The sequence below is a fragment of the Plecotus auritus genome (genome assembly GCF_963455305.1).
Source record: "Plecotus auritus genome assembly, chromosome: 9".
Lineage (NCBI taxonomy): Eukaryota > Metazoa > Chordata > Mammalia > Chiroptera > Vespertilionidae > Plecotus > Plecotus auritus.
Window position 1 is genome coordinate 74,115,311 of NC_137783.1, and position 57,837 is coordinate 74,173,147.

At 44.1% G+C, this 57,837-nt stretch overlaps 1 protein-coding gene across 2 annotated transcripts; it reads right to left on the bottom strand.

The window, feature by feature from the left end:
• Nucleotides 1-9,528: 9,528 nt before the first annotated feature.
• Nucleotides 9,529-48,703, bottom strand: HTR3B (5-hydroxytryptamine receptor 3B; the record flags this gene model as incomplete). Of its 2 annotated transcripts, none has more annotated exons than XM_080688441.1 (9): nt 9,529-9,764; nt 10,578-10,760; nt 10,894-11,104; nt 19,684-19,841; nt 20,325-20,494; nt 21,142-21,251; nt 21,573-21,617; nt 44,128-44,292; nt 48,671-48,703. In XM_080688441.1, the coding sequence occupies 9 exons, from the start codon at nt 48,701-48,703 to the stop codon at nt 9,529-9,531; spliced, it is 1,311 nt and encodes a 436-aa protein (XP_080544567.1). The 2 variants fall into 2 exon arrangements, with proteins under 2 accessions (XP_080544567.1, XP_080544566.1); XM_080688440.1 differs by having other exon boundaries at nt 44,128-44,288; nt 48,664-48,703.
• Between the last annotated feature and the right edge of the window lie 9,134 nt (nt 48,704-57,837).

A 57,837-nucleotide genomic window follows, 5' to 3' on the forward strand; every position in this document is an offset into this window, starting at 1 on the left:
TAGGCCCTGAAGTGTCTTGCTGGCCTGGAGTAGCTTCCCGGAGAGGACCCTCTGGCTTCCTGCTTAGCTCTCAATGAAGAGGCCCCCACAGGTGTCCAGCGCTTTGCTCATTTGCTAACACAATCACATTTACACCTTTGCTGTTGACCCTGATTGTCATCCTGGTGGACACTCCTTCCCCTCTGGCTCCCCTGAAGGTGATTTCAGGAGCCCAGAGAGCAGCAGCACTTTGCAAAGCATGTTCTCTCATTTCATGGGAACCTTCTGAATTCCGCAGCTCCATCTGTCACCACCAAGCTGAGTGCTTCTCTTTAGCCTGGTCTGGGAGCAGATGGGATCCCTGAGATTCTGGTCCAGGACCCTCGAGGGCACTGGGGTGGGGCATCTTTACAGCAGGACAAACCTCAAGCTGCATTGGGGAGCAGAAGACCCCAGTCTCCTCAGGCTTGGCTGTTGAGAGTAATAATTTCTTACCTTTGTGGCTCCCACCCCCACATCTCATGTAACTGCCACAGCTCCCTGGGACAGAGAGGCACTTGTTATTATCATCACCTCTCTAAACACTAGAGGTACTGGATGCATCTGGATACTAACAAAGCTAGATATTACGTCAGATAATCCTGAGTTCAAACTCCACTCTGTCACTTACTCATTGTGTGATGTTAGGCAAGTTACTTAATCTCTCTGGGCCTTGGTTTCTGTATCTACACATTTACCCTATCATAGGCCAAATTAGACACAATATTGGAACCCACAGGCAGTGGCTTCAGTAATCAGCATCATTACCATCGTCTTATCATTATCTTGGGTTTATTGTTATCCTTTCTCGGCCTCATCTACAAAATGAGAGCTTTGAACGAGCTGGTTAGTTCCTCTCCAACTTTGAGTTACCACCTCAATCAACATGTGCACACACATGCCCATCCTGCTGCCTAAAGAGGCCAGGAGACCCCAGGCCTACAAAGCCACAGTGGCAAGCCCGGGCTCTGCCCAGGTACCCCAGCAGCAAGTCCAGGTGTCAGGAGAGTGTCCTGGTAGCTGAAAGGCAAGAGGGAGGGCTGAGTGGCCAGAAGGATGGGCAGGCTGTAGGGAGACCTGGGGGCCTGCACTGCAGCCCCAGAGCCATCTCCTCCTGCAGTCCTGGAAGCAGCGCCCATAAAACCTAATGGGCACTTGAAAGCTCACCAGCAGGGCCAGGTCTGAGATGGAGAGAGCTTTCGTCCCTCCTGGGGATGGGGGCTGAGACAAGGTGGTGCGGAGAGCAGGCACTGGGCAGCCTTGGGGACCTGATGAGGAGACAGAATGCCGTCTTTATTGAGCGGCTCAGGGTAATAGTTGGTGGCAGCAGCTGGTCTACCCTGTCACCTGGAGCTCTTTCCCTCCCCACACCCACACCAGTGCTGTGATGTGAGACGGCAGCAAGGCGCCACCCCTACTGCAGCTTGCTGGCCTCCGTTCGGGAAACGGGGGCACATGTTCCTTCATCTAAACCCTGTGCCCGTTCTCTGGGCCAGGTTGGTACTGGTGCATAGATACAGGAAGGATGACAGTCTCAGGCCTGCCTCTGCCCCATGTTCTCAGAGTGAGCTCTGGGGAGAGGAACAGGTTTGGCTGAACTAAGGGGCTACATCTGTACATCACACAAGGAGAGGGATTCCCACGGAGGTCCCTGGAGACACTGAGGCCATGACACAGCAGGCTGGATGGCTCAGGGTTTGCCCCCTGCAGCAAGTGGGTGCTGCGGGAAAACAAGGTACCTGACTGTGGTGCTGGCAACTTGGTTCTCCAGAAAAGCGGATGTCTGCTGTCAGGGGAGGGGGCAGTGGAAGGGCCTTCCTTTCTCTTTACTCTCTCTCTCTCTTCGGATGGCACACACAGAGCCAGCTCCACCACCTGCCCACAGCCCATAATTCAGCCGCCGGCTGCACCAGTGCTCCAATGCTCTGACTGTGGGGAGCGCAGTAATTGGCAAGTGCCTGGCGGGCCCAGCTGTCCTGGTAGCAGAGGCAGGAGCATAACTGAAGAACTCGCCCCACTTCCATGAAGTCTTAAGTTTTATCTTAACTCTAATTTTTTGCTTCTTCATCAAAACATATCAGTATTTGTGTTCATAGGAAAGTTAGTACTTTTTCTAATAAAACCACATTGAGTAAAACTCATGATCTATGAGCCAGGTTCATTCTGGGCCTCTGACTGCATCTGGCACACCTCTGTGCCCCTCTGACTGCACCTGGCACACCTCTGTGCCCCTCTGACTGCACCTGGCACACCTCTGTGCCCCTCTGAGTGCACCTGGCACACCTCTGTACCCCTCTGAGTGCACCTGGCACACCTCTGTGCCGCTCTGACTGCACCTGGCACACCTCTGTGCCCCTCTGACTGCACCTGGCACACTGCTGTGCCCCTCTGACTGCACCTGGCACACCTCTGTGCCCCTCTGACTGCACCCGGCACACCTCTGTGCCCCTCTGACTGCACCCGGCACACCTCTGTGCCCCTCTGAGTGCAGCTGGAACACCTTTGTGCCCCTCTGACTGCACCTGGCACACCTCTGTGCCCCTCTGAGTGCACCTGGCACACCTCTGTGCCCCTCTGACTGCACCTGGCACACCTCTGTGCCCCTCTGACTGCACCTGGCACACCTCTGTGCCGCTCTGACTGCACCTAGCACACCTCTGTGCCCCTCTGACTGCAGCTGGAACACCTTTGTGCCCCTCTGACTGCACCTGGCACACCTCTGTGCCCCTCTGACTGCACCTGGCACACCTCTGTGCCCCTCTGACTGCACCTGGCACACTGCTGTGCCCCTCTGACTGCACCTGGCACACTGCTGTGCCCCTCTGACTGCACCTGGCACACCTCTGTGCCCCTCTGAGCACACCTGCCACACTGCTGTGCCCCTCTGACTGCACCTGGCACACCTCTGTGCCGCTCTGACTGCACCTGGCACACCTCTGTGCCCCTCTGAGTGCACCTGGCATACCGCTGTGCCCCTCTGAGTGCACCTGGCACACCTCTATGCTGCTCTGACTGCACCTGGCATACCTCTGTGCCCCTCTGACTGCACCTGGCACACTGCTGTGCCCCTCTGACTGCACCTGGCACACCTCTGTGCCCCTCTGAGTGCAGCTGGAACACCTCTGTGCCCATCTGACTGCACCTGGCACACTGCTGTGCCCCTCTGACTGCACCTGGCACACTTCTGTGCCCCTCTGAGTGCACCTGGCACACCTCTATGCTGCTCTGACTGCACCTGGCATACCTCTGTGCCCCTCTGACTGCACCTGGCACACTGCTGTGCCCCTCTGACTGCACCTGGCACACCTCTGTGCCCCTCTGAGTGCAGCTGGAACACCTCTGTGCCCCTCTGACTGCACCTGGCACACTGCTGTGCCCCTCTGACTGCACATGGCACACCTCTGTGCCCCTCTGAGTGCACCTGGCACACCTCTGTGCCCCTCTGACTGCACATGGCACACCTCTGTGCTGCTCTGACTGCACCTGGCACACCTCTGTGCCCCTCTGACTGCACATGGCACACCTCTGTGCTGCTCTGACTGCACCTGGCACACCTCTGTGCCCCTCTGAGTGCACCTGGCATACCGCTGTGCCCCTCTGAGTGCACCTGGCATACCGCTGTGCCCCTCTGACTGCACCTGGCACACCTCTGTGCCCCTCTGAGTGTCAGCTGGCACACCTCTGTGCCCCTCTGAGCGCACCTGGCACACTGCTGTGCCCCTCTGACTGCACCTGGCACACCTCTGTGCTGCTCTGACTGCACCTGGCACACCTCTGTGCCCCTCTGACTGCACCTGGCATACCGCTGTGCCCCTCTGACTGCACCTGGCATACCGCTGTGCCCCTCTGACTTCACCTGGCACACTGCTGTGCCCTTCTGGGATACATGTGCCCAGCTGAGGATCTGGCATGACCGCTCCCACCAATTAGTATTGAGGATAGCTGACTGGGAATTGGCATAAGTGGGGGGATTTTGATGGTTTTGTGCATTGTGTTGGGGAAAGAAGACTTAAGCAGAGCACAGCAGTGAGAGGTCCTTCGGTCAGTGTGGTGGCATAGGTCCCTAGGAGAACGTGGGCAGGGAAAAGGAGGGAGCAGGCAGAATGTAGGCAAACTTCGGCTATTGTGAAACTTGACCAAATTCAGTCTTGGTGCTCAAGGACCACATGGTGGGAAGAGGCCGCAGGAGGGTGGGATTCGGGTGGAAGAGGAGCTTGTGTGGGAGGAGCCGAGGAGCCAAGGTTGGGCCGGGAGGTGGGAAGAAAAAGGACTATCAATAGCACCTTGATTTCCTTGCTCTTGGTCTGGAGTGTTCCTATGAGGGTTCGCTGGGTGACCGGGAGTGGAGTCTGACCAGGAGCCAGCTGTCCACATGCAGCCTGGTCCCTAGTGGCACCGAGAGGAGCTGATGAACCCCCTGGGCCCGGAAGCACTCCAGGTCTTTGGAGCCTGGCACTAGGCCGGGGGAGAGGTAGTGAGGCCAAGGGGGCTCCCCCCGCCTCCAGATCTGGAGGCTGAGGCCTGTCACAGAGCTTGCCCCTGTTCAGCAGTCCCTTCCCCCCGCTGCGGGGCCCTCCCTGCGATTCCTGCTTACGGACTCTGCCAAATGAAGCACAAACTTAACTACATCACCTCCCTGACAGGACTGGGGAGGGGCCTGGCAGCACACTGGGCTGCTTAGTCCCCCGATCTAACCGCTGGCAGGGGTCATTTCAATTACAGACACCACAGTGTGGTGGGGCATGGCTGCTTATAAGAGCTCCATGCTATTACTCTGCTAATTATGAAGCTCTTACCGCCTCCCTCGGCAGGTAAATAACAGGGCTGAGAGGCTCAGGCTGCTGAGATGGAATGTGAGCCAGGGAACAGGGCAGGGAGGGGCCTGGACTTGCAGGGAGGGAGGCACAGCCTTCCTGGAGGGAACATGGAACCGAGGCCTCTGCCCCGAGGTGACCATCCACCTGCCAGGAACTAGTGGAGAAACTCCTGACCTGCAAACCCAAGATCTGGAGTTTTTAGACACCTCAGAGCCACAGGGCAGCATCAGAGCTGTAAGCTCCAGCCCTTGCTCCTGGCCTTGCCTGTGGATGCGTTGATCCTTGAGGAGTGAGAGGACCTGGGGACCCCTGTGCTGAGGGGAGGGCTATCTGGCCGGTGGTCTCATGCCAGCAGCTCTCTCATTTGCTTCCTGGTCTGACCTGTCCAGGCTTAAAGCCAGACCCCTCAGATGGTTGGGTCCTAGACACGGGAGAGACGAGGGTGCAACTCCTTACCCACTAATGCTCCTCTCCTCTGCACGACCCAGGAAGGAGATGGGATGTCTGGGAGGAGAGTGAGACCCTCTGCCACTGAATGAATGGCCACCCAAAAGGCTGCAGAGGCTCCGAGAAACAGAGCAGCACCGGCAGTTATTCTGAGTCGTGAAGATGAACAGAGGCTGCCTGTCTAGCTGGGGGCTGTACTTAATGACCGCTATTTCAGATGCCAACGTCCCCAGAATCGGAGCTGTGGTTTCTTGGTGAGTGCTGAGACTGCCTTAGGTTCTGGGAAACAGCAGATGGTAGGAGCATTCACAGCTGGGAAAATCCCATTTTTGCTCTGTTCCTCAGTTTCCTTCCCCTATGAAATAGGCAATATGAGATTTATAAACACTCGAAGGGGCTGAGCTAAGGCTGCTGTGTAAATACGGGCTCCTGGCACCCCATCTTCCTCCCATGGTGGAGGGACACCATCCCAGGAGGAGATCTTTCATGCCACTTGTGTGTGTGTGTGTATTTCAGAGAGAAAGGGAAAGGAAGAGAGAGATAGGAACATCAATGATGAGAAAGAATCATTCATCAGATGCCTCCTGCATGCCCCACACTGGGGAATCAAGCCCACAACCCGGGCATGTGCCCTGATCGGGGCTTGAACCATGACCTCCTGGTGCATAGAACCACTGAGCCACGCCAGCCAGGTGCCACTTGTTAGTAATGGCATTGCTTCTGGATGTAGAGCTGACACTGGGACTGCTTGTCATGTTGAGATCAGCATCACTTGGCACATGAACAGAGGAGGCCACACTGGAGCCCAGCTTATCAGCTAGTCTTCACTCCTAAAGGGCTGTTTCTTATAGGCTGATGTAAAAAACTTGAGAGATGTTCTTTTTTAAAAATATTTTAATTGAGTTTAGAGAAAGAGGAGAGAGAGAGAGAGAGAGAGAGAGATCTGCTACCTCCTGCATGTCCCCTACTGGGGATGGATCCCAAAACCTGGACATGTGCCCCCAACCGGGATTCAAACCAGTGATCTCTCGGTGCATGGGATGATGCTCAACCACCTGAGCCACACAGGGCAGGGCTTGAAAGATCTTCTTTGGGAAGGGAGCAAAGGAAGGAGCTGTAATGGAAGTGGGATATAAAGTCCCTTTGGCAGCCCCCCACCCTCACCCCAAGTCCTCTACAAGGAGGCATGCAATGGCTTCAGCATTGACCTTGGGATCCTGGAATAAAGCACTTCCGGAAGTACCAGAGACAATAACTGGATTCTGATAGAGGTGGCTGGAATGGGAGCCCACACCAAAGACTCAAAACTGGAACCCATCTGCTCATAGCAAGCAGGTATTTTTATTTTGAGGTGTATTATTTACTCTTCAAAGTGCTGTTGAATACATTGCTTCATGCTGATCTTTAAAATTCTGTGGTGTGGGTACAGTACGTGTAAGCAGCCCCAATGTCAAATAGTTAAAGCTGAAGCTCCAAGAAGTTAAGCTCAAGGTCCCCCAGTAGACGGTGGTGGAGCCACAATCAAAATCAGGTGCTTTCTCCAAGACACGGCTGGAAAGGAAGGGGGCTCCATAGCGGGAGTTCACCACAGGCTTTTTCCTCCTCTAGCAACTGAGGAAGTGAAGGGAGATTTAGGGATGGACTTAGAGGCTAACTGAGCAGGCCGAGGCAGAGGAAGCCAGTGGTACAAAGTAGGAAGTGAGGAGGGAGACAGGTGGAGGCTTGCATGGACACTTCCTGCTCACAAACTTCTTATGTTCCTCATTTCATTAATAGCAGCAGTGGAATTTCATGGGCAATTGGCATTGAGCACTAACTGGGAGGTAATGAGAGAGAGAGGATGCAGGTAAAGGCTGTTTGAATTTAAATTCTTTTTCTTTGGGGGCAGGGGGAAGGAAGGAGGCAGATTTTTTTTAAAGGCAATTTGAGTGCTGGAAAAGTTTTTAGCAAACAGCTTTGGACTTTTGCGTCCTCTGTAGCAATGTTAGGACTGGTGACTGTCATCCAGCCCACCGTGCTCTCCAACCCAACTCCCGATGGCTGCCTTGGAGTGAGAGATGCTGAGGGACTGGGTGTTGGACCTTAGATAGGTGTTGGCCCTCAGACTTGGGAAGACACACTGGAAATACGTGCACCATCACTGAGCTAGAATGAGTTGCTCTGTAATAGTTATTGCAGAATCACCATAAGCAAAACTCTGTATGGACCTGGGCAGAGATGAGGGATAAACTAGAAATAGAAAACAGGATTACTGTCCTAGGTATGCGTGATCTATTTGACAGGTGATGTACACACACACACACACACACACACACACACACAGCCACAAAACATTCAAAGGGAGGAGGATATCGGGTAATATAAGACTAAAGGTAGAGAAGAGGGCAGGGTCATGAGGTGACAAAGTGACAACGGTTGGTGGAAGGAGGCTGCTGTGCGCAGGACTCTCAGTGACACTCAGGTTAGTGAACTGAAGGGAGAGGCTTAGATGGAAGTAAAGGCCTCCCCAAGAAGGTGGCCAGCTGGTCGGCTTGGCTGGACTAAAGACTGTCATAGGAAGCATGAGAAATGAAGAGTCAAATGTAAGGGGAGGGAAATGTTGTAGAAGGCTTGAATTCTAATCTTCAGATTCGGGATATGAAGCCACTGGAACTGCCACAAAATAGGTGAATCAATGCAGAATTGGCTACAAAAGAGTATGAGTCAGAAGTGGATTAATTACCCAGGTGCCAGGTGATCAGGGCTCCTTTGTTCAGGACGAGGAGCTGTGGGCACAGATAGGAAGCTAAAGAGCCGTCGGGGTTGTGATGGTTAATTTTATGTGTCAACTTAGCTAGGCCATAGTGCCATTCTAGATGTTTCTGTGAAGTTATTTATTTAGATGGGGTTAAAATTAAATCAGTAGAATTTGAATAAAACTGATTATCCTCAAGAAAGTAAGTGGGCCTCATCCAATCCTTTGAAGGCCTTAATAGGAAAAGACTGACCTACCCCGAGAGGAAACCTGCCAGCAGACTGCCTTTAGACTCAGACTACAACTCTCCCCAGGTCTTAAGCCTTCCAGCCTCCATAATCACGTCAGAGTTATGGGCTGAATTGTGTCTCCCCAAAATGTATATGTTATATCTTACAAAATGACTGTATTTGGATATAGGGCCTTTAAAAAGGTACTTAAAGTTAAATGAGGTCATTAGGACATGAGGTCAAATAGGTCATGAGGACACATATGACTGTGTCCTTATAAGAAGAGGAAATTTGGACAGACACACACAGAGAAAAGGCCACATGAGGATACATGGAGAAGACAGCCATCTACAAGCCAAGGAGAGAGGCTTCAGAAGAAACCAACTCCACCAGCACTTTGACCTTGAACTTCCAGCCTCCAGAGCTGTGAGAAAATAAATCTTTGTTTAAGCCACCCAGTCTGTGGTATTTTGTTATGGCAGCCCAAGCAGACTGAAACAGGATAGCAGATTATAAATTCCTTGAACCCAAGGGCCATGCATTGAGCCTGTCCCCCAGCTCAGTGCCTTGCACATGGTGTGTGCTGGCTGTGTTGACCTAGACTGCCCTGGAAGCCTTGGCACCTGATTTCCCTCCAACAGTGATGCACTGGCTGCTGGGGCAGCAGAGGAAGATGGACTCACAGTGGAACAAGAGCTTTGGGATACAGGCATGATGGAGAGGCTCGGGCTGCTGAGATGGAGTGTGAGCCAGGGAACAGGGCAAGGAGATGCCTGGACTTACAGGGAACTGAAGGTCGATGCAAGGTTGATGTCAGGAATCCAGTCAAGGGAAGGATGAGCTGTGACTAACTTGTTTTGTATTTTTTGGTATGCTTAATACAATGCCTAGAATTTATTTGACACCCAATAAAGGTTTTGTTGAATGACTGACTAAATAAGTGACCAAGACAGGGCTGGGAGATGGAAGGATCTTACATTTAAATAAACCTGCGGAAACATACATGTGTGCTTGATGTACTTAGTAATTTTCTGAAAGAAATTGCTAACAGGGATCACTTTTCCCTGTATGCCCCGAACTGTTTATGCATTTTCATCATGACTACATTACTCCTGGGTCATTTAATCTCTCATTAGGTGTGCATACCTGGACTGAATGAAAAGAGAGGCAACAGGGGCTGGAGAGCTTTTAACCCACCATTCCTCTCCTCTAATCTCCCCACAAAATTTTCAGCCTCCACCTGCTGCGAGAGCACATTGATGGAGACCAGCCAAACCCGTCTTCACAGGCGGCTCCACAGTGCCCAGAGGGAGCACAGTGTGATGGCGTAGAGTCCCAACATCACAAGGTAGGCTTGAAAGAGCAGTCGGTCAATGCGTTCCAGGAGGGCCAGCCACTCGACCTCCTGCTGGCCTGCCTGGTCCTGGGTTTGGAAGTAGTTGCTGATGGATTGAAGCTGGGATAAGACTTCCTTCAGGGTCCCTGAGTGGGCCTGGTGCTCTCGAGAGACAGGGGACTCTGCGTGAGAGAGGAGAACAGCCCAGTCAACCAGGGACGACGATGGCCCCTTGGACTTCCCACTGAGGCTGATGGCCTCACCCTTCAAGAAAGATTGTAGGCAAAACTGGGCAGTGGGTTGAGTTGGGGGTGAGGACTCTCTTCCCACCTGCTGAGGGGTTTAGAATGTAGAAAAAATCTTTTAAGTTTTTACATAGAACTAATATCAATTTTACTAATAATTATAATAACTAGAAGAAGCTACCATTTACTTCCCACTGCTGTTTGCTAGGCACCAGACTGTGTTTCCTATGTTTTGTCTTAGTCAATCCTCACAGCAACTCTAGGGCTGGATATTATTATCTCCATTTTATAGACAAGGAATCCCAGGTTCCTAGAGGTGAAATTGCTGAAGGGAGCCCTGGAGAGCATATCTATGTGGGATGTCTAGGCTAGACCCATCTAGGAGGCTTTCAGAGCTGGGGACAGCCCAGGTTGACCCAGGCAGAGCTTCGTGGCAGAGATGATTTTTAAACCTTTGCACATTAAGCAACTGAAATCCAAAGCTACACAGTGTGCGTGCGTGTGCGCACACGCGCAAGCCCACGGCACCTAGGAAATAAGACAAGCTAAGGGAATTGAGGACCTGACCTCCAAGCTGAAATGAGACTTTCTGGGAAGCCAGCAGGAGTTAGTGGCCTTCAGTCCCCAGAAAGGCCATGTAAAATGCAGCACAGAGGCCAACAAGCAGATGTTTCAGATTTTTCACACAGCCCAGTGCTCCATCAGTGGGAACGGGTGCTGAGGGTAGAGACCTCAAAGCTTCTCACAAACCTGTCACCCCAACAAGATGGGCCCTGTGATCCGTTATAAGCCCATCAGCATCAGTGTCCCCTCCAAGGCATAAGAGGGGCTGCTCCTGCCCGCTGTGCTGCTCATCGTGAAGGAATTTGATCAACAAGATGGACTTGGATAAGCTGAGAACCAAGAAGGCCATGCAGACGGTGAAGAAGACGCCTGAGGGAAGGAACCAGGAGGTGGAGTTAGCTGGAGTCTCGGCAGCCTCTCCCTCCCCAGATCTGAAACGCAACAGCAAATCTTTGCCAGGAGTCATGCAAAACAAATGTCTGGTGACCCCAAGGATGCTTACCAATCAGAGGGGTGTTCACTGTGCTCTGTGGCATCTCATCAGACATGTTGACCCTGAAAACGGTGTAGCCCACCAGCATGCTGGTTTTGAACACAATCCTGGCACGGCAGGTAGGGGGGATGTAGAAGCTCCCCACGTCCACAAGCATGAGGAAGATGCTGGGAATCAGCAGGCTTACCACATAGACCAGTGGGCGCCTGCGAATCACCACCTGGACAGGGACAAGAAATCTGTTGAAAAGAGGGTCTAAGCTGATGGACTAACATTTGGCCAAAACCAAAGCCAGGAAGTCCTAACAGTGTTGCATAATGTGAAAAGTCTATGTAGCTTAGAAACAGGAGACTATTTTGTAGGTTAGAACCACCTGCTGTTTGCTAGGCACTGGACTAAGTGTTTCCTGGGTTTATCTTAGTCAATCCTCACAGCAGCTCTAGGGCTAAGTATTATTATCTCCGTTTTACAGACAAGGAATCCCAGGTTCCTAGAGATGAAATTGCTTGTGTAAGCTCACATAGCTGTGAGTGAGAAACTGTTTAAAACCAGGGCTTACACTAAAATCTTCTCTCTTAAACCATGTGTGATGCAACATATTGTGTGTTTGGGATCTAGTCTGTCTTCTTACTTGGAAGGCGAGCTTCTCAGCACCTGTGAGTGCATCCGTTGGAGTCTGGGCAGGAACAAAGCATAACTGACTTGGGAAATCTGAGGAGGGCTTAATAAAGAGATGTTTTACAGGGTGTGGGCGGGCCACAGGAAAGCTACAGGAAGGAGGGCAGTGTCCCAGGGGGCTGGGGGCACTGGTGAGCTATTCCATCCCTTAGGCCTGAAGGGACCTGAGAGAAGCTGTGGGGATAGGGCTGCAACAGTTGTGCCTTCATCTTAGGGACAAAGCCAGTCTGGCTGCAACTCCACAGAGAGAGAATGGAGAGACAAGCACCCACTCACTCCAATCTTCTGCCTCTGCCCCTATTGGCCAAACATGGCCAGGGCTCCCATCCCTGCAGGCCACAGCTCAATCTCTGGAGCAGGGAGCAGGGGCAGGAGGGGACCCACCACAGGCCAACTGAAGAGGCCCAGCGAGGCCTGCAGCGTGGCTGGCATGAAGGGTGCTGAGTGGGTTTTGTAGCTGGAAATCTGAGTCTCATAAAATCACTATGATTGTTGTTGCCATTTTTTTGTTTGTTTGTTTGTTTCTCTGGGGTGGTGACAGGAATTGTCTTTAATAAACACAAACTGTTCTCCTCCCTTGAGAGAAACCAGGGAATAACAGGGCTGCTTTCCTCTCCAGACACTGGACCCTTTGAGGGTGAAAACAGAAACTTGTTATATCTCCCACAGAGCCAAAAGGAACACCTATTTTGTAGTGGGTATTCCATGAATGCTTGCTGATCAGATGGATGGTTTGGGACCTTTACTGTTGGGGTTTGGGAAAAAAATGTCTGAAATTTCCTGTTCCGCTGATTCTCAAAACAATAGAAGGTTTTCCACGTATCAGAGGGGGTGCTTGGGGGATGATGTTAGGCACATGGTGTGGTTTAGTTAATCCTCACTGCGAGCTTGCTGGCAGGTAACCTAATAGCCCTACTGTATAGATTTTAACAAGTGAAGCTTAGCCCTCAGCGAGGTGAATTAGTGGCAGAGCTGGGAAGAGCCCCGATGTCTCCCGATTCCAACCGGGGTTCTTTTTCATACAGTGTAGCTACAACTCTTGATCTGGCCAGACCTCTGAGTTGAGTTCAGGGTTCTTCCCACTCCTCTCTGTCTCCTGTTCTGGAAGAGAACCACAGAGAAATAAGCCAAGACAGAGGCCAGGGATGGCGCAGACAGTGGCAGGGCAAGAGCTTGCCTGGGGGAGGCCAGACAGCACCTTGCTGATGAGAGCAGGACCCCCTACTCACGCCCCCCCCCCCCCCCCCCGCCGCCACTGGGTCTGAGAGCATATTCCGTCTCAGTGGTGCTTGACAGGCCCGAGTGTTTGGCGGATTGCAGTCTGACTGTTGTCTTTCACATTAAACATAATTGGCTGCAGATACCTAAACCAGAGCAACACTCACTGCTTTGCAATAATTTGGTTAAAACACATTTCTACCAAAGTGCAATCAACAGCAAAACAACCACAAAATGAACTGTCATCAACCTGCACCCCCTAGCTCCCGTCATCACGCTGTGCCTGGCTGTGGTTAGATGGGGTCAGTGAGCAGGGTGCCCAGTGGGCAGAGTCCATGGGGTCCTGGAGCGTGGGCCCAGGCTAGCGCACTGGTGATCTGGACATATGGGTGGGGGGTGACCAAGCCTGCTGTCTCTGGTGGGTAGAAGCAGAAGACCCCTAGAGACTTCATGGTGGCTGTTACATGAAGGGTGAAAAGAAAAGTATAGGTGGGCACATTGGTTAAGCAGAGTCCAGTCGTAGTCCAGGGAACATGGCTCCAGAGCCCTCAGCCCTAGGTCCTACACATGCTGGTTTCAGTGGTCCCGGGTGAGGTATTTAACCTCTCCATGCCTGATTTTCCCTTTTTAAAATATTGATTTCAGAGAAGGGAGAGGGAGAGAGATATAGCGACATCATTGATGAGAGAGAATCATTGATTGGCTGCCTCCTGCACGCCCCACCCACATTGGGGATAGAGGCCTGCAAACCGGCATGTGCCCTGACTGGGAAATGAACCATGACCTCCTGGTTCATAGGTCAGTGCTCAACCACTGAGCCACACCGGCCGGGCTGCTTTCCCTTTCTAAAAGAGCAGTTTACTGTAGCCTTGCCGAACACCTTGGGTGCAGTTGAGATTACCGTAGAACTCTTCAAGTGGAGTTCCTATGTAAAAGCAGGAGCTGAGATGACTGTTCTCCAGCCAGAGGTGGCTGCAGGGAATGAGGGTAAAGCAGGGCCAGAACCAAGGATGGCAGCGTGGCTCCTCCGGCCCCCGGTTCCAGGAAGGTGCAGTTGCCAGGGGAGAGCTGTGGCAAGAGCTAAGAGGTCGGGAGGCAGGCCAGCTCTTGGGGCATGGAGCCTGTGCACTTTGTTAATGCTCTTCTGGTGCCATTTTGAAATTCGTAGTAATTTTTTAACAAGGGGCCCTGCCTTTCACTTTGCACTAAGGCCACACAAATTCTGTAGCCAGTCCTGTCGGGAGGGTATTTGTCACTAGGCCAAAAGTAGCTGAAAGTAGAAGGAAAACGGTGGGAACAGAAAGAGGCAGCTTATGATGTAACATAGAGCAGAAACCTCTCCTGTCTGTGTTTGGCTTATAAAATTGTGAATCTAGACAGGCCCTCCAAAACGACCTCATCCATCTTCCTACATTTGGCAAGGATGCTCCTGTTCCGAAGACAGACAAAATAGTGCCTATAGTTTTGGTTTGTTTCAAAAGCGAAGGGTCTGCCTTTTCCTTTAGGTTGATTTAGGAGCAATCAACCTATGTACTAACTAGGCTAATTTTCTCTACAAGCCAAGTATAGCCTAAAGAAATATTAATTTTATCACCCAGTTTTCAGAAATGTTTTGTTTTTATTCTCCCTTTCAATCCTCAGAGCCCTTTATTCCCTTGTTCAAGAGACATGAATTGAGCATGAACAGAGTGTCAGATTCTATCCTAAATATTGGAGTCAGTGCTGTTAATAGGAAACTTCTGCGTCTTATGGGGTCAGGAACCAGACTGTGGCATTAGATGTTTCCCAAGTCTACAGAGGAAGAAGAATGGACTATGCCCAGAGTCTGTGCCTGCTTTAGATGCTGAGATTTGGGTTCTTTTGAGTTTACATTAAGATGATATTTTGGTCTTAGAGTTGGAGCAGGAGTGGGTTAAGATGTTTGGGGGTGCTGGGACAGGGTGAATGTATTTTGGGACAGACACGAATTTCCAGGAGTCAGAGGGTGACGGACTGCAGTGGGTTGAATAATGAGTCCAAGAATCCATGCCCTTCTGGAAGTTCATCATGTCACCGAACTTGGAAATGGTAATCAGTTCAGAGGGGGTCGCACTGGGGAAGACGTGCCCTTCATCCAATATGACTAGTGTCCTTTTAAGAAGAAGATTCACAAAAAGGAGAAGGCCATGTCAAGATGAAGGCAGAGATTGGAGTGCTACCTCTGCGAGCCAAGGAATGCTGAAGATTGCCAGCAACAGCAGTAACCAGGAGGGGGCACGGGACCGATTCTCCACTGGAGCCCAGAAGGAACCAACCCTGCTGACACCTTGATTTCAGGTTCTGGCTTCCAGAACTATGAGACGAATCATCTCTGTTGTTTTTAAGTCACGCAGTTTGTGGTACTTTATTATGACAGCTCTAGGAAACTAATGCAGGTGACTTGCCCAGTAACACACAGTGCACAGATGCCAAAGAATGGACTGGAATATGCTGCATTATGTTTAATTGTATCATCATCACATGGGATTAGGCATAGTTTCTCGTGTCAGATTGCCTGGGTTCAAGCCCAGGCTCCACTAGTCACTCCATTACCTTGGTAAATGACTTAACTTCTCTGAAGCCCAACTCATCCATTTGTAAAAACACAGACACTTAGAGCACCTATCTCATCCAGGTGTGAGGGTTACATGTACAAACTCGTAGAACGGTGCCTGACACAGAGTAAATGCTCACGTCTGTGGTGATTTTCAGTATGTCTCCCTGGGCGACTGTGAGGTCTATGACAGGTCCCAGGAGCCTTGTTTTATTCACGTTTGTGTTCTCCATGCTTACCACTGAGCCTGGCACAGACAAGAGCTCAAAAGCTGTTTGTTGAGTTGCATTGTAGTCTATTAATAATTCTATTTTTATTCAATGGGGTGGGATCCTGGGAGTAGCTCAAATGGGGGCTCTGCAGCTGAGGTCAGCCCTCTGAGGGCTAACTCTCCACGAGTACGCCAGAGGTAACAGCCCTGCTTATTCTGGGGGAAGGTACGTCACCACCAGCTCAGTGAGACGCTGCTTTCTGCGGAGCTGCCCCTACCTAGAGCCCATCATTTCTAATGGACTAAGGGAGCTGGTGCCTTTAAATTTCACAGAAAGGGAAGGAAAAGCACTTTAGTTTCAGTCTGTGTTCTCCATTAGACACCCTTCAGGTGTTAGCAATATTATGCCACAATTTCATTATCCATTAAAGCCAGGTAATAATAAGTACACAAAGGTATTTGGAGCCTATTGTTGTTAATGAAAGAGATCAATCTAATTCAGAATGTGTGTGTGGAGAGCTCCTTGGAGATGGAATAGGCCCCAAGGTTAGCCTCTAATTGCCTCTGTGATGGTAGACCCCACCAGTACTCAATTTTGCATGACCATCTTTATGACATAGTTGGAATTTTGACGCCCAGACTCAGGCTTCATACTGAAGCCCATTTTCCTCTTCTCCCAAGCCTCTCTCCACATTCCTAATTCAGAAAGAATAGAGAAGTGGCTGCCATCTAAGTAAGATCCTTTCACCGAGTGAGAGTTTCTCAAATCTGGACCATGGCTCAGCGGGATTAGCTGAGCCTGTGATTCTGGGATTACTTGAGTGACCCTGGAAAGATTTCTAGGGCTCTAAATTCATATCTTCTCTCTCTCTCTCTCTCTCTCTCTCTCTCTCTCTCTCTCTCTCTCTCCCCGCCCCCCACCCCCGGCCCCTTCTCCCATCCCCATCTCTCCCACTCTTGGCCTGGTAGTGCTCAGAAGGATCTTCTATCAAGTTTATGAGCGGCATTCAATAGATATCTGAACAAACAACTCATTCTAAACTAGAAAAGAAAATCATGTCAGGAAAAGAAGACGAAGCACCTTTCTTTCTCAAATGGCCCTCTGCATTTTCCTGGAAGCCCCCTGTGGACCCCCATTCCTGCCTGAATGAGCATTTACTCAGTGTGCGGCTCTGTGGTTGGACTCACTTTAGTTCCCACAGTGTCCACCCTCTTCTATCCAACGTGCGTTCTTAAATTTTATTCCTACCTCTTCCCCTTCTAACCTCATTCTTTTATTTTTTTATTGATTTTTTTTTTTACAGGGAGGAAGGGAGAGGGATAGAGTTAGAAACATCGATGAGAGAAAACATCGATCAGCTGCCTCCTGCACACCTCCCACTGAGGATGTGCCCGCAACCAAGGTACATGCCCTTGACCAGAACTGAACCCGGGACCTTTCAGTCCGCAGGCTGATGCTCTATCCACTGAGTCAAACCGGCCAGGGCTACCCTCATTCTTTAAAAAACAAAAAACAAAATGCCAGCATACAGATACCGAATGCTGGCCCTCCTGTTTCTGGGAACTAGCACCTCCGAGGGGGTGTTAGAAGAAACCTCTCCTCTGGGGGCTGCTGGCTCGGCGGTGCTGGCTGCTCACAGACACCATCGTAGGCAGAGGGGCTGTGCTCTGGGCCCCCCGGGGCTGCAGCCCCAAGCCAGGCTTCGGCAGTACGTGCCCCAGGGCTGGCAGATAGAATTGCACATTACCTGGAACTAGCAGGGCGGCCAGAACATTAGATTTGGTTTCGATGGCAGCAGTGTACCTCAGGCCTAGGTGACAACTTATTTAGAACAGATCATTGTAGCTCCTGCCTGCCCACCTGTCCCCGACCCCCTGCTGTCCCAGCCTGGACTGGGACACAGCAGGTGATCAGATTCAGAGGGAGGTGACTCTGCTGTCAGGACCGCAGCAGCCCAATGTCTGAATGGAACTGGGCTCCAAATGTCTCGTCATTGGCCACGGGCTGCTGAAGGACATGTGCCTCAGCTGCTAAACTCAGAGCAGGATGTGTGGGATAAAGTCAGAGCATCTGAGCCCAGCCACGGTGCACAGAGCAGGAATGGGGAGGCAGGGAGGCTGGCAGAAGTTAACGGAGACAAAATTGGGATAGTCACCAAATGTCCTTTAAGCTCCTGAGTCTAGCTCCCTGACCAACCAAATGTGATCTGTGAGTCTACTCATGATTCTTGCACTAGTCTGTTCTGGAGGGCCACATGGCCGCCAGCCCTGCTAAATCACCCACCTTAGGCCCCGGGCAAAGGGCCTTAGGGAAGAGCTCTCAGAGCCGGAAACCTTATCTCTGCCTGCCTTCACCACACCCATCACAGGCACTATGAGTGGAGAATCAAGTGCCAGGACCATGGCTCCTGAGGTCCGGAAGCCTCTCCTTCCGTACGCAGTCTTTCACACCGCTGGTCATCGTAGTGCACAGACAGTCCTCAGCCACTGTCGAGATGATAGATTACTATTGAGGGCAAAGGGTGACATGTGTCTACCAGTAATGCTGCCTATGGAGAGAGTGTGTGTGTTTACCTACCCATTTCTTGCTTTCCCTCGTCTCTCTCCGTGCAGTGCAGGTAATGGCGTGTGCAGCGTTCTCAGGGTGCTTGGTAGGTGACTGTGTCCCACCTTGCATGTGCTGCTCCCTCACATTTCCCTTTAATGCTCTCCATTATTCGGCTGCATTAATAATGTTTGCGGGCTGATATCTTTAAAATTAATGAGGTGTTTACTCTGAGCCAAGAAACTCATTGAAATTTAAAAAGCTCTCTTTTCTCTACTTCCTTTCCCTCGCTAAAAAAAAGGTGGACAAACAAGCCACAATGCAGGCTTTGCTAAAAACCAAGCAGAATAAGCCAGAACCCAGACCCCACCACTAGGAAGATAAGAGCGGCAATCAGCTAGTGCCCAGGGTTATACATGGGCCAGGTTCACACAACAGCTGTCTCTAAGAGGTTCTAACTTAACAAGAGCTTTCCTGGAGAGCTGCATGCACCTTTTCACCAATGCAGGGGCGTCTGTGCCCTCAATAACAGCTCCTAAGATCACCCACCTTCTGTAAGCAGAAGCTATCCCTTAACACGCAATTATCCATTGTAACCATAGCACCTTAGTCTAGTCTGAATTTTCCTTCTTATCCAAAAGCCTTATTTCCAGGACAATTCATCTTGTGTATCCTGGTCTGTCTGTAGTCTCTATTTTTCAATGGAATCCCTTACCTGACATAAAGGATGCCCCCTCCTACCACTCCCCAAACTACCACCACCACTGGCTGACTTTGTGCAGGAAAGCAGAGCTGAATACTAGTGATGTGAGTCTATGGGTTGCATGAACTTGCTTTTGTTCACATTCAGGATGGTTTGCCAGGAGGGCCAGGGAAGGGAGAATGGCTCTCTGGAGTGCAGAGCAGTAGGCTTCACTGCCCTGCACCTCACCCCCCAGCCCTGCTGGACAAATTTCTCTGTGAACAAGGCAGCCAAGAGCATTCAGGGTGGCACGTCTGAGCAGTTCGGGTTTTCATCACATCCTTTTAGGGCAGTTGTTCTCTCTGATCCAGAAACCACCAGCGGTTTCTGTGGATCCTGCAGGTGATTTGTTAGCTAATCCCTCCAGATATTCAAGTTAATAATATGGTAATTTTATGCACCTGCATCTGGAATTAATTAATAATTTACTAAACTAAAAACAGGACAATAGCGCTGAAAAGACACTCTCTCCCAATTTGTTGCTGTTGTGCGTGGGTTTTCTTTGGTTCCTCTCCGTAGGGATTGTAGGTGCAGGTGTTGGTGTGAACTAAAAGGCCTGAGTTCCTGCTGTGGTGGCTCACATCTCTGGTGTCTGAAAACCATTCTCTTTATATTCACATGTGGAATAGCTACAGCAGGAATCCAGGGCTGGTGCCTGCACCTCTGGCCTCTGAAATGCTGAAAGCAAGTGGACGTCGAGAGCCGTCTGAATCGGCTGTTCCCAAATGATAGTGAGTGAGAATAAGCAATGGAGCAGAGCTTCCTCAGCCCAGCAGAGAGGGCCAAAAAGTGCAGAGAAGTGGGCAGCGGTGACAGGAAGGGGAAGGACCTACGTGAAACTGAATCTGCGCAAACTCTCCAGCGCTGCTCTGCAGGGTACTGTAGGCTGAGGACACAGCAAGAAGTTCCCACTCGCTGTCATTCGAAAACGATTGTTTGTCATGCTTAACGTCCTCTCTGCTCCGCAGGAAGGCCAGGTCTACATCTTCCACTAAAAATCACAGAAACAATGGGCACCAACATAAAATCAGTCCTTTCACTCCTGCCTGCCGTGTACAGCCTGATGGAGATGGAGTTTGATACAACCATTTTGAATTGGGGTAGAGGTGTGGAATAAAATCTTTCTAGCCATGGAAAAAACAACTATGAATGTAGGGTTTGGGTTCCACTATCCATAGAATGATGGAGCTGCCCCTGTGACTTCTATAACATTCCCAATGGCAGTAGAGGACTGATATTGTATTCCCAAACAAAAAGCGGCAATTGGGCTGTGCATCTGGGCACAATACCGCACTTGGTCTGAATTACAGCATGAGCCAAATAACTGCAGGAAGAAATTTAGGTTTGCAAAAGGTTAATTATGTGCAAGAATAAAATGGACCTGAAGAGTAGCATATTATAATCACACCTATGTGTGCCAACCACCCAGCACAGGCATGTTTCCCCCTAGAAGGCTGTACCTCTCCTGGCTTACCTGTGTGCAGAATGCTATTGAAGGTTAGACTGCAATTCTGGATATCAAATGGAAAAGCATATGTCTCTAAACTGCAGGCAGAGACCACCTGGATGGACTTGGAGTTCTTAATGGTCCCGGATGAGTTCACATACACATAGGGAAGGTCAGGTAGTCTTTCAAGGTCCACACTGTATGAAACACAAGAGAATTTGTTGTTAGAGAGAGAGCTTTAGCCATTCCAATGCGCAGAACTGATTATGAGATGGTAGTGACTGTGACACCCAGGACTAACCTAGAAGCACAAGGACAGAGTCACTTTTCCCCGAGACGATTCACTCTAGCAAAGATGGACTCAGCAATGACACCTCGTAAATTAACTCACTTGCTACTGTTACAATACAAACACAATCCATGAGCAACCTCAAGCATTAGTAACCAAATCTGTATCTTAAATGAAGTCAACTTATGGTACGTTTAACCTGAATATTCCCAACAATATGTTGGTCTTTAAGTTGAGAAACAAAAAATAGCAACAATGAGTGAATGTAAGCAGAAACTATCCTGAACCAGGGGTCCTCAAACTACGGCCCGCGGGCCACATGCGGCCCGCCGAGGACATTTATCCGGCCCGCCGGGTGCCGCTGCCTGTCCTGCTTAGCAGCCGACTCATCCCGGGCCCGCAGTGCGCATAGGAATTTGTTTATAGTTTTATTTTTTTAAACTATAGTCCGGCCCTCCCACGGTCTGAGGGACAGTGAACTGGCCCCCTGTTTAAAAAGTTTGAGGACCCCTGTAAGCCGTCTAAACCCCACAGAAATATAGCCAACGCACTTACAATTCATTAATGATGATATCAGGTGCCCAGATGGCACTTAGAGGTAGGGAGATCTGACTAATGTCATCAAACATACTGGAGTTCCATGATAAAAACTCATCATGCCAAACCTGTTAGGAGTAGCCAAAAAGGAAACTTATCAAAAAGGGGCAACATTAACCTTACCAAAGAACTGAAAAGAGATTTGGAGAAATAGCCCAACTGATCAGCCTGTTGGTACTGTTAGGGTAGAGGACTTCCCATCCAGCTCCAAAAGATGGTAGCCTCAACCAGGAAACATGGCCTACACTTACATGGATCCTAACAAATTAGGTTTGCTGCAGATCTAAGGAACTATAAACACAAAGATAATGTCCATTCTTCAGAGTAGTAATATGTTTCAACAGATCAAGATCGGGAGGGCTGCATGCACAGAAGGAAACAGTCCCTACCTCACTGTACCAGACATTTGTCTTTAATTTTTGGTTCTGTGCATCCTGCAAAGCACAAAGAAAATACACACCAAATATTAGCATGTCAGCAAGTCAAAGCTCAATTCAACAATATGACAATTCCGAGGAAGGAAATCAAATGTAAATAAATAGTGCTGATTTTAAAAACATTATCTTGACTCTTCAAGATCAGAGTATTTTCCGTTCCTATTTATTACATACACCTGTCACTGTGAGCTTTACTATATTATCTGTGACAAAATGGCACTTTGACTGCACTTGACATCTTGAATGATTTGCTAATCTCTCTCCCACTCTAATTAGTTGCTCTGCCATTAATCAGACTAAAAAATGATATGTAGTTGTAGCAAAATCTGGGCTAAAAGGATGAGACCGAGCTTTTATTTGTAATCAAGATATTATTCATGTCTTTCAACGCCTGTTATCTCAGCCACTATTGACAGCCATTCCTCAGTTACCTTATGTTTGGATTTCCATTCTTATAAATAGGCTAAATGAGCATATGTAAATGAGGTATATTTTGATGATATAAATAGGTGTGATGTCCCATGTCTGCAATGAGTCAGTGATTTTTTTAATAGACTCCCAAAAAGAAAAACCAAAATAAAACCTCCTTACTAATTTATATATCTAATCTAGTAAAGAACATTCTAAAACTACTATGTCCTTAGAGATTTAAAATTTTTATACCGTATAAAAATTAACTTGAAATGAATCATAAATCTTAATTTAAGAGCGAAAATTATTAAACCTTTAGAGAAAACACAGGAGTCTTTCATGACTCTGAATTAGGCAATGGCCTCTTAGATATGACACCATAAGAACAAGCAATAAAAGAAAAAAATAAATGAGACTTTATCAAAATTAAAAGCTTTTGCATTTTAAAGGACATCATCAAGAAGTAAAAAGACAGCTCATAGAATGGAAGAAAGTATCTGCAAATTATTTATCTGGTAAGGGCCTTGTATTTAGAATATATAAATAACTTATAACAAAACAGACAACCCAAATTAAAAATGGACAAAGTGCCTAAGCAATCTTGAGAAAGAAAAATAAAGCTGGAGGCATCATGCTCCCTGATTTCAAACTATACTACAAAGCTATGGTAATTAAAACAGTATGGTATTGGCATAAAAATAGACACATCTATCAATGGAACAGAATAGGGAGCTGAGAAATAAACCCACACATATATGATTAATGAATTTATAATGAAGGAGCCAAGAATATACCATGGGGAAAGGATAGGCTCTTCAATAAATGGCATTGGGAAAATTGGACAGCCACGTGCAAAAGAATGAAACTGGGCCACTATCTTACACCAGTCACAAAAATTAACTCAAAATGGATTAAAGAATATAAGACCCACCCTGACCAGTTTGGCTCAGTGGATAGAGAGTTGGCCTACAGACTGAATGGTCCCAGGTTCGATTCCAGTCAAGGGCATGTACCTTGGTTGCAGGCACATCCCCAGTGGGGGGTGTGCAGGAGGCAGTTGATCGATGTTTCTCTCTCATTGATGTTTCTAACTTTCTATCCCTCTCCCTTCCTCTCTGTAAAAAAACCAATAAAATATATTTTTTTAAAAAAGAATGTAAGACCCCCAAACCATAAAACTCCTAGAAGAAAATATAGATGGTAAGGTTCTTGAAATAGTTCTTGGCAATGATTTTTTAAATCTGACCCCAAAAGCAAAAGCAACAAAAGCAAAAATAAATAAGTGGGACAGGACTACATCAAAATTAAAAGCTTTTATACAGCAAAGGAAACCATCAACAAACTGAAAAGGCAACCCACTGAATGAGAGAACGTAATTACTAAATATATATCTGATAAGGGTCAAATATCCAAAATATATAGAGAATGTATATAACTCAATAACGAAAATCATCTAATTAAAAATGGGCAGAAGATCTGCATAGACATTTTTTCAAAGAAGAAACACATAGGCACATGAAAAAATGCTCAACAGCATTAATCATCAGGTAAATGCAAATCAAAACCACAATGAAATATCACCTCACACCTGTTAGAACTGCTATTATCAAAGGACAAGAAATAACAAGTGTTGACAAGGGTGTGGAGAAAAGGGAACCAACCCTTGTACACTGTTGGTGGGACTGCAGATTGGTGCAACCACTATGCAAAACTGAATGGACTTTCCTCAAAAATTAAAAATCAAACTACCATATGGTCCAGCAATTCCACTTCTGTGTATTTATTCAAAGAAAGTGAAAACATTAATTCAAAAATATATGTGCACCTCATGTTTATTGCAGCATTTATTTACAATAGCCAATTTGTGAAAATAGCCTAAATGCTAACCAATAGATGAATGTATAAAAAATTGTGTTACATATATAATGGAATATTATCCCACCATAAAAGAATAAAATCATGCCATTTGCAACAACATGGATAAACCTTGTGTGTATTATGCTGTTATAAATTAGAGAAAGATAAATACCATATGATATCTCTCATATGTGGAAACTAAAAATAAAAAACAGCAACAACAAAATCCAAGTTTATAGATAAAGAGAACAGATTGGTGGTTGCAAAAGGTAGAAAGTGGGAGGTTTTTTTATTTTTAGTTTTATTAAATTAAAATGTAAAGTATTTTAAAAAGAAAACAAGAACAACTTGATTTTCAATCATAATAAAGGTTTAAGGGCTTTGGCAAGCACTATAAGTCTTAGTGATTTTAAGCAGCTACTTACAATACAACATTAGCTTTCCAAATGATATTCAAATGATAATTAAATTTGACCATAAACAATATAACAATTTGAAGAGAAAGCTTTGTAGTAAAAATAATCTGAAATTTTGTATTTCATTAGAAATTTTCAATATTCAAAATAAAGCACACAAAAGAACATCTACAAAGGCTTTGAAGGCTATGTGCTTTATGTAATGTTTATTGGCTTCATAGTTAAATACACAATTCTAATTGATTTCTTTTTAACTGTAAGGACAAAATTTAATTTCTCTATGAGAAAATACCTTACAGAAAAAAATGGACAAAGGACTGAATAGACATTTCTCCAAAGAATATACTGTATGTAGTCATACATTGATAATAACTGGGTAATTTCTGAGAAATGTGTCATTAGGTGATTTTATCATAGTGCAAACATCATAGAGTGCACTTACACAAATGTAGATGGTATAGCCTACTACACACCTATGCTTATGATATAGACTATTGGTCCTAGACTACAGCCTGTCCAGCATATTACTATACAAAATAACAGGAGAATAAATCAAGCACAAGAGGAAATGATACAATCAAATGCAGTAAACATGAGATGTATGAGGCTGCTGCCAGCATAACACAGCGTACTGTTTTACTGCAAACTTTTTTTATAAGTAGAAAGAGTATACTTTAAAATAGCAATAAAAGGTATATATAGTAAATACACAAACCAGCAACATAGTTGTTTATTATCATTATCAAGTATTATGTACTGTACATATTGTATGTGCTATACTTTTATATGACTCAGTGCAGTAGGTTTATTTACACCAGCATCATCAGAGACATGTGAGTAATGGGTTGTGCTATGATATTACTAGGCGATAGAAAATTTTCAGCTCCCAGTATAATCTTATGGGACCATCACCATCCATGCAGTCCATCATTGACTAAAACATTGTTATGCAACACATGACTATATAAATGGCTAATGAAAAGATGATCGACGTCACTACTATAGACCAAATTGTGTCCTTCCAAAATTCCTATGACTATTTGGAGATAGGGCTTTTAGGAGGTAATTGAAGTTAAATCAGGTCATAGGATAATGCCCTAATCCAATAAGATTGGTGGCTTTAGAAGAAGAGAAAGAGAGAAAGATCTCTCTCTTTCCGCCATGTGAGGACACGGTGATAAGGCAGTCATTTACAAACCGGGAAGACAACTCTAACCAGTAACAAAATTGGGTAGAATTTTGATCTCGGGACTTCCAAGCCTCCTGTTGTTTAAGCCACCCAGTCTATGATATTTGTTACAGCAGTCTGACTGACTAATACAATCACTAATCATTAGGGAAATGTAAATAAGAACCACAATGAAAAACCACTTCACACTCATTAGGATGGCTACTGTTTTTTAAAAGAAGAAAACAACCAGTGTTGGTGAGAATGTGAAGAAATTGGAATCCTGTGCACTATTGGTGGAAATGTAATGCTGCTATAGAAAACAATGTGTCAGTTCCTAAAAGAAATTATAAATAAAATTACCATGTGGTCCATCAATTTCACTCCTCAGTAAATATCCAAAAAGAATTGAAAGCAGGGATTTGGATGGATATTTATATACCCACGTTTATAGCAGCATACTCACAACAACTAAAGCATGGAAGTACCCCAAGTGTCTATCAACACATAAATAGGTAAATAAAATGTGGTATGTACATACAATGTAATATTAATGTGACCTTAAAAAGGAAGAACATACTGACACATACTTCAACATGTATGAACCTTGAGACATTTTGCTAAATGATATAAGCCAGTCACAAAAGGACAAATACCATATGATTCAACCTATATGAGGTACCTAGAGTACTCAAATTTTTCATGACAGATAGTAGAACAGTGATTGCCAAGGGCTGGGGGAAAAGGGAATAGAAAGTTAGTGTTTATTGGTCATAGAGTTTTGGTGTTGCACTATGAAAAGAGTTCTGGAGATGCATGGTGGTGATGGTTGCACAACAATGAGAATTGTACTCAATATCATTAAACTGTACACTTAAAATGGCTAAGATGGAAACTTTTATGTTATGTGTATTTTATCCAAGTAAAAATAATAATTTAAAAAATGAGCAAAGGACTTCAATAGATATTTGTCCAAAGGGAATAGACAAATGACTAAAGAACACATTAAAAGATACTTGATGTCATTCGTCTTTAGGGAAATGCAAATCAAAACCATAATGAGATACCATTTCACCCCACTAGGTTGGCTAAAATAAAAAAGTCAGAAAAAAACAAGCGTTGGCAAGAATGTAGAGAAATTGAAGCTCTTATACATTGCTAGTAGGATTATAAAGCGTTGCACTACTTTGAGAAAAGTCTGATAGTTCATGTTAAACATAGTTATCATATAACCCATCAATTCCGTTCTTAAGTATATAACCAAGAGAATGAAAACATAAGTCTACACAAAAGAACTGTACAGGAATGTTCATAGCAGCATTATTCATGACATTCAAAAATGGAAATCACCCAAGTGTCCATCAACTGATAAATGGATAAATAAAATGTGTTATATCTATACAATAGAATAGTAGTCAGCAAGAAAAAGTAATGAAATACTTATACATGCTACAACATGGATGAACCTTGAAGACATATGCTAAGGACTTTTGGTCAAGATGGCAGCATAGGTAAATGCGGTACTCAAATCTTCCCACAATGACAACTAAACTACAGAAAAAAAACATAATTCAGAAATGCCTAAAATCTAGCTGAACAGAAGTCTTACAACTAGATACAAAGAAGAAACCATGTGGAGACTGGTGGGAGGGGTGGAGATGCAGAATGGGCTGGTTCCACATCCTCTGTGGCAGATTAAAAATTGAAAGGGATATCTCAGCTGCGAAGGTCCCTCCAGTGGAGGAAGGGGTCCCACTCTGACACCAGGCCCCCAAGCCCAGGGTTCCAGAGCCAGGAAGAGAAGTCCCCATAACTTCTGACTATAAAACCAGTTGGGATTATGGCTGAGGGAGGCAGAGTGCTTCTGGAGTCCCAGGCACTCCTCTTAAAGGGCCTGCACATGGACTTACTCATACTAACTTGCTCTAAGCTGCAGTACTGGGGCAGCAGCTACAAAGGAACAGGAACATATGGGGAGGAACTGAATTGTCTAGCATCAAGGTAAGAGCTGAAGGGGTAGTTTTCTCCCAGAAAGAAGTACTGGCAGAAGCCATTGTTCCTTTCTGAGATGGGTGCCATATCTTAATCTCCATCAACCTGGCTATCATTGTTCACCCAGCCTTGGTGATTCCATGAGATACCTCCCCCACCCTTCTCCACTAACTTGCAGGCCTATCCAAGCTGGTTCCCGTGACTTTACCATGCAAATGGTCTGTCTTAGCTTATGTTTCAGACTTTCCTAAAATCTCTCAAACAAGCAGCATCTGGCCTCAGTGTGCCACATACTTCTTGTAATGTGGCCCAGGCCCAGCACTAGCAGCAGCCAGCATTGGTCACAGGCAGTGGCTGACTTTGATCTGCACCTCCTGAGAGGCTCCAGAGCCACCTCCACAGTGACACATTCAAAGAGCGAATTCAGTGAGCACCAGAGTCCCACTCTGTGGGGTGGTCCTCTGCACAGGTGATATTCCATGCTGGTGGCAGCCAGTCCTTGCAGCTGATCAGTCTGGGGTAAATCCCTACCATTGATATGCCAAAAGCAATTAAGGGTCAACTACAACAGAAGGCTGAACACAGCCCACACAGGGGCCACACCTTGAGTGTCCAGTTTGGGTGACTGGGGAGGCTGCCAAAATGAGGAGAAAAAGAAACATGTCCCAAAAGAAAGAACAGAACAAAAGTCCAGAAAAATAACTAAACAAAATGGATACAAGCAATTTACCAGATGCAGAGTTCAAAACACTGGTTATAATGATGCTCCATGAACTTAGGAAGTCATAGATGAACTTAGTGAGAACATTAACAAAGAGATAGGAAACATAAAAACAAAACGAGAAAACAAAAAAGGAACCAGTCAGAAAGGAAGAATACATTAACTGAAAGGAAGAATACATTCCAGGGAATCAACAGTAGAGTAGATGAAACGTAGGATCAAATGAGAGATTTAGAAGATAAGAAAGCAGAAAACATCCGATCAGAACAGCACAAAGAAAAAAGAGCATAAAAAAATGAGTATAGAATAAGAAGCCTCTGGTACAACTTGAAGTGAACCAAAATTCACCAGAAGGAGAAGAGAGAGCAAGAAATTAAAAATCTATGCAAAATAATAATAATAATAATAATAATAATAATAATAATGGAAAATTTCCCTAACTTAGTGAAGGAAATAGACATACAAGTTCAGGAAGTTCAGAGTGTCCCAAACAAGTTGAACCCAAAGAGACCCACATGAAGACACATCAAAATTAAAATGCCAAAAGTTAAAGACAAAGAGAGAATTTTTAAAGCAGCAGGAGAAAAGCAATTAGTTACCTACAAGGGAGCTCCCATGAGACTGTCAGCTGATTTATCAACAGAAACTTTACAGGCCAGAAGGAATTGGCATGAAATATTCACAGTGATAAAAAGCAAGGACCTACAACCAAGAATACTCTACCCAGAAAAGCTATCTTTGAAGGATATATAAAGAGCTTCCCAGACAAGAAAAAGCTAAAAGAGTTCATCACTACCAAACTAGTATTATAAGAAATGTTAAAGGGTCTTCTTTAAGATAAGAAGGGGTGTGGGGATAGGTGAAAATATGAAGGTATTAAGAAGTACAAATTGGAAGTTACAGAATAATCACAGTGATGAAAATATCGGATAGGGAATATAGTCAATAATATTATAATAACTATGTATGGTGCCAGATTGGTGCTAGATTTATCAAGGTGATAACTTAATAAGTTATATAATGTCTAATCCAGCCGAGGGCAAACTACGGCCCGAGGGCCGGATCCGGCCCTTTCGGCTGTTCTATCTGGCCCGCGGAGCCGAAAGAACGGAGGGTTCTCTTGCTCTCCCCTCCGCTCCTTTACTTTGAATTTATATTAGTTCACACAAACACTCCATCCATGCTTTTGTTCCAGCCCTCTGGTCCAGTTTAAGAACCCATTGTGGCCCTCGAATCAAAAAGTTTGCCCACCCCTGGTCTAATCACTGGGTTGTACATCTGAAAATAATATAATACTGTATGTCAACTGTAATTTAAAAAAAACTTTAAGTAAAAAAAAGACATATGCTAAGTGAAAAAAGTCAGTCATTGTATGATTGTATGATTCCATTTACATGAAATGTCTAAGATAGGCAAATCTATAGAGACAGAAAGTAGATTAGTATTTGCCTAGGGCCAGTGGGGTAGTGGGGGGCCTGGGGTATGACTGAAGTGATGAAATATTCTGAAATTAGTGGTGATGGTTGGATAACTTTGAATATACTAAAAACCTCTAAATTGTTAAGCTGCTATTTTTAAATTGTATTAATAAAGAAAAAGAAAACCATTTTGAAGACATTTTCAGGGAACTTATAAGTAAAAAGACTGATACAAACTATTAATGAAATTGCCTTGAACTCATATTTTCCATTCCTTTCCATGTATAAAAATTGCACTCTTAAAACAAAAAAAAAAAAAAGAGAAATGGAAAATTCAAGAAGAAGATGTTAAATAAAATGTGTAAAACATTTCCCTTGATGATTTAGGCTCAGAGCTGAAGAGTTATTTAGATAACCTTTGTATTTGTGTAATACTTAGTAAAATATCAAATTTTAATGAAATAATAGAGTTTGGGGGGCTGATGGCATAAAGCAAATAACTCAATTTTCCTCCTAGAACAGGATATATTAAACAAATTATCCAGTCAATTATCCAACCACATCAAAGTGTATAATTTTTGTACACAGGTCAAGACCACTACTCTCTTCAGTCTGTGTTTGGTAGGAGATAGAGAGATACCATTGCTGTTTAGTCCATGCAGGTGGTGTAACTGGAATTGTGCAGTACACAGGCTATACAGACATATACAGGATGGCATCATTTGGAAGAGAAACAATGAACTTTTTAGATTAAAGCTCCCCCTTTTTTCAATCAAGAAAAAAAGTTGCTAATGAATAAGCATTTTTAGGCACCTTGAGAAAGAAGAAAGGATTGTGAACAGATATGGAGTGGCCCTGTTTTAGGGGCTTGACAATGGCTAGTCTGAGTGAACTTGCTGTACAGATTTTTGTGGACTTACAAATGGATACTTGGAAAAGTAGTATACAAAGTGAAAAAACTGAATTCACAAGGTTTTCCACTAGGAACAGCTTGGAGGAGAAACAGAGGGGTTGCCAGCCAAAGTCAGCAAAGCAGGGGGCCTGGCAGTCAAAAAAAGCCTTCTTTTGAGAGCTCAAGGTTAAGTGACTCCACTTCCTTCCAGTCTTACCAGCTGAGAGACCCTGAAATTAGTCATGTCTCACCCAAGAAAGCACAAAAACCTCTAGGCTTAGTTGCAATCAACAAGGGTTCCCCACTAACAGGGGGGAAAACAAGTCCAAGTGCAGTTAATTTTCCTGGGAAATACAGCTGTTAACTACTCTTTTACCACAAATACACTTGTACATCTAGGAAATGCCTTCAGCAGTTTCTTTATCACTGCCATGCCAAGTCAGGAATCTCGTTGACTCAGTCATGTAGCTGGGAGAAGGTCTCCATGTTTTAATGTCTATTTTCACTTTATTTTTATTTTTGGTTGATTCTTATTAAGTACCATGTTGAAGCCTTAGCTCATTTTTCTCTTCTTACCCATTGCTTTGTCATATTATATGTAATACTAGTGTTCAGAATTTCTTTTCTAACATCTTATGGGGGGTGTGTGGGAGGATTTGTCTTTCAGCCCTAAAGAACACAATGTCAAAAAGGAGTCTGAGGCTGAAACTGAAATCTTTTTTGTCAAAGGAAACAAGTTTCTCAATGCCAGCTGGTGAACATAATTGGTTCTCTAGTGGCATTATTCACAGCTTTTCCCTCTGTGTGTGTCTCTCTCTCTTTCTCTTTAGATAACTTCCATCTTGCTTGTTAAAAGCAGAGGATATTTCAGAGAATTGGAATTCATTAGTCTTCCTAACGGAGGGAGTCTATTTAGATCTAAATTGGTGGTTAGCAAATATATAGATAATTCCCACACATTCTTATTTATCTTTCCCAGTCCCGAAGACTATAGAAACAGATGCCTCAGCGTCTGGCTGGGAGGCTCTACTCAATGTACTGGAATACAAAGGTATCTGGGATTCTGAATTGACAAAACGCTATAGAAACAAATTGAAACTTTTCACTGTTGAGTAGATTATCTCTATAATCAGATTTCCCTAAGGTACTCATAATACCCAGAAATTCTAAGATAAGACTGTAATCTTTCATAGAAACAGAACAAGAGGCAAAACATTATAATGAAAGTAAGGTGTTGTGACGAAAGCTGGGCTGGAAGCTCTTTCTCCAAACAGAAGTTGCCAGAAGTTCAGCTGCCAGCAGATGCATCCAACAAGTTATCTATTCACCTTGGGAGTGTCCTTGTCTGAGCAGAATCTGTGAGTGATCTAATCAAGTTCTTCAAACCTGGCCTTGCCTCTGGAATGAACTTTAGGTTTAGCCCAACTGAACATCATAAAGTCATTTGCAAAACATCCTATATAATAAAAGGGTAACATGCAAATAGACCAAATGACCGAACGACCAGTCGCTATGACGCACACTGTCCACCAGGGGGCAGAGGTTCAACACAGGAACTGCCCCCTGGTGGTCAGTGCGCTCCCACGGGAGCTGGGGGGGAGGGGAGCGGGGGGGAAGGGTGCCGCTCAGCCAGAAGCCGGGCTTGCCAGTGGGCTCATGACTAGCAAGCGCAGCTGCAGTGGCAGGAGCTGGCTCCGCGGCTGGCGGACATCCCCCAAGGAGTCCTGGACTGCGAGAGGGCACAGGCCGGGCTGAGGGACCCTCCACCAGTGCACAAATGTTGTGCACCGGGCCTCAAGTATTAGTCATAAAAGCAATCCTAGAATTTGTATTTATATGTTGTAATTAATTAGTTTGTTAGGCAAACATCTATCCACTATCTCTGAAGTAAGATATATTGTGCTGCCCAGCAGGTGTGGCTCAGTGGTTGAGCATCAACCTATGAACATGGAGGTCACAGATTCCATTACTAGTCATGGCACATGTCCAGATTGTGGGCTTGATCCCTGGTGAGGGGCATGCAGGAGGCAGCCGATCAGTGATTCTCTCTCATCACTGATGTTTCTATCTCTCTCTCCCTCTCCCTTCCTCTCTGAAATCAATAAAAATATATTTAAATTTTTAAAAAGTTATAGTGTTGTATATTGGGGAAAATATGAGTAAGAAAGTCCTTCCCTCAAGTAGCTTATTAATAAATTAGGGTATGTGACATTTTAACAACTATATGCATTGAGAAATATACAGACTTCAGTGGATTTAAAGAAAGGAGACACTGCTGTCAGCTTGGAGAACTGAGGGGAAATTACACTAGGATCTAAGATTTGAAGGACTATACTATTTTGCAGATGGAGAATGAAAAGAAAGACATTTCATGGAGAAAATAGCAGAATGAATGGCATACAAACAGGAAACAACAAGGGGTTCAGTTGCAATGTAGCCTTGAGCACCTGTAGACGATAAAGTTAAGACAGCAGATAGGGATAAAAATAGAGGAATGGTAGCCCTACCTGGTTTAGCTCAGTGGATAGAGCATTGGCCTGCGGACTGAAGGGTCCCAGGTTCGATTCCAGTCAAGAGCACATGCCCTGATTCTCTCTCATCATTGATGTTTCTATTTCTCTCTCCCTCTTTCTTCCTCTCTGAAATCAATAAAAATATTTTTAAAAATATAGGAATGGGATATAAGGGAAGTTCGCCATATCCAATAATATGATATGTCTAACATATTCTAGTAAAAATTAATATATTCTACAACAGTGGAGAAAAACACACCATTGAAAAAAATAATGTTTTCTCCTTAGTTGCCATAAGGAATCTGACTTCATTTTTTCTTATTAAGGTAGGAAGAAAGAGTCAGATAAAAGTTTTCAATTTGATATAGTTCTTCTAAGAGAAAATTCTATGTAATAAAAGGCTAATATGCAAATCGATCAAGCAGCAGAATGACTGGTTGCTATTACGTGCACTGACCACCAGGGGGCAGACCCTCAATGCAGGAGCTGACCCCTGGTGGTTAGTGGACTCCCATAGGGGGAGTGCCGCTCTGCCAGAAGCCAGGCTGATGGCTGGGGAGCGCAGCGGTGGTGGCGGGAGCCTCTCCCGCCTTAGCGCTAAGGACCCCTCTGGATCCCAGACTGCGAGAGAATGCAGGCCGGGCTGAGGGACCCCCCCCCCCCCCACCCCAGTGCATGAATGTCATGCATCGGGCCTCTAGAATTTATATAAAAACTATACTTCTTTTCTATATTTACCTCCAAAAAGCCTCTAAAGGAAAGTCTGAGCAATTTTACTCTATATGAATCAATTTAGAAAGTAGGAGGAAGAGGGACTTAGAAGGTAGTCTTAATCCCCTACTCAAATCAGGTTATTCCTCTGCCCTGAGTTTCATCACATGGTTCATATCATGTGTCTATTCAAATCATGCTTTTTTTCATTGTACAGTGTCTGATAATAACCCACTGACAACTAAGTAGCAAGGACTAATATTTCTCAAGTAGGTAAGGATATATCCAATAATGCCCCAGGAAATTGTTTCCAAAATTCTAGTTCATTATCCAATTAGGAAAGAGAATTAAAGAAGTTTTCTGTTGGAGTTTGTGTAACAGGAGGCCTTTTGGAGTAGAGGTGGTCTTTCCTGGCATTTAATTAAACATTTTCTAGGATCTTAGATCTAGTACTTTTACTAGTGTGAGTGAGAAAATAAAGCTAGGAAAAGTAAAATTGGTTTCTAAAAGGGGGATTTTTTTTGTATCAGTTTAGCTTTCCTCTTTGTAAAGAAATAATAACTACAGGGTTATATAAACTGGAGGAAAATATTCTATAATAACTTGCATCAGACAAAAATAATAATTTAAACCCTGTTATAACATATCAATTATACTTTCAGTTTCAAATTATTTTTATCAATTGCAATGTCTAATTCTTAACCAGAAAATTGGAGTCTATAATGCATAGTGTAGCAGTCAGATATTAACATAGAAAACCACTTCCATGGGTTCCTTAAAAACTTAAAACTGGAACTGCCTTATGACCCAGTGTTTCCACTCCTGGGTATATAGCCAAAGAGGCCCTAAACACTAATTTAAAAGAATATATGCAAATACATGCCATATGTTCATTGTAGCATTATTTACAATAGCCAAGATATGGAAGTAACCTAAGTGCCCATCAATAGACAAGTGGGTTGACCTAGAGGGCATTATGCTAAGTGAAATAAGTCAGACAGAGAAAGACAAATACCATATGATTTCACTTATATGTGGAATCTAAAGAGCAAAATAAATGAACAAGTAGAACAGAAGAAGACTCATAGAGAACAGACTGATGGTTGCCTAAGGGGAGGAAGGCTGATGGGGGGACTGGGTAAAAAAGGTGAAGGGATTAAGAAGTACAAATTGGTAGTTAGCAAATAGTCACAGGGTTGCAAAGTACAGCATAGGGAATATAGTCATTAATATTGTAATAACTATGTATGGTGTCAGATGGGTATTTGAAATATTGGGAGGACCTCTTTGTAAAGTATATGATTGTCTAACCACTATGCTGTTACACCTGGAACTAATACAAAATAATACTGAATGTAAACTGTAATTGAAAAATAAAATTTAAAGAAAAGAAATAAAAACACTTCCATTAAAATAAATTAAAGAGGAATTATTGTTATTTTAACTTAATTCAATATAAGTACATTAAAACAATAACACTGGAGGAGAAACCAAGATGGCAGATAAGGTAAACACCTGAACTTGCTGCCTTGCACAACCACTTCAAAACTAAAACTAAAAGACAAAACAGACATCATCCAGAACCATGGGAAGGCTAGCTGAGTGGGAATTCTACAACTAGAAGGAAAAAGAAAAGCACACTGAGACTCAGAGGAGCTGTGAAAGTAAAGTGCAGAGGTACGGAGGCGCGTGCACAGAAAGGGCTGGCAACTGAGTACACAGCTGTCTTTCTCAATCGGGAGGGAGACACAAGCTCCCGACTGCTCTGAACTCCAGTTCCGGGCGAGACTCTGGGGACCCAGACTCATACGGGGAGAAAATGGACTGTCTGGCAGCGGGCAGAACTCGAGGGCGGCTTTCTCTCAGAGGCGCTTGCAGTGATTACTGAGGGACACTGAGACCCGGGGCCTCTTAGGGCAGGGCTGACGGGAAGCCATTGCTGTTTGCTCTGCCCTGAGACCCCGGCCCACCCAAGTGTGCGCAGAGGCTTTTGCATATGAATGGCCTGGTCCTTTGAAATATAAAATTACCTAACAAACTGCAGCTGGGTCAGACAGACCCAGAACATCAAAAAGAAGGGCCAAGCCCCACAGCGGCTTGCATTGCCTCACAGCTGGGCCTCACCTGGGCACCTCCAAACCCCAAACAAAGAAGAGGAATCTGCAGATCTTTCTGTAGCTCCTGCTAGGGGCCTCAGGCAGAGGCTAAATTAGCATCTCCTTGGAGATCCAAGAGCCAGTGTACCGAGTGGGACCATCCAGATTACAACTCCTCAGATCCATAAGGGACACACTCAGGGGGCAGACTCAGCAAGCACCAAAGCCCCACTGAAACAAGTCTTGCCTCATAAGGGTGTCTCCAGCACAGAAGTTCTCCCATCATAGACACAGCTGATCCTCACAGCCAATTGGCCAGGAGGTCAATTCCTCCCAGTGATACCAACAACAATCAAGGCTTAACTACAACAAGACTGTGTACATAGCCCACAAAGGGGTGCACCAAGAGTGTCCACCTCAGGTAACTGGGGGGGGGAGGGGGCGCTGAGCCACTGGGCCCTATAGGACACCTAGCACACAAAGCCACTCTATCAACTCAGGGAAGCAACCAAAATACGAAGACAAAGAAACAGGTTACAAATGAAAGAAATGGAGGATATAGAGTTCAAAACCACGGTTATAAGGTTTTTCAAGAAGTTTCTAGAAACTACCAATAAATTTAGTGAGACCCTCGAGGATATGAAAAAAGGACCAACTAGAAATTAAGCATACACTCACTGAAATAAAGAATAATATACAGAGACCCAACAGCAGACTAGAGGATTGCAAGAATCAAGTCAAAGATTTGAAATACAAAGAAGCAAAAAACACCTAACTGGAAAAGCAAAAAGAAAAAAGAATCCAAAATATGAAGATAGTGTAAGGAGCCTCTGGGACAACTTCAAGCGTACCAACATCAAAATTATGGGGGTGCCAGAAGAAGAGAGAGAGCAAGATACTGAAAACCTATTTGAAGAAATAATGACCGAAAACTTCCCCCACCTGGTGAAAGAAATAGACTTACAAGTCCAGGAAGTGCAGAGAACCCTAAACAAAAGGAATCCAAAGAGGACCACACCAAGACACGTCATAATTAAAATGCCAAGGGCAAAAGACAAAGAGAGAATATTAAAAGCAGCAAGAGAAAACAGTTAGTTACCTACAAGGGAGCACCCATATGACTGTCAGCTGATTTCTCAACAGAAACTATGCAGGCCAGAAGGGAGTGGCAAGAAATATTTAAAGTGATGAATAGCAAGAAGATACAACCAAGATTACTCTACCCAGCAAAGCTATCATTCAGAATTGAAGGTCAGATAAAGAGCTTCACAGACAAGAAAAAGCTAAAGGAGTTCATCACCGCCAAACCAGTATTATATGAAATGCTGAAAGGTGTTCTTAAAGAAGAGGAAGAAGAAAAAAGTAAAGATAAAAATTATGAACAACAAATACATATCTATCAACAAGTGAATCTAAAAATCAAGTGAATAAAAAATCTGATGAACAGAATAAACTGGTGAATATAATAGAATCAGGGGCATAGAAAGGGAGTGGACTGACAATCCTCAGGGGCAAAAGGGTGTGGGAGGTGTGGGAAGAGACTGGACAAAAATAGTACACCTATGGATGAGGACAGTGTGGGGGGGTGGTAAGGACATGGGGTGGGGTGGGAACCGGGTGGAGGGGAACTATGGGGGGAAAAAGGAGAAACAATTGTAATAATCTGAACAATAAAGATTTATTTTTAAAAAAAACAATAACACTGAATTGTGAGGCATATTACGTATGTACAGTAAAATTGAGGGCAAAAGTAGTACAAAGGATGGGGAGCAGGTAAATGGAATTTTACTGCTGTAAGACTTGTACATTTTATGTGAAATGTAAGAACATTAATGCTAAGTACATTATATTAAGTGAATAATGGATCTGGAACTCTGTAAGCCAACATTGGAAAATAAAACAATATAAAGAAGGGTACGAAAAGGCCAATTAGGAGAACTAAAATTCAATATTAAAAATTTTTAATTTACCAAAAATAAGGTTGGATATAAGAAAAAGAAGAACATAAAACAAAACAGATGGGACAACTAGAAAACAAATAACAAGATGGCATTGGTAAATGGATGAAACACTTCAATAAAAATGCATAGATTGGCAGTTTAAAAAGCAATACCCTGGACTACTGCTTGGTAACAGAAAGGAATGAACTATTGATACGCACAACAGCTTCGAAGAACAGTAATGGAATTAGACTGAATGAACAAAAGCAGTCTTGAGGGTTACATACTGAGTAGTTCCATTATCATCGTCTTGAAAATATAATTATAAAGATAGAGAAAATATTGACTGGTTGCCAGTGGTTAAGGATTGGGAGGAGATAGGGTCGGGGCTGGGAAGGAGCAGTACCAGGAAGCCCTGTGGTGGCGGCAACATATCTTGAAGTGCTGGTGATGGTGACTACACCTATGATAAAATTATATAGAAGCACACACACCAATTTGAATACATGTAAAACTAGAGAAACCTGAATGAGCTCTGTGGATTGCACAAATGTTATTTGTCTAGTATTGACACTGTACTATATTAATGCAAGATGTTAATATTGGGAGACATTGCTTGAAGGGTCCACAAAACCTCCCTGTATGTTGATTTACAACTTCCTATAAATTTATAATGATTTCAAAATAAAAAGTTGGGAAGAAATCAAGACCCACTACATGCTGTCTCCAAGAAATGACTTTGACTACAACACAAAAAGATTGAAAATAAAAGAATGGCAATATACACGGTGGGGCAAAAGTAGGTTTTCAGTTGTTCATATGGAAAAAGACATGCAGGTTATGATTATTACAATAGCTTTATTAACTCTGTGTTTCATGTACCCACAACTGTAAACCTAATTTTGCCTATCCTTGTATATACCATGCAAAAGTTAGCATAAGAAAAACTTGAAGAAAAAAAGAATATTACCAGAGATGAAGAGGGCCATTTCATAATGATAAAAGGATCTGTTTGCCAAGAATACATGAAATGTATTCTATATGTGTATGCACCCACGGACCGAGCAGAGAATAGACAAACCACAATTATAGGTGAAGATTTTAACGTTCCTCACTATAAAATTAATGGAACAACAACAAAAATTTTTTAAAATTAGAAAAGACTTGAATAATGCTATCAAACATATTAAATTGATATTTATAGAACAGTATATCCTTGTATTCAGCATTGTACTGAAAGTTTAAGCCAATGCAATAGGCAATAATAAAAGGAAATACAGATTTAAAATCAGAAATAAAGAAGTGAAACTATCTCTATTCACATACAACATGGTTGTCTACATAAAAAATCTGAAAGAATCTACCAAAAAAGCCTCTGAAACTGATAAAAGATGGTAGGATCACAGCATCCAAGGCCAAAATGTACAAATCAATTGTTTGTTTTTTCATGTTAGCAACAAATGGAGACTCCATTTAAAATACCATTCATAATAGCATTAAAAATGTAAAATACTTAGAGATAAACTTAACCAAATATATACAAAACACTGAAAACTACAAAATGTTACTAGGAGAAATCAAAGAAGAACTAAACAAATGAAGAGATATACTGTATTCATGGATTGGAAGACTATTAAGATGTCAATTCGCCTCAAATTGACCTGTAGATTTAATGTAATCCCAATAGAAATTCTATCAGGTTTCTTTCCAGTAGAAATTGATGAATTGATTCTAAAGTTTATATGGAAATACAAAGGATGTAGAAGAGTCAAAAGATTTTGAAACAGAAGAACAAGGTTGGAAGACACACTACCTGATTTTAAAATTTCTGGAATGCTACGGTAATTGACAGTGTACTCGTGTAAGGATGAACATATTGAATAGTTGTACAGAATACAGTACAGAAATAGACCCAAAGTACATATAAACAATGCTTGTAACTCAATAAGATAATAAGCAACCCTATTTTTAAAATGGGTAAAAGATTTTAACAAATACTTTACCCACCAAAACACACAATTGGCAAATTAGCTCACAAAAAGATGTTCAATATCATTAGTCTGTAGTCAAATGAAAGTTAAAAACCTCATGAACCACCACTACAAATCTACTAGAACAGCTAAAATGTTAAAAGACTGACAATATCAAGTACTGCTCATCAGGTAAGGAACTGAAACTCTAATATATTGTAGGTGGAATGTAAAATGATGCAGTCACTTGGGAAAACAGCAGACCTTTATGCAGTTAAACATCGACTTATCATACAACCCAGCAATCCCATACCAAAGTATTTATCCAAAAGAAGTGAAAACACATGCAAATGTTTATAGTGGCTATATTCATAATAGGCACAAATTGGAAGCAGCCCGCATATCCAACAACTGTTAAATAGATAAACAAATCGCAGTACATCTGTACAGTGGAATACTGCCATTGATATATGCAACAACACAACATGGGTGAATCTCAACAGCATTATGCTAAGTGAAAGAAGCCAAAAACAAAGTGGAAAATGCCATATGATTTAATTTATAAAGCATTCTGGAAAGGCAAAATTATAATGAGAAAAACAAGCTCAGTCACTTCCAGGGACTGAGGATAGAAGGAAGAGATTTGTTTAAGAAAGATGAGTTTCATTTCTAAAATGTCTCAACATTTTGTAGGATGCAACAAAAGTAGTGGTTAGAGGAAAATTTATAACTTTAAATGCAAAATTAGAAAAGAAAAAGAATCAAAATCAATAAGTTTCTACTTTAAAAACAACTAGATGAAGAAAAATTAAATGCAAAAGAAAGAAAAAAAAGAGTAGATATCAATGAAAAAAATAAAGAAAATTGATAAACCTTTGGAAATACTGAACCAAAAAAATAAGAAAAAACACAAATTACTAATATGAGAAATGTAAAAGATAATATCACTATGGACACTAAAAGAATAAAAAAGCAATGTTATAGCCCAGGCTGGTATGGCACAGTTGGTTGGAGCATCATTCCATACACCACAAGGTGGCACTTTGATTCTGGTCAGGGCACATACCCCGGTTGTGGCTTCAATCCCTGGTTGGAATGTATGCAGGAGGCAACCAATCGATGTCTCTCTCACACATCATTTTGTGTGTGTGTGTGTGTGTGTTTTTGTCTCTCCCCCTCCTTTCCACTCTCTCTACAAATCAATGGGAAAAAGCCAATTCTTCCCTAAATATCTCTGTAGATCCCATATCATTTGAAACAAACTCTAAGCAGGGTGTTTTGTTTTTGTTTTTTTCCCCAGTGTTTAAATAGAAATGGATGGCGGCTCTCTCTTTGAAGCACACCCACACCTTTCTCCTTCCCCAGGCTCCTTCTGTCTGCCTTTCTTTTTCTTAAGCTTCAAAGGTCCTTCCTTTGCCGTGACTTTCTAAATAAACTTTCTCTTATTAAAAAAAAACTATATATATATATATATATATATATATATATATATATATATATGTATATATATATATATATATATATATATATATATATAGAGAGAGAGAGAGAGAGAGAGAGAGAGAGAGAGAGAATTGGACAAGATGACTATAAAATGTATGAAGAAATACTAAGGTCATAAAAAGCCAAACTATCTTAAAAACAAATAACAAAATCCAAGGACTTATATTATCTGATTTCAAGAGAAACACAAAACAAAACCCACAAAAACAACATCAAAAACCTTGACCCATACCTCATAGCATCACAAAAATTAATTCGCAATAGATCATAGAACTAAATATAAAGAGCTAAAAACTATAAACCTTCTAGAAGAAAATATTTTCATGAACTTGGAGTAACAAAGGTTTCTTGATAGCTGAAAGCACTAACCATAAATAAATAATTGATAGAAATAGACTTCACTAAATTAAAAAGTTTCTGTTCATCATAAGACCCATTAAGGGATGAGTCAATGAGCTGCAGACTGGGACTAAACATTCACAGTACATATCTGACAAAGGACTTGTGTCCAGAATATATAATCAACTCCAATAAATCCTACATAATAAAAGCCTAATATGCTAAGTGTCCTACTATTTGTTTGACTGTTTGACCAGTTGCTATGACATGCACTGAACACCAGGGGGCAGATGCTCCGAATGGTAGGTTAGCTTGCTGCTGGGGTCCGGCCAATCGGGACTGAGTGAGATGGCCGGACACGCACTGGAGCCCTCTCATGGTCCCTCCCCGGCCCCAATAGTGCACTGGTGGAGTCCCTCGGCCTGGCCTGCACCCTCTCACAATCTGGGACCCCTCAAGGGATGTTGGAGAGCTGGTTTTGACCTGATCCTTGCAGGGCAGGCCGAGGGACCCCACTGGTGCACAAATCCATGCACTGGGCCTCTAGTCTATAATAAAAAGACCAATAGCCAAATAAAAATAAGGAAAATACTTAAATAGATACTTTACAAAGAAACGATGTAAATAGCCAATAAGCACATGAAAAAGAGCCCCAAATCATTAGCCATCAAGGAAATCTAAAGTAAAACCACAATAACATACCACCACACCCGACCAGAGTAGCTAAAAGTTAAAAGTTGATAGTATCAAATGTTGATGAGGATGTGGAGCAATGGGGACTCAGTGTTGACTGGTAGGAGAGCAAAATGACAACCATTTTGTAAGTCAGCCTAGCAGTTTCTCAGTTATTCCACTTCTAGGTTTTATCTAAGACAGTGGTCGGCAAACTGCGGCTCGTGAGCCGCTGTTTGCTGCTCTGTTGACTAATAAGTTTGCCGACCACTGACCTAAGAGAAATGAAAACATATGAATGCAAAAGATGTGTACAGGAATGTTCATACCAGCTTCATTAATAATATCCCCAAATTGGAAACAACCCAAATGCTTATCAACAGGAGAGTACATACATAAATCATGGTATAGCCATAGCCAAATACTGCTTATCAATACCCAACAACATGAGTGAACCTCAAAAACATTACATCAGGGAAAAATCCAGACACAATAGATGAATAAAATTTCATTCATATGATATTCTAAATATGGCACAAATAATCTATGGTGAAAGAAATCAGAACAGTGGTTGTTTCTATGGATGGAGGGAATGGGGATTGACTGGGAAGGAAATGAAGGATCTTTCTGGGGTGATGAAAATGTTTGATAATTGATAGGTATGGATTATATGGGTGCACACAGTTATCAAACCTCATCGAATTGTTCATTTAAAATCTATGCATTTCAATATATGTATCTTATACTTCAATTAGAAAAAAATAGTTTTGAGAAATAAATTGAAAAACAATCATTAAACTACTTTAACAAAACAAGCTCAATAAAAGTCTGCTTATAAGAGAAATCAATGTATGGTGCCAAATGGGTACTAGACTTATAGGGTGGATCACTTCATAAGGTACACGAATGTCTAATCACTGTGTTGTACACTTAAAAATAATTTAACATTGAAAACATAAATTAAAATAAGAGAAAAATAAATCTGGGACCTACTGGTATTGAAGACTTTGTAATTAAGAAAAAGGAGAAAGAGCTGAGCTGGAGTGGCTCAGTGGTTGAGCATTGACTTATGAACCAAGAGGTCACTGTTCAATTCCCTGTCAGGGCACATGCCTGGGTTGCAGGCTCCATCACCAGTAAGGGGCATGCAGGAGACAGTCGATCAATGATTCTCGCTCATCGTTGATGTTTCTATCTCTCTCTCCCTCTCCCTTCCTCTCTGAAATCAATAAAAAATATGTTTTAAAAAAAAAGGAGAAAGAGGAAGCAAGGATGATCATCAAGACCATCATTTATTCATATGATTTTTTCTCATTTTATTCCCACAACAACCCATTTTTCAGATATGGTAGGAAAAACATCATTTAATAAACAAATCTTCCCCCAACCAGCCTTAGCAAAAACCTTAGGTATAAGGCCCCTTATACACTCAATACCAAAGCACTTTTTTCTGTTTTTAAATTTTCAGGCAATACTGTCACTAAGAAATGTGAACCACAGTTTGCGGGGGGGGGGGGGGGGGGGAAGAGGATGGAATGCCTATTACCATTCTTTGTTTCAGCAATACTCATAAAATATGTACCAGATCTAATTTTTCTTGAAACATCTTATTCTGTGAAATTTATATTACTAGATTATCTACCAGGCCAAGGGACCCCACCGGTGCATGAATCCATGTACCGGGCATGCAGTGTAAGTTGGGAGCTAGAAAGCATGATTTTTCCTAATAAATATTCTGCCTCATGCTCACTGCAAAACTGAGCCTAGCACAACCCCCCTACCATTTCAACTAAGAGTCTCAAGAACAAAACTATTCCTAAGCTCCTGTGAAAACAGCACTCAGTTGTACACCAGGGCAGCAGGAATAGGAAAGGTGAGTGGTCCTTACCACATCCAGTACTGCACGAACAAATACGTCCAGGTAGACAGTGGTGGCCTCCGTCCAGTCGTGAACTGGTCTCACGTCCTTATGATACTTCTGCAGTAGCTGCTTGGTGAGATGGTACAGAGCAGAATTCCTGGGACGAGGTGTATCTATGGCTAGGATTCCTAAACAAGAAAACTATCATTGTGAAGTTGAAAATAAGAGGAACTTAGCACCTTTAGGAGAGTTCAGAGCCAGCCGTGGGCAAACTACGGCCCGCGGGCTGGATCCAGCTGTTCTATCCAGTTCTCTTGCTCTCCCCTCCGCTCCTTTACTTTGAATTTATATTAGTTCACACAAACACTCCATCCATACTTTTGTTCCGGCCCTCCGGTCCAGTTTAAGAACCCATTGTGGCCCTCGAGTCAAAAAGTTTGCCCACCCCTGGTTCAGACTATTCCAAACTCCTAGCAGAATATAGCCTCAGCTCACCCAGATCAGCCTAAGCCCACAGCCAGCTGGTAATTTTTTTGACAGACAGTTTTAAACAACTGATGTAAGTAAGCTGATGGCCGCTGTGCCCAACAGAGAAATCTCATTGCAAAGATAAATAAATCAGCTCCATCTTCAAGGAAGCCAAGCTGCACCCACAATTTCAGTTTTAAGCAATCATGCATCTTGGAGATGAATCCTTTTCTTGTTCTTGTACCGCCTCTTCCTGTACATGAGATTAACCTTCCTATACACTTAGCCAATTTTCTTTTGATTTTCCATTTTTAATTCAACAGTTAAAATAGAAGACCCAGGCAAAAATATGGACGAACCAATGAACCCAAAGATCTGCATGGATTTCTAAATAATGGGATTAATGAGATTCCAATTCTTTTCTCCTAAAAAAAGAAATCACTTTTCTCACTCAGTCTGTCTTTAAATAAAATGCACTTGTCAGAAAATGAGATCTTCATTTGGGGAAATTCTCTCTAGTTCCAGGGAGCACCCATTTCCTACGGCCCAGGAATCTTGATTTGTGGAGGAGCAGGGATTGGTGTTGGGGGAGGGGAAAAGAAGCAAGAGAAATGAGTGTCAACAATTGGAGGTGACAAATTTGTGAGGGTTTTCTCTGAACTGCAGAAAGATATTTTGTTCACAAAGCTTTGCCAGCCCTCGGGGGATTCTAAGCCTCGCTAAGTCATTGGACTGAAGCAAATTGTGTGCCTCCTGCCACAGTGCGTGAGTGAAATCTATCTGTAGTGTCCTGCCTGTGAATTCGACGGCGCTCAGTGGTTTTGATGGTTATTTTGATGAGCTGCTGAAGGTATGCAGGATCCAGCAGGAAACTGTAAATGAGATATCTTCTCCCTGCGCGACAATCCTGTTTATACCCATTTCTCTATGAATGATGTCATGTCACTTGCAGCCACAGGCAGCAATTTCTATGATTTATCAATGTCATTGTGACCAAAATGCTAACAACGACGCTGGAGGTGCAATTCCAGACTCATTGTGGGCAGTGGAATATTCACTTTCATTACCCTTGGAACTGGGAGCCTAATGAGAATATTAACTCCCTAACTGCTCACCTGAGAGTGCCTGAAGTGGTGTGAGCTATTCAGGCGCGCAGGCCGAGGTGCGTGGCTTGCATCAGGCATCATGTTTAGGGTGTTTTGTGAACTCTGATTGTCAAAAAATGTGCTGTGACTCTCTCCACCTGAAACCATCTCTTGCTGGCGTACCCCAGGGGACAGAAGTCAGAAGCACAGAGACAAGCTGGTCTGGTGCTTTTCCTGCGAACTTTGCTGTGGGCGGCTTCACTTTTACCTCGCTTGGAAGCTCCCAATTCCAGTCCCAGTTGGGGAAATACTGAAATGGCATGTTTCAACACAGACAACTGCCCGAGACAGAATTAAGGCAATTCTGAGAAATGAACGTGTGTTCCCTACACCCTCTGCTCACAAAGACTCAGATTCCCAGCTACCGTCTTTTCTAGGAAGCAATCGACAGGTCCCCTTGGGTAAACACATATTTCCTAGAACATGTCAAGGTCTTTGGGTAAAAAGAGCAAATTCTGGAAACCAGAACTGGGAACAAAAGAGAAATGAGTGTTGATAGAAGAAACATAAGAAAAGCAAAAGGAAGTGGGTTTAAATAAACTATAAGAGGAAAGAGTTCTTTGTTTAAAATGGGAAGAAATAATAAATTACATTTCTATGATGCATGCAAATTTGCCTGAGGAGAAAGATCTATAACAGGAGAGAGATTAAGGATCTAAGTGACCATTAATTAACAGTAAATTATGCCCCTTGAAAGCTAATGTGACATTCACATGAGCGCTAAATGACTCACAGTGAAGTGATGTTTCAACAGACACTGATGGATGCTCTTGGCAGATGCAGGGCGGAGTGCTCCTAGCACTGCCTCCTAACAACCAGCTTCAAATAACTCACTCAAGATCGTGGGAAGGGGGAATGTGATAGGAACTGAGATATGAAACACTTTTAGGTGAAGAGAGGGTTTTTTTAAAAAAAAAAAAAGATAAGAATACAGTAGAATAATTCCTTTGTTTTCCTTATTTGAATGAGTTTCTCTTACACACACCTATCCTACAGTGTTCTGCATTTTTATTAAAAGAGCTATTCTGGCTTTAGTGAGTATACTATCTTTAGGATTATGCAAGGTATACATACATCTGAGAGGTTACAAGGAAATAGAGGTTTAGGTGTGTGGTTCTGTTGAATTCCTAATACTGATTGAATACTTGCATATGTCAGGCACTAGGCTAAAGGCACTTTCCATGAATTATCTCATTTAACTTTTGCCACAGCCTGTGAAATAGATACTCTCCAGCCCCATGCGTCACTATTATTACAGGTGAAGGACTACAGCCTTGATGAGGTTAGTACCGCCTGAGGTCATACAGCTGGCAAGCAAAGAGGCTGGGATTTAACCGCGACTGATCTGTGGCCCGGCTTCCTGAAAATATTAGCCACCACGGTAAGTTTTGCAAAGAGAGACGGATGCATTGCATTGTACACTGTTGGGCAGAAACAGCCCCTTGTAATTTTTTGCAAATGTGTGTTTTCAGGTCAATCATAGCTTCTGTTTGCATTGCACCTTACACAGTTCACCATGCTGTCTTGTCTGATCTTCATGAACATACAAACTAAATAGTTAACTTGCTGGAAAACTGACTCTCTAAGAGATTAGTTGACGCGCCAGGGTCACCTGGCTGGCGAGTAGTGGCGCAGGAACTAACAAGCTCTCTTCATCCGGGCCGTCTGCCCAGCACACCACCTCCAGCAGCAGCCGTGAAGTGGCGGCCGGTTCGGCGATCTTATATTTACAAATCCTCTTGATACTAACCCGTTAGAATTCCCGAGGGTGGATTTTTCTGCAACTAATGTGCTCAGTAGGATTTATGTTCAGGCACAGATTACTAGACACTGTTAAACCACCTTTGTCTGCAACATTTAGAACAAAAGTCAAGCATAATACAAAAATTAGGAAGAGACATTGTTAAGAAGAAATTCTTCTGTTTTCTTACCTTCATTTTTCTATTTTATCTTAGTTTAATGTTCATAATTATTTTCTGCTAAGAAACCCATTTGGCATTTAATGAAATTTCCTCTGTTTTCATTTTTATAATTAAGGTAGGCTTTTATCCTTTAAGTTCAATAATCAGGATTTTTATACTTTAATGGTAACTGGCTATTTTTTCCCACTGAATTAAAAAAAAATCATTTCCAGCTTCTTGACTACCAAATTCCTTCTTCATCTCCATAATTGACTCATTCCACTTCCAATTATATTTTAAAACATGGAAATTCAGATATGGGCTCGAGGAGAACCCTCAAGAAAAGGGGATATTGGGAAATAGCAGCATAAAGATAAATTCCTTATTTGTGCATGTTTCCTAAGAATCAATTGTGTCCTAACTAAAATGGCTTAATTCAGTAGAGTTAATACTGGCACCATGGATGTTTAGTTCCAAAATTTTAGAAAAAAAAAATATGTTAGCTTCTAAGTGAAATTGTTACCTAATTTTAAGAGGAACTGTGCACCCAAAACATCTGAGCTCACAGTGTGTGTCTTTGGACACAGACTCGCCTGTACAGACCGTGTGGCTGGATGGAAGCCCCTGAAACCAAAATGGTCTTCAGGCGTCTGTAGCCACGATGTGTCCAAGGGCCTCTCTCTCTGGGTTACTAAAAGCTTATGATGAAGCCAAGACTTTTTTGAATAATAAAAATGTACGCTTCAGACACAAAAGCAAATCTGAGAAAGAATGCCCACAGGCTCCATGGAAACTGCAGCAGAGAGAGGGGTCCTAGAACAGCAGAGATTCGGCAAGCAGGGCACACAGAGACCACTATCGCTCTGCGGGACAGCCTGGCCGTGGGGCCCTGTGTGTGCATGTGTCTGTTACTGTAGAAGCAAAGTCTCCATGGAGCTTCACAGGACTGGCCTGTGACAGATGAGTTAGTCACATAGCACAAGGTAGAAAACATTGTCTCTAGCTCCTAAGAGTTAGTATTCATGCTGTTAGATCCCCAGAGGACTCACCTGACACAGCCACCAGGATGAAGGGCCACAGAGGAGCCATCGCACTTGCCAGGGTCTCTGGACAGAGAAGGCAAGGCTGCCCGTTGGAAGGAATGGCACTCAGTCCTGCCTAGCAGGCTCCTCTCCACTGGGCTGCTCTCTGCTGCTGTCCCTGCTGGTGCCACTTTGCAAACACCAAATGGAAACCAGAGGCAGTACCAGCACCGCAGAAACGTTTTGGAACTGGTACCATCGCGATAGCCCTGAACTTCTCCACTTGGTTCTGCCCCAGGATCCAATCATGGCCAGCACTGCCATTCCCCGACAGGAGGTATCTAAGTGAATAATGTAATCTAAGAGGAGCCCCTGAGGACGGGAAATTCCACACTAATATGATTTCCTTGGCAGCCTTTACCTAAGGCAATGCTCTTGCTAACATTCAGGACACTAATCTCATTAATAATTGAGACCCAAATCGCTGTTCCAAATACGCAGTAACATCTTCAGCATTCACAAAGTTATCGGCCCTCAGAGCGAGTGGAAACCCGGTGCTGCCTAACGAAGAACAACTGCTGACATGCAGTGCAAAGGGCTTTTTGTTTTTCCTAAGCCCCTTTCATGAAGAGAGACGTTGATTTTTGATAAGTGAGAGTGCTTTTTAAATTTCCATTGCCCACAATTCAGAAAGTAACTATGTAAGAGAGGGTGGTCTAGGCTCAGTGGACAAGAGAAGTGCTGAAGTTTAACATCATTCAATAAATGTTTTTCTTCACTTTTTGATTGAGTGCCCATTATCTCTTCATTATTTTTTAAAAAGCTGTATAATTCTATATAATAACTCTATCTTCCAATAGTAGACTCCTAGATGCTCTAGAAACTAATACTGCATTTCATACCATTTTTCAAGAGCTGCCTTCTTTTTACTATAAATGGGATTGTAGAGGCACAAGTGTGAGATACGTTTTTACAAGCAAATTGGGGGAGGGGATATATACCTGATCCCTGTTCTCCTAAGTATTCAGTCCCTTTGTTTAGAATCCTTGGAGTTCTCTTCCTAATTTTCATTTACCAATGAAATGTAGCCCGATGGGTTTCCTCCTGTTGGTGAAGACTTACAAATATGGAAAAGGAGAAAACTAAGATGACCCCTGTGGTGTTGAGTCAGTTTGGGGCAGAACTTGGGGTTTTCAATATATGTAGCTCAATATAGAAATAAATACAAATGTAAATGTGTGTGTACACATGCTCATACTCGCATAGCCCTAGCTCTGTCTACTAGAGGGCCGAGGAGCAGGACACCGACAGCAATGAGTACAGCTAGTCTCCAGATCTTAGTTTCTAAGTACCATATCCCCTAAAAGGAAGAAATGGAGAAACGACAGATGTCAGGGCTGAGAAGGGGATGGTAGAAGGGCCAAGAATATTTTGTTGTATCATAAAGTAAAGAAATGCTAAAAGAATGATGGGGACATGATAAAAGGACATAGGAGCCAACTTGAAGGGGCTCCCAATTGCCAAATCTGGGACAATTGAAGCATCAAAATCAATAATGATGGTGAAAAATTATAATGTGCTAAATAAGTAATAATCCACAAGTCCACACTGATTTAAATAAATAAGTAAATGGAAAGAAAGGAAGGCTTTTCCTTACATTAGAATGCCAGCTAATAAGTGTAGAAGGAATGATTGATCTTCGTAGTAATAATTCACTCAAGAAACATCCTATATAATAAAACCCTAATATGCAAATAGACCGAACGGAGGAATGACTGGTCACTATGATGCACATTGACCACAAGGGGGTGTATGCTCAACGCAGGAGCTACCCCCTGGTGGTTAGTATGCTCCCACAGGGGGAGCGCTGCTCAGTCAGAAGCTGGGCAAACGGCTGGCGAGCACAGCAGCAGTGGCGGGAGCCTCTCCTGCCTCCACTGCAGGGGGCAGTAAGGAGCGAGGGGTCCCAGACTGCGAGAGGGCACAGACTTGCCTGAGGGACCCACCCCTCGAGTACACGAATTTCATGCACGGGGCCTTTAGTCAATAATAAAAACTAGTTGGGGAAAGTTTGATGAGGAACAGGACATTTACCCAAGACAGTAATTACAAAGATTGGGGGGAAAACCTTCCAGTGGAGAAATCTAGCAGGCAGTACCTTAATCAAGTGATGAAAATGAATATCACCAGTCATGGGAATGGTGTGTCACGAGGTAGGAGGAACGGAGAAGACACAGCAGCACTTCCGTTCTCCTGCTAAAAATTCATAAACTTGAGTCTACCCAGGAGGAAACACCAGACAACCCCATGATGTGGGACACACGACAAAGCAGCAGGAATGTCATCTTCAAAAGGGTCAAAGTTATGGAAGTCAAGGAAAGACTAAGAAACTGCATCAAACAAAAGCAGGTTAAAGATACAAGACAGCCAGGCCCATGTGTGTGTGTTTGGTTGGTTGGGCATTGTCTGTGTTTAACCATGGCGCTGGTTCAATTCCCAGTCAAGGCACAGGCCTGGGTTGTTGGCTTGATCCCCAGTAGGGGGATGTTTTGCTCTCATCAATGTTTCTGTCTCTTTACCTTCCTCTCTCTGAAATCAATAAAACATATATTTTTTAAAAAACCTTCATGATTCACTTTCCCTTAAAAAACAAAAGGTACATGACAACTCAATGTGTGACTCTGAATTGGATCTTGTTATTATAAAGAACATTGGGGGGAAATTGGTGAGACTCAAATGGAATCAGTAGATGAGATAACAGTAATGATATTCTGATTTTTATTATATTGAGAGTATATAAAAAATATTCATGCCTGTAAGAATAAAACACTAAGTGCTCACAGGTTAAAAAGGCATCAGATGGCAACTTACTCTCAAGTGTGGTTGGTGGTAGTGGAGGTGGGGGTGTCTACTATTCTTCCAATGTTCTGTGCATTTGAAGATATTTCCGAAGGAAACAAAATGAAATGTTTGTACCTGGTAGAGGAATTTTGATACAAAGTTGTAAAAAAGTTTATCAGAGAAATATTCATCAGAGATATTTATTTCTAGATTTATTCATCTGGTAACCAGATAAATGGAACGTCATCAAGAGATAAGATCACCAGGGATTGATCTGGCCATCGAAGTCCCAGCACTTCCCATCAGTTCTCCGAACTATTGGCTTCTACCTATGAGATGAGTTTGGACCAGAGGAAGGCAAGCCGCAGGCAGCATTTCAATGTGGGCAGCACCATGGGAAAGCACAGAAGCTTGCCTTTTGCGCAGAGGTTTAATTGAGACGATGATGGACACTACGTTCTTGGCAGGCATTTCAGTAAGCCACGACTCTAAATCAAACCCTCCCGTTTCTCCTCACTTTCCCGTACACCCATCTGTTACGGGAAGGCCTTTGCTAATGATGTGTAATACAGGTACATTACGACCTTCATTAGCTAATTTAACAACAGTCTGGTGCTCCTGCCCATTATAGCTCCTTGTTGACTGATTATTCTGCCAAGCAGGAAAGGTTTTGTGTGAGCGACTTGTCTTCAAAGTACTTTATATACAGACGCTTCCTGGTCCTTCCTCGGCCACCCTGCCCCGCACAACCAGGCAGCTTAGGTCTTCCTTTTCCAACTTTACGATCCTGTCTGCATTTGGTTGGTTTACTCGGTGCCTTTCAAGTTGGTATCTCTCCTCTGCTCAACCTATACTTTTTCATGAAAATTGTTGTTTCTCAATCCTTAAATACGGCACTTTTAACTTGCACTGTCTCTTATAATCCACTAGTGGCCCAGTGCATGAAATTCATGCACGGGGGTGGGGGGGGAGTGGGGAGGGTGTCCCTCAGCCTGGCCTTCACCCTCTCCAATCTCAGACATCCTTTTCGCAATCCGGGACCGCTGGCTCCTAACCCCTCACCTGCCTGCCTGCCTGATTGCCCCTAACCACTCTGCCTGCCATCCTGCTCGCCCCCAACTGCCCCCCTTGCCAGCCTGCTCGCTCCCAACTGCCCCTCCCAGCCTGATCGCCCCAACTGCCCTCCCCTCCTGGCCTGATCGCCCCTAACCGCCTCTGCCTCAGTCCCGCCACCATGGCTTTGTCCGGAAGGACGTCCAGAAGGTCTCCCGGGAGGTCTCCTGGTCTAATTAGCATATTACCCTTTAATTAATATAGATTAGTCAAAGATTTCACACACACATACACACACACACACACACACACACCCTCATACATCTCCTTAGGAAGGATGAATATTGGGATTGGGGGAAATGCCATTCGGGTCCTTCAAGCAGATTAGTGTTTAAATAAACAACCAGAATTGTCACCTGGGAGAAAGAAAGACCTCTTAATCTGAGGTTTGGATCTGCCCTTCTCGGACCATGGTTCAGGACAGGCCTGTCATTAGGAGAGTACCTGGCTTCTTTCTGTGGTCCCCCTCAACACCTGTGAGCCCATGCACTGGTTTCTCCATCGTTTCCAAGTAAGATACGGCCCCTCTTAGATGGACCAGTGTCTTTTGGAGGAAGCAGGGGAAGAGGGTTTATTAGGCAAATATAATAAGGAAGTGTTCATTATGCAAACAGCAACTGAGTTATGTGTCCTTTAAGACTACTAAATAGTTTTTAATTACTGCTATATCAGTAAATCCCATAAATATGCAAATGCAATTAGTTCACAAAATAAGCCTTTAAATATCTTTATTCCTCTCCAACAAAGTTCTTTGAAGTTAATTGCCAGCTCTCTTTGTCTGCTCCCTTGGCAGTCCTGCTCAAAGTGACAGAGATTTTGACAGATGTACATACTCGGAGGGAACCAGATTTTCTGAGCACATCTGGTCAGAAATGGACGCTCTCGCCAAACTCAAATAGCTAATGAGGAGAGCCCCATGTGAAATTTCTTTTTCTCCATAGCATTGTCCTCTGAAATAAACACCGCGGTAACCATGGGGCAGCACTTCAAGTCCAAAGCCACACTCAATATTAGATTTTCTTCTGGCTCAGAATTTCATTAATAATGATAATGCACATTTTTCTGGTCCCTAAAAAAATAAAAATAAATGCAGAAATAGAGTCCCCGTGACTCTGGCCCTCATGGTCTACATGACGTGTGTTCTGGGAGAGGTCACAGGACACAGGAGCTGGGGTTCCAGACTTTAAAATCAGACGCACTTTGTTTTCCCTCCCTGCTCATTGTTAGATGCTCATGGCTTTGGTCAAATTGCTTCCTGTTTCTAAGCCTTTGTTTTCACACCTGAAAAAAAGAGTACCACAGGCTCTGGTTCATTGTCTATGGCTGCAGAATGAGCGTCCACACTCTCAGCAGCCTAACTCAAGCATGAGCTCCCAGTTCTGAGGGCCCGAGCCCAGGCACAGCACAGCTGGGCCTCTGTGCGGGTCTCCCGAGGCAGAAGCCACGGTGGTGAACTGGAACCAACAGCGTACACCCCTCCCCGAGTGCGCTCAGGGGCAACATGGCAGCGTGGAATCAGCCATGATGTGCGTATGTGCCACACGGAACTCGGAAAGCACTATGCATCAGGCCACTCCACCCCCTGTTTACTAACCATCTGCAGCGTACCTTGTCACTCCTGGAAAGCACCAGGTCTCATGGGTACCCCCATTATCACACTTATTCAAGTGCATCGTGACTGTGCTTATTTTCCCAGCTCTGCCATGTGAATTCCTTGAAGACAGAGCACTGTATCTTACTCATCTGCGTATCTGCAGCCCAGAGCTCGGTACCTGGTGAGTGCCCACTGAATGTTTGAGAGGGATGGAATAATTAAATGGGCAGAAAAGAACTTTGGTTTATGCACGGAAGATGACCGCTGACAGAAGGGTCTAGCTTTCCCACAGCCGCATCCAACATGCCTTCCTTTCACCACCCCTCTCCCAAAGGCTGTGTGAGCGTGACAGCCTGGGCTCAGAGCAAGATTGCTCTTGTGTGGGTTGCTGCACAGCCAGCTAGCAAGCAATGCAAAGGAAAAACATGGGGCACAGATACCAGCGGTTCCTGCCTCCCTGATTCTCTCAGAGGGTGCCAATCTCATAGCTACCTGGAGTGAGATGCCCCCCTAAAGCCAGAGCAACAGGGACCGTGGGCTCGCTGCTTCTGTTTACGCCTCCCACTGTGTCCGTTCAGCAAAGTGCTTAGGCTGCACCCGGAGGCAGATGGTCTTACCCAGTGAACTGTGCTGCTCAGGCCCCGCACAGATCGCCGGCCTTCGGGCCTTGCTGTGCCAGCGCCTGGGACTCACCCCTCTCGGTGCTCACTGCAGGGCCCAGGGCTTTCCCATTAGGCCCATTTAGGAGTTGTCTCTGGAGAGGCCTGGATGCTGTCAACCACAGCAGCCAACAAGATATTCTGGTTCAGGTCTACAGTTCTGGATATTTCCATCTCTGCTGTGGACTTAAGATGGGGCGCGGTCTTTGACCCTTTCGAGCTTGTTTCATTTATTTATTCATTCATGCGCTCACTGTGTGGGGCATGGTGGTAGACACTGCGCTATGTAAAGATAAGAAAGCTAAAGGAGCTGGGGGCGGAGGTGACAGGTAGGAATGCTTAGAACACAATGAGATAAAGGCCAGCAGGTGAGTGACCCTGGGAAGTTGAGGGTAAAAGAAAAGGAGCCCAGACTTGGGGTGGCTCGGGGAAGCTGCGCTTGATAAAGAGAGACCCTGAGGTAAGGAGAGGGAGAGGGGAGCTCTGGCAGCAGGAAGAGCATGTGAAAAGGCAGGATGGTGAGAAGAGAGCATAGCACCTTGCCAGCCTCACTTTGGAAAATTAGGGGGTGAGGGGAGCAGGTAAATCCAGATGAACATGAGTTGAGTGGATTAACAAGTTCATATTACCAAGTGTTGAGGGAAATAAATAGAAAAGTGAAATACTCTCTACGTCTGTATAAGTGCTGTGATTATAAAGCTGTCTCCCAATGGCCTGCAGCAATTACTCTAAAATGCACAGCAGCTGTATTTGTCCCCTTCCTGCCATTGCTGAGATTCACACTGTCATTGCTCCAGGAGGAAGGCTTGGCACTAATAACAGGTTGGCTGACTATGGCTGGAGGGTGACAGACCTCTAGTTAGAGCCCTTAATGACTGCAAGCAGAGTGGGGAAGTGGAAAGCTCAGTGGAAACAAAGTGAATGTAGTTAGAGCGCCGCCTTGTGGCAGCTGTCATGCCTGCAGCCCCAGAAAACAACGTATTTTATATTTTACTAGTGGCCCGATGCACGGATTCATGCACATTGAAAGGGAAATAATTAGAAGAAATAATTTAATATTGCTATTTGCCCTTTCTCTCTCAACGCCTGGGAGCTGGGCGGCAGCCCCACCCGCCGCCGCCACTGATTGCCATCTGCAGGCCAGGGCACTGCGTGGGCCTCTGGGCCGCCCAGCAGCACTGCACGGAAGCCAGGCAGGCAGCACGCTTGCTCCCGGTTGGCCTTGCAGACCGGCTCCTGTGCGAACCTGCTGGAAACCAAGATCAACAGTAATTAATATAAATGTGAGAAGTCCGGCAGAAGGCTGACCTGGGCTCCTTTGATATTCACAGGGTGAATTTGCATTTTATTACCTACTGCTGACTCAATGGCCTAAAGCAAACTCCCCCCTAACCTGATAATCTTACTGTTTACTAAACATTACCATTGCTATGTCTGTTTGCATTCCTAAAAGGCAATTGTGTATTCTAGTAAATAAAAGCGGCTGAGAACGGAGACTCAGTGGAGTTTGACTACTACAGTTAAGCTTTCCCTGGCTTCCCCCCATAATTCCAAATCTATATTTCTTGTCTTGTGTTTTAATTTGTGCGTCAGCTCTTTCTCCAAGCCTTTGAACCCGAAAGCCACGCTGGCCATGGCTTTTCACACAAACCCACGGGGAGTCTGACCGGCTCCTGCAGTCCTGGCGGCTGAGGCCTGGCTCACCCGGAAGAAATAATTTAGACTGGGTTTAGTAGCCATGTGGGTGCAGGGTGGGCTCCTCGCGGACACCCAGCACCTGAGCGTGGGAGCTTCCCCGACATGTGAGCCCTGGTGTCCCGGTGGATGGTAGCAGGGGTAGTGAGAGCGAGCTCCGCGGACACCCTGCATTCTCACCGCACCTTCATCCCTATCACCCCCGCCCTCAGGTAGCCAGCAAGAGGTCACATCATGTTGCCAACGCTCGTCATGTTCCATGTCTCCCTCCCCCCCGGTGGTCAGCGCACATCATCGCGACCATCAAACTTCCAGTCTCCCGGTCAAATGACTGCCCAAAGGGACAATTTGCATATTAGGCTTTCATTATATAGAATGTTTTTGTCAGATCGGCAAAAATATATATTTTTGGTGTGCCACAGAATTTTAGTAATTAGCTCATATGTGCGGGGGGGGGGAGGGGACGGGTGAAAGAGGTTGGACATCGCTGTATTATCTGTGCACTTTTAGGTGACTTGAAAGTCATGTCATGCTCTATTCATGCCACCACTCTTTCTCTTTGCTCTAAGTATCCCTCCTCAGGTTCCCCAATACCAGCTCACACCAACTACGCAATTTATTTCTACTCAGCTCACAACTGTCAATGGACTCCTCCCTGGTTACTTTCTTACTCTCGTGCCTCCAAACGTTTTGTCCCTAGGAGCTCCCAAGTTCCCCAGTAAGTCAGCAACTTCTCAAGGGGTAACTTCTCTACTCTCTTCCTAACAGCAGAATAAATAAAGCTCTGGTTGTCCGCCTCTGAAAAGTTATAAACAATATTATTAAAAGCCATATAGAGCCTGGCTGGTGTGGCTCGGTGGTTGAGTGTCATCCAAACCAAGAAGTGATGGTTCTATTCCCTGTCAGGGCACATCCCTGGGTTATGGGCTTGATCCCCAATAGGAAGCATGCAGGAGGCAGCCAATGATTCTCTCATTATTGATGTTTCTATCTCTCTCTCCCTCTCCTTTTCTCTCTGACATCAATAAAATTATATTTTTTAAAAAGCCATATAGATTTTTTTAAAATTCTCACCCGAGGATATTTTTCCATTGATTTTTAGAGAGTGGAAGGGAGGGAGAGAGAAACACCTATGTGAGAGAGACACATCGATTGGTTGCCTCTCACATGTGCCCTGACTGGGGCAGGGGGTTGAGCCTGCAACTGAGGTACGTGCCCTTGACCGGAATCGAACCCACGACCCTTCAGTCTGACGGCCATGGAACCAAACCGGATAGGGCTAGAATTTTAATATTAGAT